This window comes from Lontra canadensis, unplaced genomic scaffold (genome assembly GCF_010015895.1).
Source record: "Lontra canadensis isolate GAN:19392208 unplaced genomic scaffold, GSC_riverotter_1.0 scaffold21, whole genome shotgun sequence".
In the NCBI taxonomy this organism is placed as follows: Eukaryota; Metazoa; Chordata; class Mammalia; order Carnivora; family Mustelidae; genus Lontra; species Lontra canadensis.
The window spans coordinates 13,371,293-13,442,757 of NW_022631015.1; the positions used below are offsets into that span (position 1 = coordinate 13,371,293).

At 45.4% G+C, this 71,465-nt stretch overlaps 1 protein-coding gene across 2 annotated transcripts; it reads left to right on the top strand.

The window, feature by feature from the left end:
- The first annotated feature begins 19,648 nt into the window (after positions 1 to 19,648).
- Positions 19,649 to 38,318, top strand: CD83 (CD83 molecule). 2 transcript variants are annotated; one of them, XM_032861596.1, is made up of 5 exons: positions 19,649 to 19,778; positions 19,892 to 20,007; positions 33,276 to 33,486; positions 35,786 to 35,892; positions 37,148 to 38,318. In XM_032861596.1, exons 1-5 carry the CDS (start codon positions 19,742 to 19,744, stop codon positions 37,274 to 37,276), a joined length of 600 nt encoding a protein of 199 aa, XP_032717487.1. In that variant the 5' UTR covers positions 19,649 to 19,741; the 3' UTR covers positions 37,277 to 38,318. The 2 variants fall into 2 exon arrangements, with proteins under 2 accessions (XP_032717487.1, XP_032717488.1); XM_032861597.1 differs by having other exon boundaries at positions 37,151 to 38,318.
- The last annotated feature ends 33,147 nt before the right edge of the window (positions 38,319 to 71,465 follow it).

The following is a 71,465-nucleotide window of genomic DNA, read 5'->3' on the forward strand; positions in this document are numbered from 1 at the left end:
AGAGGGGGCTGTGTCCACATGTCCTGTGCATGGACACGATGACCCCTTCAGGTCTTTTTTCCAGTTCTGTGTTTCTGTGATGTCACTGCTACTTCCTCTCTCAAAACCCCCCAGCAGTGGCCAAGTGTGAGAAGCCACAACTGACAAAACCCGTGACGGTCTTTGTTGAGTTCTTCTTTTGGTTTCTCTGATAGGAGTCTGATGGCGGAGGAGTGGAAGGCTAGAGGTCTGTTTTGGGGCTGTGGTCTCAGGATGCTGGGCTCATCGATCCCAAGATGCCACCTCTGGGTGGCTGGTCACCAACCTCCTACGACATTTCCATCCTCAAGAGTGTTGTGTGTGGGGAGCCATGGGTGCCTGCTTTGTGTGGGCTGGACTTCAGCAAAGGCCGGATTCCACTTCCAGAGTTTTCATACAGATCATAGGGCCCTCGGAAGTCATCCAGGGGGGAACGAGAAAGTTACTGAGACTCACTCTGCCTCAGTATCCTCAATGAGCTGTGAGGAGTGGACCAGTTGCCTCACAGCGCTATGCAGATTAAACACAAAAATAGATGTCAAGTTCCCAGCATAGCGTCTGGCACATAGTAAATATCTGTTAATGGTAGCTTTTTTCTTTTTTCTTTTTTACAAGACAATACCAAGAGAATCTCGTTATTTGGAAACAACCAGATAATGTTTTTCTTTTTTAAAATTCAGTTTAGTATTATATAGACACTGCTAGCCTTAGGCAGTACTGATGGCTATGGGTTGAGGTCCTAGTAAAAAAAATCCCTCAGGGGGCGCCTGGGTGGCTCAGTGGGTTAAGCCTCTGCCTTCATCTCAGGTCATGATCCCAGAGTCCTGGGATCGAGCCCCGAATGGGGCTCTTTGCCCAGCAGGAAGCCTGCTTCCCTTCCTCTGTCTCTGCCTGCCTCTCTGTCTACTTGTGATCTCTGTCTGTCAAATAAATAAATAAAATCTTAAAAAAAAAATCCCTCAGATGCTCCCACGCAGAGAAGTCTGATTAAAAGAAAAAAAAAAAAATCCCTTCCCAAGAACTGTTTATCAATAGGCAAAGTTATCTGACCTTGGGTCCCACTGCAGAAGTGTGATGGGTAATTTGGGCAGGTGTCCCCTACCCTCATTGGTTTTCCGATCCCAGACACACACCTGACCCGACTGGTCTGTCACTCGCTCCAAGGAGAAGGTGACTTCTTGCCCATTGTCACCAGCTTCATAGTGTTAAGCCTAATGGGGGTGGGAGGGTGTAAACTCCAAGTACACAGTTAGTGAATGTTTGCTGAGTGAATGAGTCCATCCAGAATCAATCTACATCCTCAGTGCATATCCACCACCCACATCACCCACATCAGTTCAGGTGTTCCAGCCATGTTCAAATTATGAGCTACGAATTAACATGAAGCATATGATTATACCTTGTGGTACAGAAGATCTTCTATCTCATGAGACTGTCCCTTTGGCTGAATTTGGGAAGGAGGACTTCACGTTGGATGAGCCGCCCCTTACCAGCGAGGGGCCTCTGGTTGAAATTTCATGAAGCTTTGATAGACCTCTCATCAAATTTATGGAGAACTCTTATTTCCTCTGTCAAAGCATAAAACTCCATTCAGGGGAACTTCCTCATCAGTGTGTGAAGACCAGACCCAGCCTCTTGTGGGTTCCACATGGGAACCCATCAGAATGTCACCCAGCGATTGTAAGTTTCTGCCTGGTTTCCTGTCCCCCCGCCAGCTGTACCTGGTCTCACTACCATGAGACCAGGCCTGACGTGGACAGCCATTGGCGTCACTAGTTCCCCTGTCAGGTACCCGCAGGCTGGATTTTTTTCTTGTTTCTGAACTTGAGTTTCTCTGGCCTTGACCCTGTTTCTGCACTGGCCTACCAAATTCTCCAGTCCACCTGCCAATCACTTGCTTTCCCTCTATCTGGGTAGACAGCCTAGATTTTGTATCTCAACCAACAGAACTTGAACTTGGGTCCTATTTCTCTTTTCCTTTCTTTAACCCATGAACTTTATATAGCAATTTTTATTTATAGTTGTGCTTGTAAACGTGGATGCCTCCCAGAAGATCATGTCATGAGTGAAGCTGGTGGGCCTTGTGGAAGTGGGAGGTGGGAACGACAAAGACCTTCAGGGATGAATATTTTGCTCTCCATTTGGAGGACACACAGGTGCAGAGCACTAGTTCTCTGCCATGACACAGAGTGGTGTGAGATGCTATGTGCCTGCGGGAACCCCCCCTCAGGTTCAGATGTGCGTGGGTGATGGGGAACTGGTGGGCACATCAGGCTCTCGTGTGTGGATAAAGAGTTCTTTACCCACAAATCTAGCCAGTGCTCTCGGTCTTGTTTGTTTATATTCAAGAAAAGGCAGAAACCTGGATTTGCATACCACTGGTTGGCTTATTTTTTAAAAGAACCCTCTGTGCTGGCCAATTAAATAGGCCAGTGGGCTGTGTTTAGGCCTGCTGGCTACTGGTGGAAGGACTCTGGCTTACAGATACCTTTCGTACACGACAATTTTCTGACTACTTGGGGCATGATTGTTATTCTCCTTTCATATCTGCATGAGAGAATGGAAGAGCGAGGATCTGAACCCACATCTTCTGGCTCCAAGTCCATGGGTCTTGTTGCCACAGGGACTGACTGTTTTCTCAGTTGCCGAGTTCTCAGCCCACACCCTGATGTGCTTGTGCCGGATAGCAGAACCTTCGTTTTACTCTTGTGGACACTGCATTACTAGACCCCTGGGCTGGACCGAGAAGTCAGTGTTCTCCAGGGAAGCTTCTCTCAGCACAGCTGGAGCCTGGGGGACCATGCATGATGGCCTCAGAGCATCTTGTGTCTCTGCCCGAGAGAGAGCAGTGGTCCCTGATCAAATCCACTGCCTGTGAGCTGTTGGGGGCAGGTTGATGGCACACTGAAGGTGGCCTGGGACACATACTTCCAGTGTCGTTTTGGGCCTCTCTCTTCACCTCATTGGACCTCAGATTCCACATCCATAAAAGGAGAGGCTTGAATTCATGTCTCAGCTGGGACTGAATGCATGTACCAGAAAACCCAACTCAAGCAGGTGAAGGCAAACAGTTGAAATGGTTGGTTCACGTAATTAAATAAAAATAGCAGGTGTTGGACAGTATTTCCAGAAATTGGTCTCTTACCTCTCTCAGCTCTGCTCTCCTCCATTTTGGCTTTGTTTCAAGGTGGCAAGAGGGCTCCCAATTATTCCAGATCTACCACTTCCTGAATTCAAGCCCAGAGAAGAAGAGAAAGGTGGTTTTTCTCCCAGCAGTGGCAGCTGGAGGCTTGTGGTGTGTGACTGACTCCGTCTCTGTTGAGTGTCCAGCGTTGGGCCAGTCCCTATGGCCAGAGCAGTGCAATACACAGATTTGTGTCCCGTGCCCATCCCACCCGAAACACCTGTGGGCTGAACAGGTGGGAGGAGTGCTTCCCTAAGGAAAGTCAGGCCATGTCCACCCGATGAAGGGCAAACGGGTACTGGGTGTTAAACTTCATTAGTGATTTAATATGATTTGGTAATAATAGAACATTGACATTCTACCCAAAGTCAGAATGATACAGAAAGGAACACTCAGAGAAGCATCACCCCACGCCATAATGTTTTACCCCTCTCTTCCAACCACGTTATTTTAAAATTTGTTCATCCTGTGCTTCTCTGGAGAAGTATGTATGCAAATCTTCTCGTTCTCCTTCTTTCTCACACAGAAGAGAGCAGGCTACATATGCTCTTTCCCACTTTGCCTTTTTACTCAACATTATCTCCTGGAAATCACTCCGTATCAAATTGTACAAAAAAATAGCCATAGAATTCTTCCTTGTATCTTTTTTTTTTTTTAATATATCTCAGCCTCTCATTATGTATACATACTATATTTTTTTCAACCAATCTCCTGTGCTTAGGCACTTAGGTAGTTTCCAATGTTTTGCAACTTTAAATAACGCTACAATGAATAACCTTGGTTACCTGTGTTTTTATGTTGTTGGAGGTATGTATTTGGGGCAAATTCTTAGAAGTGGAATTTCTGGGTGGAAGGATAAATGCATATGGTGCTTTGTTAGAGATCACTGGGCTTCCCTCCCTGGGGATGGCACCATATCGTATTTCTACAAGCAGTGGACCCAGGTGCCTGCTTCTCTAGCCTCATCAATAACAAAATAACAACTTATTAATAATAAGAGGGAGTACTGTGAAGTTCTTGAAATTTTTTTTTTTTTTGCTCATCTGATGGGTAAAAAATGATTTTTAATGTGGATTTAATTTGTATTTTTATTTGGAGTAAAGTTGATCATATTTTTACATGTTTAGGGAGCAATTTTTTTTTAAAGATTTTATTTATCTATTTGACAGAGAAAGACCACAAGTAGGCAGAGAGGCAGGCAGAGAGGGAGAAGAAAGCAGGCTTCCCGCCGAGCAGAGAGCCCGATGCGGGGCTCGATCCCAGGACCCTGAGACCATGACCTGAGCCGAAGACAGAGGCTCAACCCTCTGAGCCACCCAGGTGCCCCTTAGGGAGCAATTTTATATCTCTTTAATCAGTAGTCTCTTCATGTCTTTTGCACCCTTTTCTACTGGATTTTTTTAATCTCTTCCTCAATTTGTAGAATTTTAAAAACTTAAAAAAAACTTTAGATACTGATTCTTTGTGATCAATGCTGCAAACATTTTTCTGCCAGTTTTCATCTGTGTTTTGACTATTTTAAAACTTGGAAATTTTTTTTTTAACATTTTCTGTAGTCAAATTTACCAGTCTCTCATCTAGATTTTTAGTCATATTAAAAATTTTTTTCCTGCTCGGATTACATAAAAGCTCATCCTTGTTCTCTTCTGGTACCTGTGCAATTTCATTTTGCATCTAGATTTCCAATGCCTTTGGCAATTATTCATGTGATAGTGTAAGAAATGGATCTAGGGCACTTGAAATGGATCTAGGGTAAGAAATGAGTTGGTTAAGCATCTGCCTTCAGCTCAGGTCATGATCCTGGGGTCCTGGGATTGAGTCCCACTTTGGGCTTCCTGCTCAGTGGGGAGTCCTTTTCTCCCTCTGCGCCACCCCCCCCCCCACCAGCTCATACTTATTCTCTCTCTCTCTCTGGCAAAAATAAACAAAATCTTAAGAAAAAAAAAAGAAATAGGTCTGATTTTGTTTGTTTGTTTATTTTTTTATTTATTTATAGATTTTATTTATTGTTTATTTGAAAGAAAAACAGATAGAGAGAGCATGAGCAGGGGAAGGGACAGAGGGAGAAGGAAAAACAAACTTCTCACTGAGCTCAGAGCCTGATCAGGGCTTGATCCCAGGACCTGGAGATCGTGACCTGAGCTGAAATCAAATTCTTAACCAGCTGAGCCACCCAGGTGCCCTGATCTAATTTTATTTTTTACAAAATGACTGTTCAGTCAGCCTAATACAAGTTAGTCCCACTGATTTTGGATTATCTCCTTTATTACCTTTAACACATTTATACAACCCAGATTTCTACAAGTATTTGAGCAGATCTCTTGACTTCTTATGTTATTCCATTCATCTATCTCCTTTTTTTGAAGATTTATTTATTTATTTGAGAGTGAGTGCTGTGTGTACGTCAAGGGAGGGGCAGAGGGAGACAAGTGGACTTGCCCACTGAGCATGGAGCTGGAATTGGTGCTCGATCTCATGATCCTGAGATCATGACATGAGCTGAAATCAAGAGTCAGATGCTTAGCAGACTGAGCCACTGAGGTGCCCCTAATCTGTTTGTCTTCGTAGGTGTTGGTATTGGGCTGTTGTGATGATAAAGGCTTCATGGTGTGTATTAATATCTTATAGGACCACTCTTTCATAGAAGACTTTTTTGGGGGGGCAGAGTTTACAGAATATTTGCAGGCTGATGGCAATGACCATGTAGAGATGAGTTAGGAGTGAGGGGAAAGGTTCTAATGTCCTTGAATAGGCATGAGTGGAGAAGTCTGGAAAGAGCCAAAGAGTACAGATTTGGGAAGTTGGTAGCTTTGTTGGTGAGAAGAATTCCCTTCTGATTTTGTTTTCCAGTGAAATAAGGACCAAAGTCATCAGCTCAGAGTGGGTGGGAGGGATGAAGAAGAGAAGGAGTCATCTTGCAGAAGGCAGTTGCAGAGTGACTAGGGAATTACTCAGGCAATGCAGAGGGACCATCTGAAGTTGGTGGCCACGAACACCAGGCAGAACCCATCAGCACAGTTGTGTGTTTTTCTCTAGCTTCACACAATGGCTTGAGTTTGGGAGCTGAGTGGGTGAGGAGTTGAATTTAGACAAAGTTGGGATTTAGCCAAACCGATATGACAAATGGAGAAAGGAGTTAAGTAGTAGTGGGGCCCTGGATGCAAGTGAGCAAAAGGATGGGCCAGGGATCCAAGCTGGGCAAGAGGGAGATGAGGACAGTGGGGGGGGGGCAGGGCATGGAATGGATTCAAGAAGATGGAAGTGATCTAAGAAATGTTGGGGTCTTTGGAAGGGGAGGTAATGATCCTGGGTAATGATCTATGGTCTGGTCTTGGGAATGGATGGATAGGACGTCAACCAGGACATAAAATCACTGGAAGGCCAGAGTGCGAGGTAGGTTGTCTTGGCTGTTGTGATAGTGGCTGTGAGACAGTGAGCCAGATCCTGAAATCTTCATGAGTAAGGGACAGTGGTTGGGAGGCTGGAGATGATTGCAGTGAGAGGGGTGTCAGGAGGTGTCTCCGTGAGTCATTCCTCAGGGACCTGCAGGATTGCAGTATGGGGAAGCTCTGGGGCCCACGACCCCTAGAAAATCCCCTCAGGATTCTCTTTTAGTCTTCTTCCCTGGCAACCCTCCAGGGCTGGATTTAGCAGTGAAGTCTGACTCTAAGAGGCTTGCTTGAGAGATTTGTTTTTAAGTTTGTAGAGCCTCCTGTTTCTTAAAACTCAGAGGCCATCAGGAAGCATTGAGGGAGATGATGGAGAGCCAAGTGGGGCACTTTCTGAAGGGCTGGCATGAGTTCCACCATAGGTTCTGGGGTTTATCTGCAGTGTAGACTGGGTGAATGGAGACACTAATTGTTGTCGTACAGGAACTCAAGCTTAAATGCTCAAAGAGCCGCAGAGGCCAAGCCCTGGGGAAACCAAAGGGAGCCCTGCCTACAGGAGGAGACACTTTATACCCTAAGGTCAGCCAACCTGGGCTCCAAAACCAAAGCCTTAGCTCTTTCTTCAAGAGTCCCTAAGTACCCCAAACCAGCCTCCTGCTTCAAGCTCCCTTTCCCATCCAGACTTCCTTAGAGTCCCCAAGCATCTGAAGTCACTCCTGAAAGATGACATGTCCCAGCCAAGGGACCGGGACCGTGGCCTCCTTCAGAAGGACCAAAGCTATAACGAGCTCTGGCCGAAGTGGTGACTACAGTGTGGCTTCAGACATGGAGCTGAGGCTCACCCTCCCTGAGGCCTGTTGACAAGAAGGGCCCCAGGTCTCCATGAGGGAAAAATACACAATGTCCGAACAATTAACCTTTGAGGGAACCGGCATATCAGTGGGCTTGGGATGGGATCCCTCTCTGACCAAGGGGACACGTGATCCAGTTCTTACTGGATCTTTGTTAAGAATTAAAGATGATGGGGTGGATGATGCTGGGTGGCTCAGTCCTTTAAATGTCATGATCCCAGGGTCCTGGGATCAAGTCCCACATCCGGCTCTGCTCAGCGGGGGGCCTGCTTCTCCCTCTCCCTCTGCCTGCTGCTCTACCTACTTGTGCTCTCTCTCTCTGGCAAATAAAAAAATAAAATCTTAAAAAAAAAAGAATTAAAGATGATGGTTTGTGTCCAGTTAAGAGGTTAGAAATAAAATTCAAATCGATGCTATTCTCAGTCATGTACAGAAAGTTGGAAGTTGGTGTGGAGGTAGGAGAAAAGTGCACCCTGGACTTGGGGGCCCCCAGAGTCATGCTCACATGGACCTGAGAAATCAGGTAAGAACTCATGTCTACTCTCATGCAGTGTTCCAGGACGTCCATGTGTGGAGGAGGGGCAAGGTCCTGCCAGCTCTTACTCTCAGGTTGTGCTTTGCCAATGGCATTGGGTTCCAAGGTTGACAGATGGAGCCTGTATTGGGGTAGACCAGTGGGAGGGATGAGGGTGGTTCTTTTGCTCAGAGAAAAATGGCATCTCAGGATTCCTGGCCTTGACTCCCTATCTAATAGGAATGCCTCAGATCTAATAGGAACACACACATACTTACTCCTACATGGGTATATCCTCAACCCCACAAACTCAGAGCTGTGATTTTTCCCCCTCAGACAGAAGCAGTGCATACACTCTATTTGCTCAGTAACCAGAGGTGCTGGGTAAGAGAGAAGAGCCTCATTCTATAGAAAATATGTTTTGAACCCCAAGCACCAAACTTTGTTAAAATTTACAGATCGGTGGAGATGCCCTTTGAGGAATGAAGACCTCCATCTTCCGTGGCTTTTTGGGGGATTATGTACCTGTATACAACACCCAGTTCTGCGTTTGGGAACAGGTCTGGGGACCCCGGCTCGGAAGCTCTCGGTCCTGCCCGACTCTGGCCTAGGGGACCAGAGCCCTCAAAGTTAAGGGTCTGGCCTTATTCCCAGCCTGACTTTCCTATCCCAAACCCTGCTTTTGGCTGCTGCCACACACACACTGTCATGTCCCCTGAGGCCAGTCTGTCTCCCTGACCTCCCACCCCACAATATACCCACAAATACACACTGTCTGCCGATTCCAGCTTGGGTCCATTTACCGGATTTCAGACCCCACTGAAATCTTGGCTTTGGCTCCCCAAACAACCCACCTCTCTCCTTCCTGGTTGGCAGACCTCTTTTTAGAGATATACTTTCTGGGTTCATGACCCCATGCAAGCCCTTCTCTGGGATAGTGGACAATTGAGTGTCTGATCACGTTTTGATCTTTAGGTGAGGTCTGCTCTGTTTGCTGTGAGACGTGAGAAAGCCTGTGATTTAGTGACGTCATACTACTTTGCGCTCAGGTGGGCTGCTGTGTGTGTGTCCTGGAGGGGCCCCCTTTAGCTTGTCTGCATCTCTCACTCACGTGAGTGACCACAGTCAAATGTGAATGATCACTTTTCTTTTGGCTCCATGCTCATTTGAGTTCCCTGAAGGGCAGTTATAGAGTAAGTTCTGTGGGGCCCTAAGGAAGCATGGGCCATGGGGCTCCTTACCAGTGGGACAAAGGAGCGAATGCAGATTCTGAAGTCCCAGCCAGGGACCACATTTAAGTGTGGAAGAGAGTATTCAAAATTTGCAATGCTCAAGACATATGCTTACCATATCTAACTGTAGTCTTTTTAGTCCGGTCTAGCTGGGCACCAATTCCCTCAGGCACAGAAGTAGACATTTTAATATCACCTATGGGAATCGTTGGAAGGATTAAGCGGTGTGTTGTGTGTGTGGTGAGGACCACTCAGGACAGGTTACTTCTTTTCTCTTCCTAGTCCTACTGGAATGTGTTTTCGAGGGGCACTGCTGACATATATTCTTGAAAGTAAAACCCTTGGGGCACCTGGTTGGCTCAGTCGGTTAAGCATCCAACTCATGATTTTGGCTCGAGTCATGATTTCAGGGTGGTGAGATCGAGCCCAGTGTCAGGCTCTGTGCTCAGGGGGTTTGCTTGAGGTTCTCTCTCTCTGCCCCACCCCACTCTCTCTCAGAATAAATAAATAAATCCTAAAAAGAGAGAGAGAGAGAGAGAAACCTTTAAGATGCTTTTAAGCATTAAGAAACCTTAGATGCTTTTGTGTGTGAACACCTTTGCTGCCATTGCGATCGGAGACGGACACTCTGACGTATCAGCTTTTCCTCTGACAGCTTCCCAGGTCTGTTTGGGTGGGGGACACATTTCCTGGCCTTCCACAGAACTGTCACTTGTGCAGGGCTACACACAGCAAGGAAATGAGGGAAAGCAAGCAACATCTGGCACTAAACAAATACCATCATCTGACAAATGAGTTGTCTGTGGGGTAATGATTCTTGCATATGTAGAGCCCAGGGAAGTCAACACCAGGATCCGATCCTAGAGAATCAACACCTGGAAGGCAGTCCTCGGGCTTCCCGATAGCTCTGCTGTGTCTACAGCTGAATTCCAGGAGAAAGCCGAATTTGGAAGAAAGAGTAGGTGCCAATGTTCATAGATTTCAGTCCCACCAGATCACGGAAAACCCACCTCTGGCTCTGTGGTTTGAAGAGCAGAATTCAGCAGGCAGCATGAGAGTGGGTCAGTGTTCGCGGGGGTGGAGGGTGAGCTCGTGCAAGCCCCGGGAACATCTCCCGTCTTGCTCCCTCACCCTGGCCGAGACCATTTCCGGTGTGTGTGTTTGCCAGGGTAGCTGGGAGCTCCTGAGACGTTCTCTAGCATCCTACACAAGTATGCATGTAAATGACTAAGACAGATGCTTTATGCCTTATCTGGTTCTTATGGGGGGTTATACCTCCAAAGAAGAAAAACCTTCTTGAATCATTCAGTTACACTTAAGTAACTCCAATCAGGCTGTGATGAGAATGGCCCTGGGGACAGCTGGTGATGGAAAACTTTGTCTCTGGCATCCACGTGTTTTGCCCTCTCTCTTCTTAGCATGACTTTTCCTTTCTCACCTGAAATCCCACGCCATCAAGGATCCTCTCTGTTAGGTCCCAGACAAGCCTGCTGCCACCAGATGTTGCATGTCATGACATAAAGGAGAAATTGCATGGGGATGGTCATAGAGGTGTTCAGTTAGTCTTGCATGGTGTTTGGACAAAAATCTATCATTTGCAGCATTTAAGAGATTTCATAAATATCTAAATTCTTGGCTTCTCTCTCTCTCTCGTGTGTGTGTGTGTGCGCACACACCCATGTGCATGTGCACATACACGCACACACAAACCCTGAAGGATTTGGCAAGCCTTGATTAATTTCATATTAGCAGCCATTGGCTGGAGCTGAGTAGTGGCTGCTCCTTTTAGATGGGCTGCTGTTGTTCAGTTTACCATAGTCCCCACTATTCCCTATTGCCTCATTCTCACTTAGTTCAAATTTATTCAGGCAACTGGCTCTTTTTATTCACTCACACTTTCCTTCCTGGTCCTGTAGGTGTTTATTTGAAGTCTCTGTTTTGGATCTTCTGAGCGTTCTACCTCCTCACCTGTTTCCATACAAACCTCATCAACTTGTGCCCATTTTCCTAAGCTCCCCTGTTTCAGTGACAACTAAAGATGCTCTAATTGGATCAGCAAACTCACAGAACAATATTAACTGTCCTTAATAGTTGGATAACTTTACCAGTTAACATGGCCTTGATAATATTGCTTAAAAACAAATCACAGAATCTTAGTGGGGATTCAGCAGAAGGCATTCACTTTGTTCAAGTGGTCTGCTCCATGGATGAAGGTCAGCTGCTCCAGGTTGGGTTAGGCTGGAGGGGAAGGTGGGGGATGGCTCTGTTAATGTTTCTTATCTTCTTTCTGGGACTTGTGGGCCAGCTTAAACATGTTCTTCTTATGGTGATAGCAGAGGTAGGAGAGAGAGACCTAGATTTCTGCTTCATTCTACCACCCAGCAAGTCATAAGATGTAACCCACGGTCAAGAGGTGTAGGAGCATTCCCGCCCACAGCTCAAGGTGATGGCCAAGTTATAAGGCATATGTATAGAGACACGTTAACCTTATCCCAAAAGAGATCTGGATTTCACCCTTGGCTATTGGTGGATGGTCGCTAGGACCCTGGAATGCCCTGCTTGGTAGGATTGTCCTGTCAGCCTGGGGGCTTTGGCCACTGGACAAAAAAATTTAACAATGTGATTTATGGTGGAGGCTTGTGGTGGAGGTAGTGTATCAAGGCCGGCTGTGGAGGGACTGAGGACTAAAAGTGAGCCATACAGGTAGTACGTGATAGAACCCAGTAAAAGCTCTGGACACGGAGGCTTGGGTGCGCTTTCCTTGATGGTAACAGTCCATGCATACTGTTGCACATCATGGCTGGGATGGGGGGATGCCGTCCAGGCTATACAGGGAAAAGATGCTTGGAAGCCCCATGCTTGGATGCCTCCCAGACTTTGCCCAGAACCTCTTCCTGATTTTAATCTGCATCTTTTCCTTGTAAAAGACCATAGCTATGGGTGTAAAATTTACCAGTGAGTTCCGTGATTTTTCAGAACTGAGGGTGGTTTGGGGAAACCCCTTGAAGTTGAATTGGTGTCAGAGGTGAGGGCAGCCATCTTCTGTGAGTGGTTCCCTAACTTTGCAGTTGGCCCAAACTCACAGCACAGAAATAAGAAGGGATGAAAATCAAAGCTAATAATGCAAATTACCACAATACCCCTCTCAAGTACATCTTTATCCATTTATTCCATTCAGCAAACATTTATTGAGCACCTACTATATAATATGCCTAATGCTACTTCAGGATCTGAAACTAAAACAAGTTCTTTTACTTTAGCGGAGGAGACAAAATATAAAAAAGCAAACAAATATATGAGATCATGTCAGATTGTGAGACATACAATGGAGAAAAATAAAGCATGGTTCAAGAGGTGGTGGAGAGAGGCTGTATTTATATAAGGGTAGTTAAGAAGGACTCTTAAAGAGGTGCCTGGGTGGCTCAGCCGATTGAATGTCCGACTCTTGGTTTTGGCTCAGGTCATGATCTCAGGGTCCTGAGATCCAGCTCCATGTCAGGCTCTGTGCTCAGCAGGGAGTCCGCTTGTCCCTCTCCCTGTGCTCCTCCCCCAATGCTCTCTCTCTCTCCCTCTTTCACTCTCCCTCTCATTCTGTCTCTCATAAATAAATAAAATCTTAAAAAAAAAACCAAAAAGGACTCCTAAAGTCCTGGAAAGGTGACATTTGAATAGACTTGGATGAAATGAAGGAAAAAATTGGGGTATGATTCAGGGCAAGAAAGTTCTAGAAGGATGGATGAGCAAGCCCAAAGACATAGGACGGAGGAGCATGTGAAGTGGTCACTCTGGCAGAGATGTTACAGTAACACAAGGAATTCATCCTATGGAAGGTTTTCCTCCTGTGTCCTTGGAGGACAGTGTTGTACCTGAAAGGCTTTTCTCCCAAGTGTCTCCAGTCAAGCCTGAGGCCAATTTCTCTGTGTTTTGTTTTTGTGCACCTTGCTTAGGACTGTGGTCGGCCTGGGGATCATCTCACCCGCCTCTTTCCTCCCTCGCAGAGGATGAACAAGTGTCTCCAGAGGCTTCTAGCTTCTCAGAGAGGCAGAAAAAAGAAAGCAAGAGAAGTACAGGAATACGAGTTATTTCTGTTTATTTTGTTCATTAAGTGAACAAATGAGCCCATAGCTGGAAAGTACAGGGTGACTAAGAAGCAGCCCAAAGGGAAAAACCTAATGGGGGAATTTCATTAAAAGACATAATTTACATATCAACCCTTTGGGCTTCCCTCTCAGCCTCTCTGTGGTTCTCAAAACCCCGGGGGAAGTGGGCGGTGTGGGATGGCAGGGCAGGAGCTGATGCCAGAAAAAAAATGAGTTGTGCAGGGTGTGCACGAAGATCCTTTGGGCTTGAGGGACCCAGGACCTTGAGGCCAGCTGATAGGAGTTCCCCACATGGAGCTGTGTTGGGGGCTGAGATGTAGAAGGTGCTTGCCACAAACCTTGACTCCTACAGGGCTCAAGAGTTGGTAGCCACTGTGGTTGATTTGTTGGTGGAATTAGTTCAAGTGTATTCCTTTCTCTCAAAAACCCTTCTCTGGAAAGGTTCAGAAGGCACCCTTGGGGCAAAGGGGAACCCCGTCTTCCCTTTTTTGTAGGACTTCCTTATCTGCCAGGTCTGTCAACGCAAGGGCGAGAGACTGCAGAGACTTGCCCCCCCACCAACCAGCAGCAGTCACCAGACAAGCTACTCCTATTCGATCTCAAGTGTCTTTTGCAAAATTGTGATCTGCTTAGCATTTGAGAAGCACCCCGAGGCGACACCACAAATGTGCTCCCAGGCCCCTCCTGCAGGATTTTCCTTAAAGGGTATGCCTTCCTCTCAGTTCCTTTCCCCCCTTATCCAATCTGTGCTTTCCCTGAATGCTGTCCTCACTAGTTCCTTCCCTCCTTGTAGAGCTGCCCTCAATCCCTGTACGCCACCCCCCTCGCCCCCAGCTTCAGGCTTTTAGAGAGAGATGGTGTAGAATCAAGAGACCAAGCTAGGTCCATCTTAAGAAGTCATGTCCTCCCACCTCAACTTCTTGAGAATAATCTTCTGTATGCACAACTTTCATGCTGCTTAGTAAATGTTTAACAGTGAGCTACAATTTTCTCCTGGCCCTGCCCATTTCCCCATGTCCCTGCCCTGGAAGGGGTAGGTGAGAAGAACTTAATGGAACATTCTAGAACTTTCTCCTCCAGGTCTCTAATCTCTGACCAGGCTCTCAGATGTTCCAAATGTTATGCCATAATTTTACTGGCATGCTCTCTGAGAGAAATAAAAAAACAGAGCCACAGTCCTGACTTAAGGAGTAAGGAGAAAGGAGGCTTTGAGGGTCGGCAGAAATGGTGAAGGGCACAGGCTATCTTTGTTTTCTGCCCACAGTTAATGAACGCCTGCCAGCGGCGGTGAGGATGTGTAACCACGATGCCTTCTAATGATTTAGGGTTTTTCTCTTTTTAAAGTAACAGAACAGAAAGATGTGAAGGTGACAGCTAGTGGTTTCAGGAAGACCATAAGCACTTTGTATTCACTTTCTTTTCTCTCTCCAGTCAAAGTGGAGATCAACCATCTTGTAAACTTCTCTCACTTGTTCCAAGAAGACCCCGAGCTTGTGCGTGGAGCTGTTGCTTTCCCACGTTCCCCGATACTCCAGATCCACACTGTGGGGCACTAGTTTTTCAGTGGAACGTGGTGGGTAGTTAACCTGAGAAAGGTTCCTAGGGGATGGCCTTCTCGGAATTACGTTCATGCATCAGTATGAGGGACTATGTAGAAGATGGGGAAGAATATGTGTGAAAATATACTTGGGTGCTCCAGTGGGTTAAGAGGGAGTTGCTGTGAAGTCACGTTGTTAGGCTATTAAATAGCGGGTTGGGTACTTCTATTCTTAGCAATGTGGTTTTCTGTGTAATTAAAAAAAAAAAAAACCCTTTTGCAAATTTCTGGAACTAAGAAATAAAGTCGAAGCGATGTCTAGATGTACCTGTGAGAGAGAAAAGGCAATCTGGAGGGGCAGAACAAAGAAAGTGTATGAACCCACATGAGCTGCCCTGGGGGTAGGGGTGGGGATGTGAGGGACGAGGGGGTGAAGGTGAGGGAGGAGCCGTAGTCCAGGCTTGGGAATTGGCTGTGGAATTAAGGAGCTTAGGTTTTAAGGACCAGCAGGCACACAAGAGGAACTGGGTCCCAGGAGAGGAGAAAGGCAAAACTGAGCCCCCGGTAGAAGGATGAATTGAAAGCAGATGCCCGCTCACACGCTTTCTCCCTTTAAATTCATAATCATAGAGATGCCCTCACATGAATGTGATATTTAAATTTATATTACTAGACTGGTCTCGCACACAACCCTCCAAGAAATTAATAGAAAATGTTGTCACAGGCGGGTGACGCCTTTAGGGCACCTGATTAAAACAAACATAAACTCTCTCTGGGAGTCCACACCCTCCACCCAGAGCGTCCAGGATTCTGCTATGAGAAGTCACAACTAGAGATTAATTTACAACTAAAAATTACAAAACACAGGAAAAAAACAAACCATAAAAAACAGGGTTAGCAAACCAAAACAAAAATCAGTATCAGAGAACTTCAGATAATGTAATTGTCAGGTAGATTATTAAATAAACATGCCTCAAATTATGAAAGTCACCAAACAAGTAACAAAGAACACCGTAAAAGAGTAAGACACCATCAAAGAAGACCAGACTTGAGTTAAATAAGAAGTCAACTGTAACTTCAGAAATTTAAAAAAATATATAATTTAAAATGTAATATGTTAGACTGAAGATTACATATCACCAAATAAATAACTAGTAGATGGGAAGATTGATTTGAGGAATGTTCAGGGGTCTGCACAGAGGAATGACGAGGGGTGACGCGTGGGGGAAGGGCTTACTGATATGGGGTGTACAACGGGAGGTTTAGTACACATCTATCGGGTTTCCAAAAGGAAACAGCAGAACAAATGGAGATCAGGCAATAGTCCAGGAGAATAAAAGAGAATTTTGCAGGACTAACGAAAGCTGCAGTCCTTAGCAGGTTAAAGAATACCACATTCTCTACCAGATACAACAATGCCAAATAGAAAGGGAATATTTTAGAAGCATTTGTAGATAAAAAAGAAAAAAACCATTACCTAAAAAGGAATGAGTATCATATTGTCCAGAAGTTTACAGCACCAACAACAGAAGCCAGAGGACAATGGCATAATATATTCAAAGCCCTAGGAGAAAATAATAATCCCTTTTAGATTACAAGTAAATGACCATTTAAGAATAAGGGAAAAAGAAGAGTAGAGAAACAGGGCAGAATGAAGGTACTGGTCCCACTAGTAGTCAAAATGGTCAGGGAATGGGCAGAGGTTCTTGAGACATTTTGGGGAGAAGTAGGGTAACATTGGTTAAATTTAGACTTTATTAAATCAACTCTGCTTATTAAAATTATGTAAAGGTAATCATGTCAGATGAAAAATTGTACGTACAACTTTTTTTTTTTTTTTAAATTTAAGAGCAAGAATGGGCTTGTGTGAGCAGAGGGGAGGGGCAGACGGAGAGGGACAATCTTAGCCTGGGGCTTGATCTCTTGGACTCTGACATCACAACCTGAGCCAAAGCAAAAGCCACACACTTAACCATCGGAGACACCCAGGCACGCCTATATCTTTCAAACCTGTTGAGAGAACACCGTTGAATACAAAGTAATTGGTCAATATTAAACATATGCAAGAAAGAAAGAAAGAAAGAAAAAAAGAAACAGATGGAAACCAGGTTAAGTATACAACATGAAATCAGATGACTGAACTAGATTCAATACAGCAGAATTCAGACAAATGTAAAGTTAAACTCTGAATTAGAAAGAGTTGTCAGTTGTTTGGATTAGAAAAATTCAACCACATGCTTTAAAAAAGAAATTTAGAACTTAGAGGCAAAGAATTAGTGAACTCAGGAGTATAAATAAAATAAAAGTATAAAAAAAAATCAGTCCAGAGAAAGTGGTGTTGTTGTAATAGGACTTCAAAAGTGTAATACAGTTCAAATTCTTTGAAGTGTAAAAGGAATGTTAGTGGGGAAAAGGTCATAAAATAAGGACTTTTAGCAAGCAGCACTGGAAAACTGGTTATCCATATGGAAAAAATAAGTTAAATCTCTACATCAAACCATATTTAAGTGGATTAAAGACACGCTTACGAAAAAGCATGACTGAAAATGTTCTGAAAGAAAATGAAGGAGGATGTTGTTATGTTCTCAGGATAGGAAAAGATTTCTTAAACACAGCACCAGAAGCACAAAACATAAATGAAAAGACCCATACATTTGACTATATTAGATTATTAAAAAAACAACAACCTTCTTCTACATTAAAGACATCATAAACAAAGTAAAAAACACAAATCTTTGATTTGGAAAAGATACTTGGCATGCACTTGTAACCAAGAAAGGATTTGGCCCAGAATTTATAAACAGCTCCAACGGAAAAGGCCAAATGATATGAGAGGCAGTCCTCAAATGACAGCACCCAGTGGTTTCAAAACATAAGAAAAGATGTTCCTCTCTCCTGTAATCAGTGTCATATAAATTAAACAAAAAAGATCTGATATTTCATACTCGTTAGATTGGAGAAAACGGAAAAAAATCTGATGATGTCAAGTCCGGTTGAAGAGTATAAATGGGCATGTATATTTTGGAGAACATGGTGTCAATGTTCATTTTTTTTTTTTATTTTTAAAGATTTTATTTATTTATTTGACAGACAGAGATCACAAGAAGGCAGAGAGAGAATGAGGCGGAAGCAGGTTCCCCACTGAGCCGAGAGCCCAATGAGCTCTTGATCCCAGGACCTGAGCCAAAGGCAGAGGCTTTAACCCACTGAGCCACCCAGGCGCCCCGGTGTCAATGTTTAATAAGGTGGTGGGATTGCTTGGCCAGAGGATTTGACCATGTCCAGCTTCAGGCAACATTGTTTATCACAGTGGCAAGTTGGAAAAAGGCTTAAATGCTCAGTTATGGGGTCTAGCAAGGCACAGATGTTTTATTAAGAATATATTGCTTGCAGATGTGCCTGATACTTTCATTTTCTATACTTGTACGCCTGAAAATTTCCCAATTAAAAACTTAGGTTGGCACGTGTTTGGGTGAAAGGCACTTACCCTGTCAATTGCTGTAACTACTCCCAAGGGCAACAATTTCTGTTGGCGAGAGTGTTGGGAAACAGGCGCCCTCATACACTGCAGAGAATACAGATTGAGAACACCTCCGCAAAGGTAATTTTGGCAGTGTTTGACAAAATTGTAAATTCCTTTTGATTTAGCACAATTTCCTCTAGGCATTCATTCAAAGAAGACGAGCAATGTGGGAGCAAAGGTTTCTCTCCAAGGAAGTTCATCATAGCAGTCACAGCACCGTTTATAATGTTAATAGTGAAGAAGCGATCTCCCACCACCAAAGATCGTGGACTCACTATAACGTTAGACCCATCATGTCTCCCTCGATCTAACTGGTTCTAATTTGGGGTGGAACTGCCTGATGGAATATTCTGCGGCGAGCAACATGATGCTGTTGCAACTTTCGAGTGAGGTGGAAACTCTTGCAAAATATTAAGCTAAAAGAGAGTAGGTTACAAAATAGCGGGTAGAGTGTCCCATTAAAAATACCAATGTATGGGGGCACCTGGGTGGCTCAGTGGTTTAAAGCTTCTGCCTTCAGCTCAGGTCATGATCCCAGAGTCCTGGGATCGAGCCCCACATCGGGCTCTCTGCTCCACGGGGAGCCTGCTTCCTCCTCTCTCTGCCTGCCTCTCCGCCTACTTGTAATCTCTGTCTCTCAAATAAATAAATAAAATCTTAAAAAAAAATACCAATGTATGCACGGAAGCCAAGACAACGGAAGTCAACAGAAGTTACTTGTGGGTGAATGGAAGGTGATTTCTATTTTCTTCTGCTGTGATGTTTTGTTTTGGTCTGTGTGTGTGTCCCCTTTTAACAGGAGAGGCTCTCCTTGGGCTGAAATCATCTGGACAGGCGGGCCTGGTAGCCCACGCCAGCAGGCAGGGAGCCACGTACTAGGCTTGCGGAGTTCCGCGGGAAGCCTGAGGCCTCTCCCGTTACAATCGAATCTGGAGAAGAGAGTCCCGAGTTCACCTCTGGAGTCACCACCCCCACGCGGGGCGACTGGGGAAGCTGCGCCATCTCTCCGAATCTGGGGTCGTGGAAGGAGTAGACCGCCCCCTCCCCTGGGCGGGCCTCGTTCCCGCTCGTGGGGAGGGTCAGCGGGGACCCGACACGCGCGCCCGCGCCGTTTGCAAAGCCCAAGCGCGCCGCGTCACGCGCGGGTGGCGATCGCCGCGGCCCCGCAGCCACCGCAGCGGCGCGGACTCGGGCCGCGCGGGGGCGGGGCCGCGCGCGGGGGCGGGGCCGGGGCGGGGGCGCCCCGCCGGTGGCAGGCGCCGGGGAGGGCCGGCTGCCCCACGCTGCCGCCGCCCGCCGGGGATTCCCCCAGGCCGGCGCCGGGGGAAGTCCCTGTACGCGCGTATAAGACAGCGGCGCCGCGGAGCGCGCCCCAGGCCGGCAGTCCCCAGCCATGTCGCGCGGCCTCCGGCTCCTGCTCCTGAGCTGCGGTAGGGCCCCAGACGCCTGTCGCGCCCCCTCCCATCCCCTCTCGGCGATCCCCCCCCCCACCCCCGCCCTGTCTTCTCGCTGGCTCACGCCGCTCTCTCTGTCGCTCTCGCAGTCTGCAGCCTGGCGTCCGCGACGCGGGAGGTGAAGGTGGCTTGTTCCGAGGAGGCGGACTTACCGTGCACGGTCCACACGGACCCTCAGGGCGCCTACAGAGTCTTCTGGGCCAAGGTAAGCGCGGCGATGCCCGCGGGCGAGGGCTCGGCCGACTTCGTCGGAAGCAGAGGGGGACCGCCTCCCTGGGGCTGGCGACCCTGTGTGTGGCCCCCAGCCGGCCTGCCTCCAACTCCCAGGTCTTCCCGCATTCCTCCCCTAACCAGTACCCCCCCAACCCCGCATCTTGGTACCAGGCGATTAGATTAGATTAGATTTTTGTTCCCCAAGGACCTAATCCTCTTCCTGCCCCTAAAGGTGGCCTGAAATGAAGGATCCAGACAAGCCCCTTGGGGAGCACGGAGACCCTCTTATTTGGATGAATTCTGGAGGCCACCTGTGGTTGTGGCCAGGAGGCCACGAAGAAGGCAGATATGGATATCAGACAGGAGGCCTGTCCCCAGATTTCTGATTTCTCATGTCTGGGGACTGTGATGCCCAGGATTTGGGGCAGGGAGGGAAGGAATAAAGGACTAAGAGATCATCCAGTGTGATTTCGGCTTGTTTCCCTGCCGGGGTCGTCTGTCAGCCATCCCCATGGTGGGTTCTCCTGGCCCCTCGCTGGTCCTGCTGCCTGGCATTCTGGCAGGCAGTCCCTAGAGGTGAGAGGCGCAGCAAGGGGTTCATCTGGGAAGGGGCTGGCCTCGCCATAAGAGAAGTGAGCTGCTCTGGGGCATTTTTTAAGGACGCCTCTTCAACCGGGACATTTTCAGATGCTAAGAGCGCAGTTCTGGCAGTCTTTGACAAGCCAAGCAGTCCCTGGTCTTTTGCTCACCTGCGTACATGAGATTAGGGCCACAAGAGCACCTCTAGTTTGAGCCAAGTGCATGTGATCTCCCAGCCTTAATCGGGGGCTCTGATTGAACTGTCTGACCTTAGAGGAAATCCCTGCATCTGCTGACTTCCACAGAGTGCAGGGCTTTTCTTCTGCCCTCCAAAAAAGATGCTTTAAGAATCCCCAGCTGCATCAGGCCGGTTAGCAAGGCGGCCCGGGAAAGCTGTGTGTGTGTGTGTGTGTGTGTGGTCTCCTGACCAGCTGGTCAGTTTCCCCAGACGGTCCTGCGACATTGCGTTTCTGTGTTCTGCACAACACCCAGTGGGTGGCCTGCTAATTGCGAAGGTGCACAGTGAATCCAGGCTGGCTCTCCGTGAGTTCTGGGCACCTGCTATGTTGCTGCTGCCTTGGAGCACCGTATCCTGTAGGAAAGTAGGTTTGTTACTATTCCCACTTCGTTTCCACTGTACTCACAGTGGGATCAGAGAACGTAGCAATTCCGAAATTGTTCTTTTAGTAAAAACAAAAGCACTTAAACAGAAATATTGTAAAAACATGATTATTTGACTCCTCCCTCTGTACCAGCCTCTGAGGTGAATCTTTACCTATGTTATCTGTTTCAGTCCTTCCAGTGGACTTAAGAGATCAGTCCTGCCCATTCTACAGATGAGGAAAGCGAGTCTCAGGGCATGAAGGAATTCCTGCTCACTGTTACCCAGCTGATTAAGGGAGGAGGGTGGGATTTGAACCAAGCAGTCTGATTCCACAGCCTGACTTTTCAGAGGTGTTATCTTGATGTCTCTGTTTTCTACCTCAGTTACTTAAGGTAAAGAAAGTAAAGGTGTTCTTCATCTAGCCAGGCAGAGACTTAGTTATCTTAAAGAAGGTGGGGAGTGGGAGGGGGACATGAAACCACCATCCCTTCCCAAGATGAATTTAAAAGAGAAAATAGTATTAATATCCGCAAGGGAGTAATTAAAAAGTACTCATGAAACAAGTAGGTGGCGTTTCAGACTGTAAAGTTCCAACAGTTGTCAAGTTAAATCTTCTTGCACAAGGCCATTTGGAATGTTGCAGTAAACCATAGCAATTAACCTTTGGCTTCGCCTTGGATGTCAGCTGATGATGTAATTCTATAATGTACGTGCTTGTTTATTGAACATAGTTCTTGCGTGATTTACCCTGAAGGTCTCTCAAACTCTGTTGAAAAAAAAAAGATGATGGTCTCTTGGCATTTTCTTTTTTTCTGTTGGTTCATGGAATAGGGTCATTGCAAAATCATGCCATGGTTTTTTTTTTTTTTTTTTTTTTTTTTTAAGAGATAAACTGTGAACAGGTCATGGTGGATAGGGGAGCTTCGAGATGCCAGTAAACTCTTCAGATCCCTTTGAAAACGAAATGCATTGTTCCTTCAAGTGCTTTTTGACAGGTCTCAGCGTGTTCTGTAGTAGTTATTCTTTTCCAGCCCAATAATTATACTTTTGTGCTTATTGTGTTTGTACAACAAAAGTGGGTAGAGTATTCTGGAAATCAGGTCAGTGGTGAAATACTGAAATACTTGGTTTTACAGAAGATTGAGCATCTTGTCATTTTCCCCCATACCGCTTTCTTGCATAACGTTTCAGTGGACTTGAAGAGGTGGTTATAAGAGGAGGACTGTAAACCGGAGGACCACAGCCAGCCTCGTTCATGTCACCTTCCTCCTCATCACTAGTGTGGCTTGTCAGATCTCTCTGCACAGTTGTGGGCTGTGAGCTGGACAGGGGAAGCAGAGGGTCCCTTGGAGGGGGTTGTTGTTGTTTTGTTTTGTTGTTACCATCTGCCGAATTGATTCGCGTTCTCACAGGACTTCTGCATATCACAATTATGGTTATAATGACTCACAATTTTTTAAAAAATTTTTTGGAAGATTTTATTTATTTATTTATTTGACAGAGACAGAGAGAGAGATCACAAGTAGGCAGAGCAGCAGGCAGTGGGGGGGGGGGGAAGCTGGTTCCCTGCTGAGCAGAGAGCCCAATGCGGGGCTCAATCCCAGGACCCTGAGATCATGACCTGAGCCTAAGGCAGAGGCTTAACCCACTGAGCCACCCAGGCGCCCCATGACTCACAATTTAAAATTCTGTGTACCACTCAGTTCTCCCCCACCATAGGGCATCCTGCCACTATCCAATTGGCAGTGATTACTTGTCATTACCAAAGGACCCATGTAAACCATGTGTTTCTTATCTTGCCTTGTTCGGAAAGACCCAAAACAAAGGGCATCCAATTAGCGTTTGTAACATTAGGGCGAATGGGGAAGAAACGGTGTCCATTTTATCCTCTGTTTCAAAGGCACAGTGAGAGGGGCTAGGGGAGGCTTAATTCAGACATGCACAGGGGTCCTAGGGGGAGTGAGGAGTGGGCAGAGATAGCCCAATTCCTGTTAACACAACTCTTATTCCCATGGACCAGTGTCCTTCTAACTGGGATCCATCCATGGGTCCTCCTCTCATCCTTTCCTGCGTGTACCTGTTAAGGCAGGGGGATGATTGAGAAGAAATAGAAATGTGAATTCAGGGGCACCTGGGTGGCTCAGTGGGTTAAGCTGCTGCCTTCGGCTCAGGTCATGATCTCAGGGTCCTGAGATCGAGCCCCACATGGGGCTCTCTGCTTAGCAGGGACCTGCTTTCTCTCTCTGCCTGCCTCTCTGCCTGCTTGTGATCGCTGTCTGTCAAATAAATAAATAAAATCTTTAAAAAAAAAAAAGAAATGTGAATTCATATATCCAGGAGAACAGCATCTAGACTTAAGCCTTTCAAGTTGTGAATTGACTGTGGTTGTTTAGGGAGATCTTTTGAGAAATTACGTAAGCTGACTTTGGTCCAGCATCTCTCCCATTGGCTGCAGGCCTCTTGCATCAGAGGGCACAGCGCCATCCCACGTTGGCCAGGAGTAAGCCATCCATTAAGGAGGTACTCCTGGGCTTCATGCTGAGCAAAAGTGGGGTCATAGTCTCTTTACAGAAGCTGCACTAGGTTTGGAGGGAGAGGATGATACTGGATGGGGTGTTTGAGCATGGTGATTTCGCCGCCAGTGATAACAAGTGGTTATTTATCAGAGAGGTGCACTGCCATCTTGTAGCGTGCTGGGAGCTCTGATAGCCTATGCTGATGCATAACGAAAGAGGATATATAGTGTCACCCTGGGAGATGACATTGCGGGGGTGAGGACAGAGACGCGTCACAAGACAAATGCCCTTTTCAGATTATTTCCAGCGGAAGGTAGAAAGGGGAAGTAAGACTGATTTCAGAGGTCAGTCTTGATTTTGTAATAGTGAGAAGATCCCCCATCGGGGGCAGATCCTTGTCTATCTCCGGGCTTAACAGAGCTGGCGGAGAGCTGGTTAATGGCTTTCATGAAGCGGCTTCGAAAGTTCAAGGATAGTCCCTACGCAGATCTTGCTTGTTCTCCATCTGTTATGAAGCTGTCTTCCGTGTGTGTTGCAAATCTCCTTTTCAGTGTAGTTGTATTTTCTGTCTTGACTGTCTTGTATGATGGTGCCCTAAAAGCAAGAAGCCCTCGAAAGCAGAATCTCTTAGCAGAGGCTGGAGTTGATGACCCGTCTGGGCAGATGTAATCTACACGGCCACAAATGCCGATGGGCCCATGAAGGAGCTAGTGTGTGCCACTTACTAGATCACTAGACTTCCTTGAGTCTAGAATTTTATCTGCTGTGAGACAGTATGAATAGCATGTTTTTAGGAGAGGAAGGAGACATTCTCATCTTAAACAGAGAAGCCCTGAAACACTGAAATGTGAAAATGATGCGTGTGTTAGCATCAAAGGAAAGTTCTGCCATCCTCATTAGCACCTACTTGACTGGTTGAATTGCTTTTATGGGCTTTAGCTTGGGTCAAACCATGAAGAACTGTAAAGTTGGTTTTCAGAAGTCTCTTGTATTGACATTTGGATTAGCCAATATTTCTAAAGTCCCAATGTGTTCCAAGTCCTGGCCCTCGTGCTGGCCATCTTAAAATCAACGGGGAGCTTTTGCCAGAGGATCATCTTGAGCAAAGGAGTGGAAAAGGAACCCACAAGCATTTTGGGGAACCAGTGGGATGACCCATGATCTGTTAGGGAGAATTGTACAGGAGAGGGCTGGGAGATGTTACAGAGAAGGCTGGGACCAGATGGTGAGGAACTTCAGATGCCCATAATGGCTTGAACTCCTTTTGGCAGTTTTGAAAGTTTTTAAGCAAAGAGAATGACCTACTGACACATATTTGCAAAGAAGAGCATATTTCTTGTGGTGAAAGACACACGCGGATTCATCCTGGAAGATGCTGAATCCCAGAGGGAGACCTTGTTCTCTCCCTGCAGCAAAATCCAATCAGGTCAACTCAGCCAAGACCTTGGCACATTTCTGAGATTTGCCTTCCTTCTTTCTTGGCCACCCGTTGTGTCCCCACGATTCTATAAATGAGTTGGCAACACAGCACGTGGCTGCCTCGGAGGGGCTCTGCAAGTCTCAGCCAGCTGCGAACAGGTCATCACTGAGATTTTGGGGACAGTGACAAATCAGAGCGAAGTTGCTCCGGTCTTACTGTAGGAGGAATAAGGCAGCTGGGGGTTAAACAAAGAAATCAAAACCTTGTTTTCCATGAGTAAAAGGGGGAACCTAAGTCATGTGAGAAACAGTATTGTCTTACTTCTGTATTTGGTTATGTCACTACACAAAGAAGAGGAAGTTAGGAGAAGGTCTCAGTGATGTAAGGGAAGGTTTAGCATAGAGCAGGGCTAAAAAGAGATTCATTACCTTAAAAAGGGTTTCTTCATCTGAAATTGTTTGCATAATCTTCAGACTTGGGAACCCAAGGCTTATTTCTATCACTTGGTGTTTTGTGGAACCCCAACCAGTCTACTGCATGTTCTTGTCCCAAATCTCTAGGAGACAAGAGATTCCAAAAGAGGGGGTAGTTCATTAGGATTATAGGTCCGGGTGGGGAAAGCCCACGAGAAAAGCAGGGTGCCAGTTGCCATAAGCAATTCATAATCAGATACTCTGGGCCAGTTCTGGAGCACAAGCATTCTGAATCAGATTAGGTCTAGAGGAGAGGCACGTATGTGAGTTCAGGGGACAAGGGACTGGTCTATAAGCTGAAGCCATGTGGGGACACCGCCCTCCATGTCACATTAATTTATGGGGCAGTTTGAGGTGTCCCTATCAGTGTGGACCCTTTTCAGTTGCGAAGCGTTGTGATCCAACCAACACTCGCTTCAAGTAAAGGGAATATATTGGTTTATATAGTTGAAATGGAAAAAAAAAAACTTTAAAACTGTAATTCACACTTGAAATTGAATCGTGTCCCACAGGAAGATTATCCCCGGTATCTGCAAATGTGACCTTATACGGAAATTGGGTCTTTGCAGAAGTCATCAGTTAAAAAGTCATCAATTTAAAGCGAGGTCATACTGAGTTAGGGTGGGTCCTAATCCAATGCCTGGTGTCCTTATAAGAAGAGAAAACAGAGCTACTGACATAGACACACAGGGAGAACACCGTATGAAGGCGGAGGCAGAGACTGGCGGGATGCGTCCACAAGCCAAGGAATGACAAGGATGTCTGGCAAACACCAGAAGCTTCAGGAATGGGGCATGAATCAGATTTTCCCCTGGAAACTTCAGAGAGAGCATGGCCCTGCCAGCCCCTTGCTTCTGGGTTTTTGGCCTCCAGAACTGTGAGAAAACACATTTATTTTTTAAAATTTTATTTAAAAAAACTTAATTCCAGCATAGCTATCCCACGGAGTTCTGTTAGTTTCTCATGTACGGTATAACAATTCGACAGGTCTGTACGTGACTCAGCGTTCTTCATCCCTTTCACCTAATTCGCCCATCCCCCACCCGCCTTTCCTCCGGTCACCATCAGTTTGTTCTCTAGTTAAGTCTGGTTTTTGTTTGTCTTTTTTTCCCCTTTGTTCATTCATTTTGTTCCTTAAATTCCACTTCTTAGTGAAATTGTACGGTATTCGTTTTTCTCTGAGTGACTTATTTCACTTAGCATAATACCCTCTAGTTCCATCTACATTGTTGCAAATGGCAAGATCTCATTCTTTTTTATGGTTGATAATATTCCATTGTGTGTGTGTGTGTGTGTGTATGTATGTGTATATGTATATGTAACACACACACCCACCCCATAACTGCTTTATTCATTCATCCATCAGTGGACGCTGGGGCTGCCTCTGTAGTTTGGCTATTGTAAATAATGCTATAGTAAACATAGGGAGGCATACGTCTCTTCAAATTAGTCTTTTCATCTTCTTTGGGTAACTACCAGGTAGTGGAATCACTGGATCATAGGGTAGCTCTATGTTTAATTTCTCGAGGCATCTCTATACTGTTTTCCACGGTGGCTGCACAAGTTTGCATTCCCACCAACTGTGCACGAGGATGCTGAGAAAATACATTTCTGTTATTTTAAGGGACTCAGTGTTGCACTTTGTTATGGCAGGGTCGGCAACAAATACAGCTGGATTTAGAGGTTCGTGACTATCCCCAGGGCTTGGTGTCTTTCTGTCTCTCAACTCTTCCTTTCCTCATATTGGTTTTGTCATCAGCCCCCATCCACGTGGCGGGGAGACAGTGGCTGGTAACCGCAGTCTTGCAGACCCTCTCAGGATCACGTGCAAAGGAAAATATTGTGCCTCTCTTCTCATATTTCAGCAAATGTCTGATTATATTTAAGTGGCTTTGATTGGGTCACATGGCCATCGGAGCCAGTCTCTCTGGTCCCAGATGTCAGGGCTGAGTTATGTGTGCCTCCTCTAGAACCAGGTGTCGAGATCTCGGGAGGCTGTGATCAGTGCTCATAAGACTGCCCCTTCCAGGTCCTGCAGGACCCAGAAGATGCAGATGGAAGAAGGGACGCTTGGCATGAACAACAAAAGGGCAAATCCCAGTTTCAAAAGATTTTGCCGCATTTATTACCGTGATGCTTTAGTAAATTCAGAACGTTGTGGATATCTTGGATGCATCGTGGGTTGAAAAACAATTTCTCTTTCAAGCAGAGGTTGGGACTTCTAGAACAACTTTGCCAGGGAGGAAACAGGAAGTAATCAGCAGTAAAGAATGATGGAGAGCATGGATAGAGTGGAAAGCTATCAGATAGAACAACTTCTACGACCAATGTTACCCATTGTAAAGCACTTTCACGTGTTTTCTCTTTGGATACGTAAAATAGCTTCCCGTAGCAAGTAAGAGAGTCACAGGTGGGGAAATGAGACTCAGAGGTGAGGTGCTTTACTGAAGGTGACCCAGCTCATGGACCACGAATCTGCACTCTGGGCCTTCGATTCCAAAGCCAGTGCCCTTGTAACTCCCTCATTTTCTCTAAACGTTGCCCGTTCACTTGGCAAATGCCTTTTGAATAATTCCAGTGTGCAGGGAGCTATTGAGAATGCTGAATGAAATGTGGGCTGGGAAAAGGAGAGAGAGTGGTAACACATTTAGGGCTCTCTGTGTGATGGACAGATGGCTGCAGGGCTGATGGACAGCCCTACGACACACGCCCATCATCACGGGTGTCTTCACACCACCCTGGTGAGATACAATGACCCCCGTGTCCCCAGAGCAGACAGGAGCTGCTGGGTCAGTTGGCCAAGAGCAGAGTGAGCTTCGGTGGGGAGGGGCTTTTCTTCCAGGTCTGTTCGACTCCAAAGCCTTTGCTCTTAATTTCGTTGTCTCTGCCATACGCATAACTCTCTTAGCAGCCATAAATTCAGCTCTGTCTGTTAGACCCAGTAAATTTCAAAGTGGAAAATCATTTTTCCAATAAAACTACACTTAGAAAAAAACGATGTTAATGCGCATACATTCTGCCCTCATTATGACATCAACCTCCGAGCCAAACTATTTTGCACGTTATAAAGAGCTGTTTTTATGATGAATGAGGATTATATTGGCACTTTAATTGAGTTAGAAACCAAGGTACATGAAAGTTAGTGCATGAGAAATGCAATAAAGAAAAAGCTGTTCAATGTGATTGGAATATATCAGATTACTTTCATACCACCTTTAAATACATAAAGTCCATACCTTTAAATATGTTTAATCAAATTGTTGGATTAAATATTTAAATGCATATAGAAGCACACACATTTTGCTTCTCAAAAAGCTCTCTTCCTTTTCTTTTAGTTTTCTATCACATTCTTAACAGATCTCATGTATGATAAATTTGAATTCCAGATTTGTGATCAAAATTCTCTCTTTGCAGCAGGCATGGAACTATTTGCTCTCTTATATTCAAATATGGTTATTGGATAAAATTATTTAAACTGAAAAAATAACTTTTCACAATAATAAGATTTTTGACTGAAATATCAGTTCAACTTCCAACATATTAATTCGTTATTTGATTTCTTTTATTCTAGTTTAAATTTGTCCATCATTAAAATAAACACTTAATTCACATGCCCTTAAAATTAATACTTGTATTTGTTTCCTTTAGTATTCGTCAAATTAAAGAGTTTATTTAATTTGGGCCTTGTGGTTTCCTTAAGGTAAAATCTCCATTTTAGAGAAAGAATATGTTACTTAAATTATTTAATCACACAGAGGGCCTTGAGACAAATCAAATGTCCCTTGGCTTTCTGGAAATGAATTATCTTGTATTTTACCCTTCTCTAATCCAATCAAAAATATAGAATTGTCAGCATAAGAGTTAGTAGAAGGAGCATGGATTTTTAAAACATAATTGGGATGACTGTTTTGAGGAATTAATTTGCCCAAATCGTGTTGTGGTTTAGCACACTACAATATTAGCTTTGTAAAGTACGCATTAAATAGTCCCCATCAATTATGCTTGGCTGTGAATGAATCCGAGGGTTCCTTTTGTTATAAATTACTATTTCCTAAAATGCTTTTGCAGAGAAGCAATGAAACGCGTTTGGATTTGGAATGTTTAAAGAGCCATTCTTTGCCAGTGGTTGATTTTGAGTCAGCTCAGATGTTTATAAGAACTCATAAAACCAAGCCAAGTTGAGGACGGCCCCTTCGCTGGTTGCTTTGTTTCCCTCTTTCTGAAATTCTTTGGTTCTTGAACGGTGCTGCTTTTGCCACAGTGGACTCACCTGATAGCTGCTTGGTCACAGAACTGAAGTTAATGATTTGAACTTTTGGATAAAAAGTCTCTTGGTATTGCTGGTACCTGCTTGCATTTTGAGCATGCGATGTGAACATAAAATCAACAACTATTTTTGCAGCTGTAGGCAAATCCCAGAATCCCCAGATGGAGTCACGTGAGATCGGTCTTGAAATGGCATAAAGAAGGGGGACGAGGCGTTGTGTGTACCTACAGCTTGAAGCGAGAGGAAGTGTTCTGAAACATTTCCAGGTGCACAGAAGGCTCCTTTTGCTATATTGGTCATCAGGCAAAGACCGCTGCTTGTGACTTTGGCAGGAGTTCCCAAGTTCAGCCAGTTGTCTGCTCAGTTTTCCGGGTCATTCAGGAAGACCCAGGAAGAGGCCATTGGAAGATGGCCCCATGAGAGTTGAGGTATTTTGCCATGACCCCTCGGATGGCTGTGATGGGTCAGTAAATCAAAATTCTGCAGGTTGCTTTGGGGTTCTTTGTTTTGCCTTTTCCCTACTTCTTTCCTCTGTCTTTCTCATGCTCTCACTCGGCCTTTGTTCTGCCCTTTGAAAATAACTAGAGGCCCACTGGAGGTTTTGCCGCAGGCCCATGGAAATCTGACCATCGAATAAACGCCTTCGCTGTTGTTACTGCTGATTTTTAAAGTGAATTCTTTTCTGCAGGTAGGGGAAGGCCGCCGCCAGTCCATTCTGGTCACTTGCACACACTTGCTCCAGCGGGGTTTAGCAGCAGCAGGATAATAGGGCCACCTTTCTGTAAATAACCTCAGTAGTTTGTTTCCTCCCCCTCCAGAGGGCTCCGTGGTTTTGATCTTAACTTTCAGATGGTGCTTTCTGATTTGAGGGAGGGGTCACTGGATGGGACCGGAGGCTCCCAAGGAGAAAACCGGAGATAGATAATCTCAAAATGATTGTTGAGACCAAGTTTCTGTTGTTTCAGATGCAGGATTTCTAGCAAGACAGGGTCTGGTGAAATCTATCAGAAATAAATTGAGCTGATGCATTTGGAGGTTAATTCAGAAAATAAGGGCGGGGGAGACATGGAAGCAGCAGAGAGGGGGCTGTGTTCCTTCTAAGTGGCGGTGTGGAGGTGTGAGGGCAGGTCTCGGGACACATGGTCCCTGGAGGGTCCTGGGCACCTGCCCCTCAAAAGCCTGGTAGGAGGAAACCCCTCTGCCAGGCGCGGGGGAGGGGGCAGGCGTTGAGTACTCGATGAGGCTGCAGTTTGTGGTTTAATTAGGCTTGAAAAGAGAAAAACTGGGCTCAAGTTGATGTATTCCAGAATCAGTTATGTGGCTTGAGTTCCCCTAAGTTTCCTTGGGCACCCCTTGTATTTTGCCTTATTTTTGATCATCTGAAGGCCCTGGTCTGCAGACCCTTGATGATTTAGGGAGGAATCTTTCAACACAGGACGAACCGTCAAGAAGTGGGATTTACTTCCAGAGACTCTGCCTGAGCAGAGCCTTTCCTCTCGGCCTGTGAGGGGGCAGTGAGTGGAGCGGGTTTCTTGCGGGAGCGGTAAATCTGCCACCAGATGTCCCTGCAGCCCGCTCTGCAGCATGCTAACGAGCCGGGCTTTCTGTCTGCCTCCCGGTGCGTCCCCTCACTTAGTGAATGCAGCAGAAGCCAGCGAGCGTGTGGGGAGTGTGTGGTGTGTGTGTAGTCTGTGTGTGTAGCACATGTGTGCTGTATGCATGTATATTATGTGCATAGTTTGTATAGTGTGTGTATTGTGTGTGCAGTGTGTGTGGGTGTAATGTGTGTGGTGTGTGAAGTGCATGTGTAGTGTGTGTGTTGTGTATGTGCTGTGTGTGTAGTATGTGTGTCATATCTGTGTGTGTATTGTGGGGCTGAATGCGTGTGTGTAGTGTGTTTGCAGCATGTTTGTAGTGTAGTGTGTGGCGTGTGTATAGAGTGTGTATAGTGTGTAGTATGTGATGTGTATGAGGCATGTGTGTAGTGTGTAGTATGTGTACAGCATGTGTGTAGTGTGTGGCGTGTGTGTAGTGTGTAGTGTGTGGCATGTGTACCACTGTGTAGTGTATGTAGTGTGTAGTGTGTGGCGCATGTGTGGTGTGTAGTGTGTGGTGCGTGTGCCGCGTGTGTAGTGGGTGTGTACAGCGTGTGTGCAGGGGTGCGTGTGTGCCCTTTCCCCCGCAGTCCCTGCCTCCCCCGGCGCCGCCCCGATTCCTTGGCCCCTGCGGTGCCCGCACCGGCTCCCCCGCGGCCAGCGGGAGAGGAGCTGCCGGCTCCCGGCACAGGTGACACACAGGGAAAGGCAGGTGATGCAGGGCGGGGAACACTGCTGACCCCCAGCTCTTTCCCGGAGGTGGCTCAGGGCGCTGTCCCAGCACTGGGGCAGGGAAGGAGTGCCAGTGAGGCGCAGGCTCCATGCCGGCCCCGGCCGTCGGACCCAGGGCAGGGTGCCCCCCTGAGCGCGGACAATAGTGACTGGCCTTCCCGTTTGTGTCCATCAGTTTTGGAAGCTTGAAAACATTTCCGTGGGGGAGCGGCGGGCAAGCTCATCCGGGAAACGCAAACTCTCCGTGGGGGAATGGGGTGGTCGCCTAACCTTGGAAGTAAATAGAAGATGCAAAGACACCACCAACTGGACCGTGGAGACAGTTCAGGGAGGGAGGGCCGCCCCATCAGCGGGGCTGGACTCGTCGGCCTCTCTGGGTGGGGACGATGATCGCGGTGGTCAGGGTCCTTCCATGTGCATCCTGGCATGGGCCGCGCACCATCTGACACAGCCCGTCTGCACACGGGGTGGTGGCCGCGCCCTCGTGCCCCGCTGGAGGCTCAGCGCGGTGTCCCCCGTGATGTCCCGCGGGGGCCCTGCGCACACCACAGTTGGAAGGACGCAGTGTCCATTTCTAGGAGGCCTCGCTCAGGCGCCCCCCTGCTGTCCGCTGAGCCGCCCCAGCTTAGGAACATTTAGATGAAGGGCCGAGATGCTAGGAGTCATTCAGTGGGGGAGCTGGTATTGGAAGGAAACAAGAGAACGTTTCGTACAGAGCCGTCCGCCTCGAAATGGGGCTCAAAGGGATTCATGCGCTTCTGCTCGTCACCCTTGTCCGGCGGTCGTTCTTGTCTGCGGCTCCGCTCTGTCCTTCGCGGAGGCTGGAAGCTGGGTTACACGGAATCACGAAAGGCAGGCCTCACCCTGTCCCAGCAAAGACAGAGTCTGAAGGAATTTTCATAGATTTTTCTCCTCCTCCCCTGAAGGCCACACATGCATAATATTTTGTTTTAAAAAAACTAGCTGAGGATGAATGTTATGAAAACAGGAGGCAGAACCTTGATGGTGGTGGGGGCGACGGGCGTGTGTGCAGGCTGTGTCACGGTGTGATGAAGTGTGACTCTTTTTCGACAGCTGACGGAGGGTGGCGAGGAGAGGATGGAGGGGCCCCAGGAGGGTCTGTGGTCCCACCGGCAGAAAGAAGCCTCCTTAGAAGCCTCCGGGGAAGGGCTCTACTTGAAGATCCGGAACACTAGCCACTGCCACGCGGGGACGTACAGGTGCACGGTGGAGGAGCTGGATGGGCAGAGAAACCAAAGTGGCACCGTGACCTTGAAAGTGACAGGTGAGTGACCTGCTGCCCCCGTTTCCTCCTTGCAAAATGCATGGGCACTTGCAGTAGGTCCTAAAACCTGTCCTCCCGACTGGAGTCTGACTGGGAGCTTTGGGTCACATCCATGGCTGAAAGCTAAATTCTCCTACAAGAATGACATAACCTTCTCTGCTCCTTCCTTCCCTCCCTCCCTTCCTTCTTCTCTTCCTTCCTTCTAAAGACAGGTCTACCCTAGTCGGATAGATAGATACCAAATGTAGCCAAACCATGAATCCGGGTGTTGTGTATCCCTACGAGAGCCCTTTGAAACAAATCGGAAGTATCCAAGACTAATTTTTGGAGGACAGAAAAACCATGTAGTCCTGAACGCATCAGGCAGCTATGTTCTGCCTTTCGGGCCTTTCTAACCTGGCCTAAGGGGTCTGCGTCTTGTTGCCACCTTTTTACCATGAGAACAGCATTTCCCTTCCCTTTACCATGATGACTTTGCCCCACACCTCACCTAGGGCCGAAGAAAAAGGACACGTGAGAAAATATCGTCCCAGGGACAGAACACACATTTCTGCTCTATGCGGTATTACCAAGACTGGAGCTCCAGTACAAGGATTGTCTCTGGATTTTTTTCCCATACTTTTTCTTTATGGAGCTTAAAATATGCCTTGTATCTGACTTTTGCCCAGTGCTTATTAGGGGTGGAGGCTTGAAATGAGAAACATGCTGTTGTCATAGAGTTTCCTGATTTTTGCACCATAATAACTTTTCCCTTTTATTAGGAATGTGAAAGGAATCTGACTCAAGAGGATATTCCTTTTTTCACAAGAACAGGATCGCTGTGTAGGGCTCAGTGTTTGGATTTGGTTTACTGTCTCTCTCTCTCTCTCTCTCACACACACACACACACACTCTCTCTCTCTCTCTCTCCTTATGCCCTTCTCAGTCTCGAGCCCATTATGCTGCTCTGTTGACCTTCGTGCACCTGCTACCTCTAACACGACCCGCTCTGTGCTGGTCTCTGCGGTGGCCGTCACACAGTGGGCTGTGCGTGAATATTCACGGTCACACGAGTGTCCGAGGGAGAGCAGAGAGAGGAGGCATGTCGTGTGGTGCGCGGAGCCCAGAGAAACAGGAAAACAGCTGCTTTCCTCTCCTCTCCCGATGGCTGCGTTGCCTGCAACTTAGCTGGTGTGTCCCTTGGATCTGGTTCCGTTAGGAGCAGGGCTGCTCGTTAGTGTGTGACCTTGGGCCAAACGCAGTCCTCTCATCCCTGAAACAGGGGCCCTCGCCTCTCCAACATGCGCTTATGGTGATGGATGAAGGCGATATTGTACTCAAATGTTTTGTCCCTGAGTGCCAGATAAAGGTTAGGCACCATTAAGACGATGGCTCTCTACCTTTCTTTTCTTTAGTCCCAGACCCTGGCGAGATCCCACCTCTATTGCCACTTGTGAGATGTTGAATCCAGCCTTAGGGGTTACCAGCAAACCCTGGCCCTGGGGGAGGACCTCCCCAATCATCTGCACTCCACCTGGGCCTTCCAGCCCATTCAGCACACATTGGCTGTCACGTCTGAGCGAGGAGAGGCTGTCCCATCCATGTCTCCTCCTGGGCAGGTCCGGCTGCTCCTGCTGACCCCTTGGCGTCCCCAAGTGCTGCAGCCACAGCCTTTGGCAGCCCTCGGGGGAGCCCCTTGGCTCACCTTGGCTGCTGGCCTCTGCTGAGGAGTCTCATGATTCTACAGAAACGTGCTGACTTTGTCACCACCAGCCTGGCAGCTCGCCTGCCTTGTTCCTTCATCTAACTGTCCTCCCGACGGCAGAACACCTAGCATCCCCCACAGCACCGAAGAAGCTAGAAAGATCACACACAGCTCCACAAATGGTGCGGCATCTGGTGCGAAGACATCAGAGAAGCCAGGAGAGGCCCGGCCTCTGAAATGGAGGCAGATGGGCAACGGGGCCAGTCTGGCCCGGACTCCTGGCCCTGCCACCCGCCTTACTCCCTCAGCCTCTCTGAAGCCCGACCCTTCCATCTGTAAGATAGAGATGCTCCCACCTGCCTCCAAAGCTCGAGTGAGATCCGTAGGCCAGGCCCGTTGCACTCGGCCAGGCGCAGGTGCAAGTGAGCGCCAGCCGCCACGGTCACTGCTGTCACCGCTGTCGCTCGCACTCTTTTTCCTGATGGCGCAGGCGTGAGGTTAGGAGTGGGAGACAAGCAGGACTCGCAGAAAGCCAGTGCGAAGCATTCTCAGCTTTTCTTCATGGTCAGAAAGTCCTGTTCAATGGCCTCACATTTTACTCACGTTTTGTTTAAGGGTGCCCTAAGGAACGCAAAGAGGAAACTTCTCAGAAATACCGAGCTGAGATCGCGCTGCTGTTGGCTCTGGCCGTCTTCTACTTAACACTCATTATTTTCACTTGTGTAAGTATCTTTTTAAAAACTCCGATGATGATGGAAAGACAGGCCGGGCCACCAATCCGAATATATTCTGTAGACTGTGGATCATTTAATGGTGGTGAGAGATGTTCTCTGAACCCTGCACCTGCCAAGGCGCCTGCACTGTGAGGTCACTGTGGGAAGCGCCAGGCTTGTTTTCAATCCGCTTGCCCTGCGCAGAGCACCATGAGGAGAAAACAAAGCAAGGCATGCGAGGCAGGTTTGAGAAGGCCCAGGTGGGAACAGGGGTGGACAGTGCAGCAGCAGCCTTCCACCATCCCGGGGCAAAGGCACCACTCTTGCCATAGGTTAGTGATTCTGGGTAGTCACGGTGGTAGACTAGTTTCCTTCTCCTGACCTTGAACTGCTTCTTCTGAGCGGGTTCTCTTCTCTTATATTTTCAGACCTTCCACCCACTCTTTGAGAATTAACCCTGAGAACCCAGGGTAGTGGGACATATAGGGAGTGTCCTGGTGTGAAAGATGGCTGGCCAGGGCTTAAGTGTCCTTGACATGCCCTTGAGCCGTTGGTAGCAGGCTCTCCAGCTTCAAGACCCTGACCCTCTTTCCACATGGCTGCGCACCTGGATTGACCAGAGTTGTAGGGGAGCAAGGCCAGCTCTGGGCCGGGCCCACTAGGAAGCGCTCTGTCCCATAGGTCACAATAGCATCAGGAAGGACTGGCTACTTGGGGACCAGGACAGAGCTCACCCAAGAGCTATCCCAGGGCCAGTTCTTGTCACTCACTGGCCCCCTCCATTCACTTCCTTGCCTCTCTGGCCATAAACTCATCTCTTGGGTGCTGTTTTGGACATCAGCCAATCCAGTAAGCACCTACTGTATACAGGCATTAAGCTAGGCACTGATAGGGGAAATAAAAAGGTTATAGGACATAGCTTTTGCTCTCAAGGAGCTTATGATTTGATTGTTAGAGTTATTTGTGCACAAGATAGTTAGAATTACTGGAGTGCAAATTTTAAAATTGAGTGACTTTAGTTTTTTGCAGGCAAATTCCTGTCTCGGTGGGCACTGATTTTCGCTGAAGATAACTAACCGTAGGTGCTGAAAATGACCTCATTCTGTAGTCAGGGCATCTCGTGGTCAGTTTGGAGTTGCCAGTGAAACAGTAGGAGCCCACTTATAGACTGAACGAGGCTGCCAGAGTGAGTTGGCAAGCCCGCTTTTAGGGAACGATGCATTTTCCTGATTATTCATCTCTCAACTTACCTTTTATTTTTCAGAAGTTTGCACAACAACAGAGTATTTTCCCAGATTTTTCTAAGCCTGTCATGGAACGAGCGTTTCTTCCAGTCACCTCCCCACAGAAACATTTGGAGCCAGTGACTCTTCCCAAGATGGAAACAGTATGAGCAGGATTTCTGCCCGTTGTATTTCCTAAAGTCGAAGAAGCCTCAGTGGTATGCCGGGACGTCCCACAGGACAAGAGAAGAATGAGCCCCACACCGAAGAAAGCATCCTGCCTGGGAAGGATGTCCTTCTGAAACCCATGACAGCGGATCCCAGCCTACTTTTTTGTGAGCAGGACTTCAGAAACTATTATGTGAACACGTAGTGTGGTGCCACCTGCAGGAAGTCCCTGGTTCTGCAGCTCCACCCCTACCTTCCCTAGCATGTTCCTCAGCTATCTGGTCAACCTCTTGGAACTCTTTTCAGTCATGTACAAGCTATGGTGAGACGCAGTTGGAAAAGGATCTTGGGAAATACAGATGCCTGGAGCCGGCCCTGTGACAGACTTTTCAGGACTGCTGTCCTCTGCACATCTGGGAAACATCTCTTTGAATTTGCTGTGTTTTCTTGCACCAGCCCAGATGGTTTATATCTGGGAGAAATCGACAGGCCAAACTGTGAGACAGTGAGGAATATTTAGCAAACAATTTCCCAGTGTGAAGGCTCTGCTATTACGAAGGAGTATTGTGTGTACATAGAAATAACAAGTTGATGAACTGTTCTCAAATGGGGCCTTTTCATCTGGGAAAGACACCCATAAAGGAGCAATAAAGAATAGTGCTATGTTTATTTTTATATCCATAGATACCCGTCTAAGAAGGATTTGTCTTTTGTTCTCCTTTTGGAATCTACATGTATAGTTAGGTGTCAGGGCTGATGGACAAGTGACCTCAGTATGGAGAGTGAGTGAGAGGTCATAGAAGTCAGAGGGCATGACCACGGGACAGCTGGATAGGTGATGACAGGCTGGAGATGCTGGCCCAGTCATGCAATCTGGCTTCTAGCTCCAGTTGTCTCACTACCTGGCTGTATGATCTTGAACAGGGTCCTCATGATTTCTCCTTTCTCAGTTGTAAACCAAAAGGTTGTTGTCTAGTTGATTGCAATAATGTATGTGAAAATGCTTTGGAAAAGCATAAAGCACTATAAAAATTTGAAGCTCCATTGGATCATTATCCTTGTTATTACAGTGGTCTTCTGGACATGAGAAAATAGCTTTCACTTTTCATGTTTTCCAGCATTCCGAACAAAGAAGGCCACAAATAAGACCACAAAATAACTGTGAGTTATTTTGGGGAAGTGAGGAGGCCACGTCAGTGACACAGCAGCCAATAGTACTCCAAGATATGGATGCCCAGGAACCCCTGGGCCATGGGGAGAAGGGAGTCCACAAAATGTTACATTGACATTTTGACAGTTGCTGCATTTCTTTTATCAAACTTGGCCCTTTCCCAGTTTGCTTTCCAAAGAGATCTTATCCCATTAGTAGCGTGTGCACAGCCCACACTGATATTAGGGGGTCAGAGGGAAGCCGAGATAATTCTGTGTTCTTGTTTCTTTGTCATACCCTTCATGTCATGAAGTGACTGCATGTGAATAGGGAGCGGTTTTCTTTTTTGGATTTCAAATTACTCCTAAAACGTTGGGATCAGTGCTCGGATGTCTATAAACTAGTTTGAAGAACTAGAACTCAAGATGAAATTCTGGAGATGTAACACTGACTGAGTCCTGCCTCTGAGGGGGAGGTCGTTCATGGCTGGCAGACCCCTACGAAACAGCACCCTCTTGTGCCCAAAGATGCCCGGAATATCCATCTTCTAGCTGCCTTGCCACCAGGATGTCTACCATCAGCTGGACCACATGCGTGACTGTTGGTGAGGGCTGGGGGCATGGAAAGAAGGAGGGTCTTGACTTCAGAAGGATGTGGACAGTCAGGGGCTCCACACCTAGGATTCCTGAGGTTTCACTCAAGATTTGCAAATAGGTCCATTACCCTCAAAATGATAAGAACAGTCTAGCATGAGTAGCTATAATAGTTGTAAAAGTATCACAGATGAATCCTTTTTGGAAAATGGCTCTTTATAAAGATGAATGCTCATAAAATGTCTGTAGAGGCTGTAGATTCCCTTTCAGAGGAATCAAGTCCATTCTTAAATGCTTTCCCAGAAGTGCTGGGGAGACCACTGGCCTGGTAATCACGAACTCTGTGCTCAGCCGGGTCTGAAGCCCAGCTTCAACATGTCGTACTGGTGAAACTCTGGGCCACGGACTCCCCTATCTGAGCCTCAGATCAGATCTTTAAGAATAGGAACAGTATCTGCCTGAGAAGTTTGCTGTGAGGATTAAATGAGGTAATATGTCTAAAAGCTGAGCCCAGGGTCTGGCAAATAGTCTACCTTAGAGTAATGTCAGAACAAGAAAGAACAAAAAGGCAGCTGAGAAGGTAGCAGTGAGTATGAACCTTGGACAGACAAAGTGATTTTGTACAAAGCAAGGAATTGGCTTGGGAGTCGTGTTGCTTTCACTGGATGAATACACAGTGAATGCTTTGTGGCCGCTGGGATTATAGTTCAGGAAAGACCAGGGAGGGGGGCCGCCCTTCATTAGCTTGAACTGACTCCAGCGGAAAGCGTGATGGAGATTTGAAATCAGACTCGGTGTTTGGCACCTAGTGTTGGGAATGAGAAAAGACTGTGTGTGTGTGTGTGTGTGTGTGTGTGTGTGTGTGTAAGAGAGAGCAGGGTAAGGGGAGTAGGGCAGAATTTATCAAGGAGGGTGAACTGCCTTGATGGAGAAGGAAGATGATCATGGACCTTACTTGTTCTTTGTCTCCACTGCCAGGGAAAGCTTTATTCTCAGGGCTCTCCTTAGTCTATGCAGTTAAATCTACGGTTCAAATAATTTCACCTTGGGATGTCCCAAGACACAAACACAGACATGAGTATCAGCTCCATGTCTTTCCAAAGGAAGGCCTGTGGTTTTTGTTTTCATAAAAATTCTTAGCAGGTTTCATCACAGAAAACACTGAGCTGCACTCACAGAACCCAACAGAGCTCGATTATTTGCTGGGGTTGCAGGAGAAGGGATCTAGCCGCAGCCTGTGGACATAGAGTATGTGAGGCTCATGTGTTCGACCCTGGAGCTCAGGGACAGTGGGAGTCTCAGAATAATACTGTCTGGTTCTCCCGCCCTTCCCTCATTGCCAACTTGATTTGGCTGGATTAAGTGGATCATTGTTTGATACTCCAACTTTCCCATGTAAAAACAGCCAAAGACCTAAAAATCCTCGGGTAGGAGCTGTTTGCTTAATTCAACAGCAGTTATAACCCTCATAGTTCTGCAGCTGATTGTTTGCAGAGCCAGATTTGATCAAACTGGTTGGTAAGATACAATCAATCAGTTCTTCGGTAGGAGTCTATCACGGTTATCTGTTATCCTCTTAAGACTGTGTGTTTATTTTCTAATTTTCAATTTTTAATTGCATGAGATCAAATTCTACCCCCTGTAGAATTCTACCACCTGGAGTGTCTTGTGCGTTGGATGGATGAAGTTAAACCTTAAATGTATTTGCTGAACGTTTTACTATGGACAAAGTGCTATTGTGGGAACTGTCTGTAATACTCAGAAAAAGCAAGACACACCCTTCCTTTCAAGGGCTTACAATCTAGTGGAGGGAGAAATGAGCTCAGAACTGGGAGCACAGAGACCTGTTAACATTAGGCAAGGGTACAAAGAAGAATGGGAACAAACAAAGGACCGTGGGAGGGTCCAGCTTCACGTGGGAGCACCTTGGAAGGCTTTAAAGAACGGCTTTCATTTGAACTGGGACTTGAAAGATAAGCGGGATTTTGAATGGTAGTAACAGGAGAGAAGGGTGGGGGGAATGGCAAAGACAGGATCGCGAAGGCAAGAGATGGAGCACACACTTGGAACAGCAACTTGTGTGGGAGTTTTGTAAGCAGAGGGCACCCAGAGCCCAGGCCACGTAGGGAGGGGGCAATAATGGAGCATAGACAAGTTTTGTAGAGAATTTGTGTGGTAGAGCAGTCTTGAAGGATTCTGAGCCAGGCAGCCGTAAGATGAGATCCATTTCCAGGACAGTAACCTGAAAGATGAAACAAAGGAGCTAGAGGATGTAGGAGGCAGGAAGACCATGGGGACTGCGGATGGAAGCCTGATGAAACACAGCACCAATAGGAGAGAAAGGGAGGAATGGAGATGAGCTAATTCTTAGGCGTTGTCTTTTCTGTCTTCAGGGTTGGGTTTGGTTTTGATCCTAGCTACTGTAAACTTTGGGTCTTTCTTCCTTTCTTCCTCCCTCCCTCCCTCCCCCCCCCCCTTCCCCCCTCCCTCCCTCTCTTTCTTTCTTTCTTTCTTTCTTTCTTTCTTTCTTTCTTTCTTTCTTTCTTTCTTTCTTTTTCTTTCTTTCTTCATAGAATGGGAAGAAAGAAGCTATCCCTTTTATCCTAACCTCTCCATCACAGGCTGAACTTGAATCATCTTATCACAGAAAATGGCCTCATGTGTCACAGCCGTTGTGATAGCTCACAAGACTCTGGTGGTGTTGTAGTAACAGATGTTGCATGCATAAAGCTGGTTTTATCCATCTTTGTGCCCACTCCTGCCTCTGTTTCCCTGTCCCAGCAGAATAGTCCGGGGTTTTCCGCTTACAGAATCTGCTACTTACATTTGGTTGACTCAGGAAACAAGGAGTTCTTGGTCCTAGCTCTGTAGGTGGGATTTTCCTGTGCTTACAGCCACACAGTGGAGTGTCTTTCATTCTTTTCATTCATTCATTTCATTTCATTCATTGTTTCCAAGCCTAGACTTTTATCCAGCTGATGACATGCTACATAATTGCTCCTTAGCAAATTTTTACAAATGAAATCTTCTGGCAGTTGGCTGAGGAACAGATCCTGCCAACAAAGTGGGATGATAAACCAAAAAGATACCTTCCAGGTTGCCCAGTAGGTCGGGCGTGGTGAGCGTGGGGTGGGTATGAATATATCTACGTGGAAAATGGTGCCACATAATATGGTTGCTTTCCCAGAGCTTGACAAATGCCATAGGAGCCCCATTCTGTCATTCATATATGAGGCATTTCACTTGCAGACATAGACTTTTCTTTTCACATCTTTATGTCATCTCCCCATGGGATCCCAGGCAGGCGCACAGTTTGGTAACAAAGGGCTATCAGGAAAACATCATCTAGGCGGGGTGTATTTGTTTCCATGGTTCCTGAGAAGTTAGGGTGAAGGGAGGAGGCAGAACTTGGACCCTGCCAGCAAATATTCTCTTCTTTTCTCCTTTCAATGCACAAACACGTACAGGATCCCTCTGGGCAACGGAGACGGACCTCACTTAGTGGTTCATTTAGATTCTGCATGAGAAGAAGATATTGTCATGGTAAGAGGGGCTATTTCTTCAAATTGACCATTTCCCCCCCTCACTCTTTTCCAAAGTAGCCTGTTTACAATCTCTTCTTGTAGATTATAGTACTTAGTAGAGACAAATAGAGAGAAATTCAGACACTGAAAAGCTTCAAGACATCCCGCAGAGTTGGAATGCTTTTTACAAAGGGGGGAAAAAAAAATCTGCAAATGTGTGTGTACTTGCCTCTCTACCTGCAAGAGCCAGCTGGATGGCTCATAACCAGTTCCTATTCAGGAACAACAAAAGCCTGTGTCAGAAGTCAAGGGACAGGAGGCTGAGAACTAATAATAATTTTGCACTTACACAGCAGTTTTCATCCGAAGACCTCAGAGTGCTTTATAAACATTAATTAAATTGCCCCGCAGCCCCGTGAGATGGCTGTGTATCACTATTTCCAATTTGCAGGGGGTGGAGGGAGGAGAGAGGTATGCATGGAGCGAAGTTGGAACCGGGCCAGGCAGCAGTGCACGTGGATTGTGGACTCAGAAATAGCAACAGGACCTCATTCCCCCATGAAGCCAAGGCTAGGGTCATGCACCATGGTAACTGTTGGGGTGGGGAGGAGATGGTCTTGCAACTGAGCAGCTTAGAACCCCTTCCTGGTAAGACCCACCTTGTGCAAGAAGTGAACAGGCTGCCACCTGCCTTGGGCTTGAAGGGTGTGGACACATGCTTATCATCGCACGCCAGGCTGCTGTTACTGCAGACTCATGGCTTGAGTGGCCCTCAGGATGGCAGGTGGGGATCTCCAGAGATGCTGCCTCTGGTTACCTTGCTGTGCAGCGGGGACAGCGCTGCGGGGGGCTGTGATGTCCACTCCGCTCAGCAGAAGAATCCCATGATCAATTACTGATTTCTGCCCTGCCTGTGGGAAAAGGTAGCTGTGGGTTGAATGTTATGCACCCCCCCACCCCACAAAAGATACATGAATTTCTAACCCCAGGACCTGTGCACGTGACCTTATCTAGAAATAGGGTCTTTGCAGATGTCGTCAAATTAGGATGACGTCGTATTGAATTAGAGTGGGTCCTCGGTCCAATCACTGGACTCACAAGAAAGAGGATGTTTGGTTACAGACACAGCGAAGCCAGTGTGAAGGTGGAGGCAGAGACTTGGGGAATGAGTCTAGAGCCTTCAAAGAAAGAGCATGACTCTGCCAAAGTCTTGATTTTAGACTTTGAGCCGCCAGAACGGGGAGAGAATCCATTTCTATTGTTTTAAGCCACCCAGTTTGTGGTATTTTGTTACAGCGGCCCTAGGAAGTTCACATGAGAGTCTAAACATTGGAAGTTCCAAATGTAGAATCATCAAATAGTCATTGACTTAAAAACTTATCCCACCATTGTAAATAAGTGAAGGAAAGTTTCCAGGAGAGATGGGGCAGTAACAGGGGAGGTGAGGACAGAGAGGGTACATGGTAATGCCGGTGACAGTGACATCACTGTGTCCTCTGACATGGCACACGCTGATGGTTCTCAGCCACTTAGATGTTTTGGCAGGTCAGTCCTAGTATAATGTGTTGAATTGCAGTCATGCAAATGTATTTAATGTACCCCATTCCTTAATCCCTATAAGGAAATAGAAAGAAAAAATAAGGGGTGCATCCAGAAGCCAGATCAAGGGTCACAAGAAGGAAAAATAGTTTATAGGAATTAAGATCCAAAGTCTGGGAAAACTAGTCTGGAGTGGGTGAGGTTGCTGACTTTTGGGGCAAGAGACCATCTATTGCCTTTAGGTTCAGTATTGCCCTTTTTAGGCTTCTTATTTAAAAAATGCAGACAGTCCTGGGAGGGGTAATGGATAAAGCAAAGCAATCATTTGAGGCTACATACAGTTCTGGCAAGAAAATGGTCTTCGGAGTCAGACAGATGTAAGTTGGAATTCATGCTTGGTCATTTACTAGCTCTGTGGCACGAGGCAAGTCACTCGACCTCTTTGTGCCTTGATTTACTCCTCTGTTGAGGGGGTGTCATGATACTCTCATAAGCTTGTTGTGAGAATTCAATGCGTTGGTATTTGTTTCAATAATACATGTAGTACTATCAGTAACACTTGCATCTGTCTGGATAGTGGCTCTCCTTCCCGTGGAGAGTGAACGAAGAGGGAGAGGCAGGCTGGGGAGGGGCAGAGGAGGAGGTTGGGGGAGATTGCCCGGTCAACCGATCCTGCATAGTTGACTCCGCTGTTGGACTGTGGTTTGAGAAGTGGCTCCCTTCTTTGCTTGGCCTCAGGTTAACCCTGTTCCTAGGATTCTTCTTTCCCCCTTGTCTAAGGTCCCCCAGAGCTGCTGGGAGTGAGAGCAGCAGCCTGCCTGTCATCGTAGGCCAGCTGCAGGCAATGGGGCTGCTTTCTCGTCTGCCCTTGCTCTCTATGGGGCCTGGGGATAGGGATTCCCTGGAGGCAGCTCCAATGTCAGTGGAATCCTTTTCACAGGCCCAGAACTAAGCAGAGCAAAGAAAAAACGTAGAAGTTGCTCCTATCAGACTGGGCCAAAGGAGAAACCAGCAATATTACCTCCTTGGGTAGTGATCTCTGAAACACAGTTAAATGCATCAGCTCTGATTTACCCAAACCAAAACAATCTTTGCCAAGTGGTTCATTAGCTTCTCTCTCTCTCTCTCTTTTTTTTTTTTTCACAATGCTAACAAGTTTTGAGTATAATTTCTTATCCCCTGCTCCCAGGCTCTATACAACCAAAGGCATGAGTGTCAGCCTTGATAATGATAAAAATATCTTTAAATATATATATATGTATATATATATTTATTTATTTTAGAGAGAGTAGGGGTGTGGGGGAAGGGCAGAGGGAGTGGGAGAGAGAATCTCAAGCAGACTCCCCGCTGAGAATGGAGCCCAACGACGAAAGGCTTGATCCCACGACCCTGAGATGGTGCACTGAGCCGAAATCAAGAGTTGGAGGCTCAACCGACTGAGCCAGCCAGGTGCCCTGATGATAACAATATCTTTGATGTCAGGTTTCCCCCACCAAATATGGCTGGTATCCCAAACACCGACCCAGCTCCTTGTGGGTCCTGAGTGGCTCCCCATTGCCCTGGGCCACCACTAGGTTTTCCTCTTGGATGGCCGTGCTCCTCTAGCTCTGCCACCTGCTGGACTTGTTCAGCAATTGCATCCCCCATACCCGGGACTTACCTGTCAGAAGCTGGCAGGTGCTATTTGTGGCTGTTCCTGCTGCTGTTGCAGAGGCCAGGAAACTTGAAAAAGCCTCTCTTGCCAATCAAAGTCCCTAACTAAGTTAACTTTTTGAAATATCTTTCCTCTCTTCCTAGAACCAGGACACTTCCCATCATCCAGGTGCTGTGTTCAGGAACACCTTGTCCCTGTGCAATTATCCAAAGGCTACAGTAGGTCCCAGGCACTTGCTAAAGACTCTCTCCTTTGACCAAACCTTGGCCAGGCTCCTTCTGCTGAACTAGGTCCAGCCTTGGCGTCTCTCTCTACTCTTGTAGAATCCAGCTGGAGCAAAGTGATCAAAACCCTATGAGGTCAGTTTAGTGAAAATTCCCCACCTGCGGTATGACCCCTCTTGAGGGTAGGCTGGTGTCAGTCTGGGCTGTCTCCAACAGGGATTCTCTGGGGTTGGTCTAGCAATAAACCCCTACTGCTGATATCTCCTCCTAGAATTTTCCAACCACTGACCCCCACTCCTCTCCTTCACTGCAAATCCCCACTTGTCCCTGTTGAAGGCAGAATGAGTCCAGTCTCTCTTCTCCATTACAAAACCCCACTCTAGTAGGCCCAGGTGAATGAGAGTTGCCTGACCACCTTTAGCATACATGTCGTACATAATTCTTTTTCTTGAACACACCCCAGCTGTCACGGCAGGAGGCCTGCCCTGCCCACATGGGGCATCACAGCCTGGGGCAGACTTTCTCATCTTTGAGACTCTTAATCCCAGGAAGGCCCTGGCCCATCAGATTTAAGTTCTCTTAGAATCTCCCCCAGGAGGTCTACCGAAGCTGGCTGCCATAAATCCTAGATTTGGATGGGCATTTGTAAGTCCCAATCATCCTCACTGCCAGCACATGAGGCCGAGTTTTTGTTTAAGAAAAGGTCCCCATACAGTCTCACACCAGTCAGAATGGCTAAAATTAACAAGTTAGGAATCAACAAATTTGGTGAGGATGTGGAAAAAAGGGAGCTCTCTTATGCTGTTGGTGAGAATGCAAGCTGGTGGAGGCACTCTGGAAAACAGTATGGAGGTTCCTCAACAAGTTGAAAATAGAGATACCCTACAACTCAGCAATTGCTCTGCTAGGTATTTACCCTAAAGATACAAATGCAATGATCCGAAGGGACACCTGCACCCCTAAGTTTATAGCAGCAAAGTCCACGATGGCCAAACCATGGAAAGAGCCCAGATGGCCATTGACAGATGAATGGATAAAAAAAGATGTGTTATCTACTTACAATGGAATATTACTCAGCCATCAGAAAGGATGAAATCTTACCATTTATATTGACATGGATATAACTAGAGGGTATTATACTGAGTGAAATAAGTCAATCAGAGAAAGACAATTATCATATGGTTTCACTCATATGTGAAATATAAGAAACAGCACAGAGGATTATAAGGGAAGAGAGGGAAACATGGAATGGGAAGACAGAGAGGGAGACACACCATGCAAGACTGTTAACTATGGGAAAGAAACTACTCAGTTTTGCTGGAGGGGGAGATGGGTAGGGGGACAGAGTAACTGGGTGATGGCCATTAAGGAGGGCATGTGATGTGATGAGCACTGGGTTTTATATGCAACTGATGATTTACTAACTCTACATCTGAAATTAATTATGTTCTATATGTTGGCTAATTGAATTTAAATGGAAAAAAAAAAGATCTCCATATCTTCTGCTCAGGCATACTAGGGCTCCTGATCATGCTAGGGGTACTGTTGTCATTCCTTGGGGCTCCTATACCATCCCTTCTCTGGGAGAAGGTGAGACCAAGAGTCCAGCCACCTCCTTGAGCCTCAGAGCCTGCATGTCCTTCATGACCTTCTTGATGACTCAGCTCAGAACTGCAACTGACTGGCTGGGATGTGGCTGGGAGGCCAGATTTCTTGGTTTCCTGTGTCCTGGGGACTAGATAGGGGCACGGTGGGCAAGGAAGAGGAAGAGATGTGCTTTTGCTCTCATTTCTCCTCCCTGACTCCCTGCCTAACCTCATGCTGTTTGGGGAATGTGATGCATGAATCTGGGTATTTTTTCCTCATGAAAATCCAATCCTGTGGTCCCCGATTCCCAAATGCATGGTAAAGAGAGGGCCAGGCCAAACCTCGAATGTGATGGCAGGAAGCAAAATGGCCCTGAGATTCTGGGCATTCAGAGGAGGAGGAGAAGACAGAAGCTCCATAGAAAGCCTTTGTAAGAACAGGGGCTGGAATATAGTAGATGTGAGGAGCATGGGCTTTGTGCCAGGCACTTCACATCCATTAGCTTTCCTCCACTTTATAGATTAGGTAACTGAACCTCAGAGAGGTTAAATCATGTCCCTGGGTCGCATAGCTCATGAGTGGAGCCAGGATTCAGACTTGGGTCTGCAGATCTATTTGACTTCCATGCTCTGGCTCTTTCCATGAAACCTGACTCCTCCCATGGCGGGGGGAAATGTGTGTGCTCCTGGGAATAGGTACGTAGCTCTGACATATCTTCTACAGAAGAAGCCTTGTAGTCTCCTTCTGCTGCCCCTCCAAACCACAGATTTTGTTACCATTCATGAGCTTTCCAATAAAATATTTGTAATAATGTCTGAGGTGACAGAAGTGGCACCAGTCCATAGACATCTGGAAGGGCTCAGGACTGCCATGACTGCTGGTAGAGGCTCCAAGTTCTGCCTGCATCTGCTGTAGAACGCAGATGGTCTGAATCTGATACCTGAGCACAGAAGGGCGTGAGAACAATGGCAACCAGGCCTGGGAGGTTTCCCTGAGACACAGCCATGAGTTATGTCCCTTTGGTAAGGCTGATCTGTGCAGCAAGCTCCTGGGGTGTAGATAGCCCAGCCTGAGAAGTGACCTTGACAGAATTACAGTAGAAATATTTTCAGTTAGTTGAGCCAGTCTTGGTCAATTTCTCCAGAGCGTTAGGTGCAAACATAAGTCTGTGACTCCTCATTGCAAGTGCACGTGTCTGCCTCTTCCCCTTCGCTGTTTAAAGTATTTATCCTGTGGCTTGTACAAGCGACATCTTTCTCTTCCCTGGTGAGAATGAGAGTCTCCAGTCTTCCCTCCTCCCTCCACTGGGTGTGCAGCGAAGCAGTGCGGACAAGGATCTTGTTCCAGGCCCATTGAGCAGTGCTAGCATTTACTGACCTTCTGCACCAGTATTTCTGTCCTTCGGGGATTGAAATTGATTTTCCTCCTTTCTGTGTGTGAGCATGACCCGAGGGTACAGCTCTGTTACGAACGCTGATCTCAGGTGTGTATTTAAAGGTGAACAGCAACACTCTTGGAACAATAAATGAGAAGAGTTGTTTCAAGAATGCCCGCTATAACCTGTACAAATGAATAGAATGTGTGCTTACGTTTCCAAAGAGTAGTTTTTAATTTCTCCATGCCACTCTGTGTGTGTGTGTGTGTGTGTGTGTGTGTGTGTATAGCGATGTGTGGGGGTGGATGATGCTGGGAGAGAAGATGCCAGGCTGAGAGCCAGTCAAGCAAGGTGCTTGCCTTTGATGTAAGATGTAAGGATGCGTCCAAAAACCCATACTCAAGCTACAATGTTTAATGTATTTTTAAGATAAAAATTAATGCAAAAAATCCACAATGGGCAAATGTCAATATTTCAAATAAAGAAACAATTGATGTTACTGATCTTCTTTTTTTGCTGTAGTCTCCAATATAACTCAGCACAGCCCTTCTTCATCAACTTTTACTCTTTCATTGTTAACTTTTTTCACATTAATTTTGATTTTTAAAATATTGCACGAATATATTATTTATCTTGATTACTGAGTTTTCTGGCATCTCTTTACGCTTTGGATGCTGGATGAATGGACATCTACCTGGTCCCAGCCCCCTTCAGGCATGACCTGAACCAGAGGGCAGGGCTGTTTTTGAGATTGGCCAAAGATACTAGCTGGCTTTTATTTTCAGCCTCCAAACTAAAAATGAGTGGCTGAACTCTTCTAGCTGATAACTGTTGAAGCCCAGAAAGGCATTCATATTTTGTCATTTGTGTGGTCATGGCTAAAGTCCTCTTGAGTGCCATGCAGGAGTTAACTGGAGTTGGTTCGCTTGGGGGTATTGTCAATTCTGTCTATGCCATGGATGGTCTGGAACTATTCAGGCCATGGGAGCATCCAGCAAGGGGCTTGATAGGTGCTCAGCTTTCATTTTGATGTCCAGTCCTCCCCAGCTACGTAGCTCACGGCATGTGCTCAGCTGTGTGCCCAGACCTCTTCACCCACACACGTCATTGTCACTGGTGCATGCTCACTGGAAAGAGGCTGTATGGGCAGCATTTTGATGGCTACTCTTTAAGAATATGGCCTGATGACTTCTGGTGCTTCTAGAAAAGCTAGCTATTTCATAACTGTACCAAATGACCTCCATTCCACAGCTCCGCTCCACAAAAGCATATTTCCTGGCAAATCCGTCTAACCCAAACTTAAATGACATTTCCTGGCAAGGGATGGGCAAGCAGTTGAAAATGTCACAGGAGCTACTGCCCTCAACCCCTAATACTCCTCCACAATCAATAGGTCAGCTTGTATGGATCTATTAACTGGTAATGTTCAGAGGCAACATCGTAAGTTTGGAGTTCTTTCATTTGGAATAAGAGGTGAGTGAGAGGCTGTCTGACTCTGGTTTTTGGTTTGAACTTTCCCATTGTATTCTTTTCCATCTCAAACCTGCTCTTCCCCCTCTTGTATGCCTTTTTTGAGTTGATGTCATCACTTATACCCAACCACTCATTCCCAATATTACCTCTTTCACCATCTAGATCCCACTCTGCTGCCAGAATGCTTGTTAAAATGCTGATGCGACCATGCTGCTTTACTTTTTAGAACCTTCTGTGACTTCTTCTAGGCTAGAAGATGAGGTTTAAGTTTCCTGTTTTGGCTCTGCCCACATCACTGTGCATGTGGCTCACTGTTCTTTCCATCTGTCCACTTGCATCTTTCTCAACCATTGGGCCTTTGCACACACCCTCCCCTCCTGTCACACTCCAGTTTCTGGTCTAAGGGTAACTGCGTGGCTGCCAGCCTTCTCAGATTTGAGCAACCAAGGAGGTGGCGGGTGGGTCTCAGGGTTGAGCATGTAGACTTTTACCCAATGCTTTCACGTCAATAGAGTGCCACTCTCCTGCCCTCTGACATAGCTGGTGGTTTCTGCTTTGGAGCCTCTCATATCATCCCCCAGATAAGACCCATGCACTACCTGGTGGGTGGGATTTGGGACCAAATGCTCCTCTGGACAAGCTGATGGAGCCTCCTGCAAGATCTTGCTTTCTAGACTTCCAATCAGTCCTTCTGTTTCCAGTCTCCTGCCTCCTTCCTGCCTTTAACTTCTGAATCTTTCTAGGACTCTAGAGAGCAGATTACTGTTCATCCTTGATATCCCTTTTCAGAGGCACTGAAGATTGAGCCTTCTTGGGCTTTGCTAACACCCTTGGTTGGACTTCATTTTACTTATCCATAAAATGATAAAAATTATATATCATGTTCAGTTCCACTGAAGGAACTGAGTGAGCTAAGCCCACGGGTGACTTCTCAGCCAGGATTATCTTACAATTAGTCAGGGAACTAATTGTGGGAATGTTGTGACATGTCTCTTTCTTTCTTAGCTGACGGTGGTCAGAGGGAAATCAGAAATTGTCAGCTCAAGGTAAAACTGGTCAATTCATGTACATTTGGTTTTAGATTAAAGTAAAATGTTTATTGATTGTACATATCAATCTTTTTAAAATTAACATATAATGTATTATTTGCTTCAGGGGTACAGGTCTGTGAATTATCAGTCTTACACAATTCACAGCACTCGCCATAACACATACCCTCTCCAATGTCTATAACCCAACCACTCTATCCCTCCCCCCACCTCCCAGCAACCCTCAGTTTGTTTCCTGAGATTAACAGTCTCTTATGGTTTATCTCCCTCCCCAGTCCCATCTTGTTTCATATTTTCCCTCCCTACTGCCCACTACCTCCTACCCTGACTCTCAAATTCCTCATATCACAGAGATCATATGATAATTGTCTTTCTATGATTGACTTATTTCACTTAGCATAATACCCTCTAGTTCCATCCGCATTGTTGCAAATGGCAAGATTTCATTTTTTCTGATGGTGGCATAGTATTCCAGTGTGTGTGTGTGTGTGTGTGTGTGTGTGTGTGTGTGTGACTGATTTATCCAATCTGTTTTATCTAATCATCTGTTGATGGACATCTACGTTCTTTCCATAGTTTGGCTATTGTGGACATTGCTGCTATAACATTTGGGAGCACGTGCCCCTTCGGATCACTACATTTCTATCTTTAGGGTAAATACCCAGTAGTGTGATTACTGGGTCATAGTGTAGCTCTATTTTCAACTTTTTGAGGAACCTCCATACTGTTTTCCAAAGTGGCTGCACTGGCTTGCATTCCCACCAACAGTGTAGGAGGGTTCCCCTTTCTCCGCATCCTTGCCAACATCTGTTGTTTCCTGACTTGTTAATTTTAGCCATTCTGACTGGTGTGAAGTGATATCTCACTGTGGTTTTGATTTGTATTTCCCTTCTGCTGGGTGATGCTGAGCACTTTTCCATGTGTCTGTTGGCCATTTGGATGTCTTCTTTACAGTTAGGTTTATTCCTAGGTATCTTATGATTTTGGGTAGAATTGCAAATGGGATTGACTCCTTAATTTCTCTTTCTTCTGTCTTGCTGTTGGTGTATAGAAATGTAACTGATTTCTGTGCATTGATTTTATATCCTGACACTTTACTGAATTCCTGTATGAGTTCTAGCAGTTTTGGAGTGGAGTCTTTTGAGTTTTCCACACAAATTATCATATCATCTGCAAAGAGAGTTTGACTTTTTTTTTTTTGCAGATTCTGATGCCTTTTATTTTTGTTGTTGGATTGCCAAGGTTAGGACTTCTAGTACTATGTTGAATAGCAGTGGTGATAGTGGACAGTCCTGCCATGTTCCTGACCATAGGGAAAAGCTCTCGGTTTTTCCCCATTGAGAATGATATTCACTGTGGGTTTTTCATAGATGGCTTTGATGTTGAGTTATGTACCCTTAATTCCTCACTTTGAAGAGTTATGATCAAGAAAGGATGCTGTACTTTGTCAAATGTTTTTTCAGCATCTATTGAGAGTATCATATGGTTCTTGTTCTTTCTTTTATTAATGTATTGTATCACACTGATTGATTTGCAGAGGTTGAACCAAACTTGCAGTCCAGGAATAAATCCCACTTGGTCGTGGTGAATAATCCTTTTAATGTACTGTTTGATCCTATTGGCTAGTATTTTGGTGAGAATTTTTGCCTTTCTGTTCATTAAGTATATTGGTCTGTAATTCTCCTTTTTGATGGGATCTTTGTCTGGTTTTAGGATCAAGGTAATGCTGGCCTCATAAAATGAGTTTGGAAATTTTCCTTCCATTTCTATTTTTTGGAACAGTTTCAGAAGAGTAGGTATTAATTCTTCTTTAAATGTTTGGTAGAATTCCCCTGTGAAGCCGTCTGGCCCTGGGCTCTTGTTTGTTGGGAGATTTTTGAAGACTGCTTCAATCTCCTTACTGGTTATGGGTCTGTTCAGGTTTTCTATTCTTCCTGGTTCAGTTTGGTAATCCATATGTCTCTAGGAATGCATCCATTTCTTCCACATTGTCAAATTTGCTGGTGTATAGTTGCTCATAATATGTTCTTATAATTGTTTGTATTTCTTTGGTGTTCGTTGTGATCTCTCCTCTTTCATTCATGATTTTATTTATTTGGGTCATTTCTCTTGTTTTTGATAAGTCTGGCCAGGGGTTTATCACTCTTATTAATTCTTTCAAAGAACCTGCTCCTAGTTTCGTCGATTTGTTCTACTGTTCTTTTGGTTTCGCTTTCATTGACTTCTGCTCTCATCTTTATGATTTCTCTTCTGTTGGGTTTAGGCTTTATTTGCTGTTCTTTCTCCAGCTCCTTTAGGTGTAGGGTTAGGTTGTGTACTTGAGAACTTTCTTGTTTCTTGAGAAAGGCTTTTATTGCTATACACTTTCCTCTCAGGACCTCCTTTGCTGTGTCCCAAAGATTTTCAATAGTTGTGTTTTCATTTTCATTTATTTCCATGAATTTTAAAATTCTTCTTTAATTTCCTGGTTAACTTATTCATTCTTTAGTAGAATGCTTTCTAGCCTCCATGTATTTGAGTTCTTTCCAACTTTCCTCTTGCAGTTTAGTTCTAGTTTCAAAGCATTGCGGTCTGAAAACATGTAGGGAATGATCCCAATCTTTTGGTGCCAGTCGAGACCTGATTTGTGACCCAGGAAGTGATCTATTCTGGAGAATGTTCCATGTGCACTAGAGAAGAATGTGTGTTCTGTTGCTTTGGGCTGGGATGTTCTGAATATATCTGTGATGTCCATCTGGCCTAGTGTGTCATTTAAAGCTTTTACTTCCTTGCTGATCTTTTGCTTAGATGATCTGTCCATTTCAGTGAGGGGGTGTTAAAATCCCCTACTGTTATTATATTTTGTCAATGTGTTTCTTTGATTTTGTTATTAATTGGTTTATATAATTGGCTGAGCCCATTTTAGGGGCATAGATATTTAAAATTTTTAGATCTTCTTTTTGGACAGGCCGTATAAGTATGACATAGTGTCCTTCCTCATCTCTTATTATAATCTTTGGCTTAAAATCCAATTTATCTGATATAAGGATTGCCACCCCAGCTTTCTTTTGATGTCCATTAGCATGGTAAATTGTTTTCCAACCCCTCCCTTTAAATTTGTGTCTTTGGGTTTAAAATGAGTTTCTTGTAGACAACATATCAATGGGTCTTATTCTTTTTTAATCCATTCTGATACCCTGTGTCTTTTGATTGGGGCATTTAGCCCATTTACATTCAGGGTAACTATTGAAAGATATGAATTTAGTGCCACTGTATTGCCTGTAAGGTGACTGTATATTGTCTCTATTCCTTTCTGGTCTGTTACTTTTAGGCTTTCTCTTTGCTTAGAGGACCCCTTTCAATATTTCTTGTAGGGCTGGTTTGGTGTTCGCAAATTCTCTTAGTTTTTGTTTGTCCTGGAATCTTTTGATCTCTCCTTCTATTTTCAATGACAGCTTGGATGTAGTATTCTTGGCTGCATATTTTTTCATTTTTTCATTTAGTGCTCTGAATATATCATGCCAATCATTTCTGGCCTGCCAGGTTTCTGTGGATAGGTCTTCTGTCAATCTAATATTTCTACTGCAGTATGTTACAGACCTCTTGTCCCGAGCTGCTTTCAGGATTTTCTCTTTGTCACTGAGACTTGTAAGTTTTACTATTATATGATGGGGTGTGGACCTATTTTTATTGATTTTGAGGGGTGTTCTCTGTGCCTCCCAGATTTTGATGCTTGTTCCCTTTGTCAAATTAGAGATATTCTCTGCTATAATTTGCTTCAATATACCTTCTGCCCTCTCTCTCTTTCTTCTTCTTCTGGGATCCCAATTATTCTAATAGTGTTTCATCTTATGGTATCACTTATCTCTCGAATTCTCCCCTCGTGGTCCAGTAGTTGTTTATCTCTTTTTCTCAGCTTCTTTATTCTCCATCATTTGGTCTTCTATATCACTAATTCTCTCTTCTGCCTCATTTGTCCTAGCAGTAAGAGCCTCCATTTTTTTATTGCACCTCATTAATAGCTTTTTTGATTTCAACTTGGTTAGATTTTAGCTCTTTTATTTCTTCAGAAAGGGATTTTATTTCTCCAGAAAGGGGTTCTCTAGTACCTTCCATGCTTTTTTTGAGCTCAGTTAGCACCTTGATAATTGTCATTCTGAACTCTAGTTCTGACATTTTACTAACTAATGTCCATATCGATTAGGTCCATAGCCATTGGTACTGCCTCTGGTTCTTTTTTTGGGGGTAGGTTTTTCCACTTTGTCATTTTATCCAGATAAGAATAGATGAATGAGAGAACAAAATACGAAAAGGGTAGCAACAACCCCAGAAAAATATACACTAACGAAATCGGAAAAGACCCGAAACTGGGGGGAGAAGAAAGGAGAAAAAAAATATATATGTATGTATGTATACATACATACATATATATTTTACACTGGGGAATAGAACAGGAACACACACCTGATTTTGGGTGTATTTTGGTCTGTTAGAAGAAACTGCCTCCCAAAATTTTAAAGGAAGAGAGAAAGAAAAAAAAAATATATACATATACACACACAAATAAGGTTGAACATGATGAAGGGATAGAAAATGACTGTAAAGATGAATATTGAAAAACCTTCTAAAAAAGGAATTAATAAGATAAAATAATTAAAAACCGTTAAAATAGGAAAGAGGAAAATTAAAAAAATAGAATAAGAAAAATAAAAATTAAAAAATTTAACTTTGAAAGACTAAAGAATCATGGGAAAAAAGCCATGAAATCTATGTGCTGTATTCTCGTAGCTCTGAAATTTTACAATTCTCATTGATCAGTGAACTTGGTCTTGGCTGGATGTTCTTGCTGATCTTCTAGGTGAGGGGCCTGTTGCCGTGATTCTCAAATGTCTTTCCCTGAGGTGGAATTGCACCACCCTTGCCAGGGGCTGGGCTAAGTAATCTGCTCGGGTTCACGCTCTGGAGCTTTTGTTCCCTGAGCGCTTTCCGTAGAGCTCTGGAGGACAGGAATGAAGATGGCGGCCTCCCAGTCTCCAGCCTGGAGGAGTTGAGCGCTTGGTGCTCCACTCCTCAGCGCGCCCTCGGAGAAAAGCAGTCAGTTCCTCACGTCTCCCTGATGTCTGGCCGCGCTCCGAGCTCACCCGGCCCGTGACTGAGCATTTCTATCTCTGGTGCACAGCCCTGTTTGTAGTCTCCAGACCCAGCAGATTCCTGCCACACACTACTCCTAGAGGAGGGTGAGTCTCCTGGATCTGCTGCTTGTGAGGTCCCTGCTGGAAGAGCAGTGGCCCGACTGTTCCTCACATCACAGTTTAAGGTGACCCTGAGCTGAGAGCCCCCTTCTCAGCTCCACCTCTGTAGCTGGCTTCCCCTCTCTGATACTTGGGAGCTCTGCCACACTCAGACACCCCTAGTGTTTCTGTGACCCCATGGGTCCTAAGAGCACACTGTCCCCGTGAGGGCTCCATCCCCCTGCTTAGCCTCTGGAGTGATGTCTCTCAGTGGAGCAGACTTCTAAAAGTCCTGATTTTGTGCTCCGTTGCTCTGCTGCTTTCCAGGAGTCGACCCCTCCCCCCACGGTCTATATTCTTGTCACTTCGGATTCACTTCTCTGCACATCTTACCTTCTAGAAAGTGGTTGCTTTTCTGTTCCTAGAATTGCTGCTCTTCTCTTCAATCTCCTGTTGAGTTTGTAGGTGTTCAGAATGGTTTGATAACTATCTAGCTGAACTCCTGGGACCCAATGATATTTTGGTCTCCTACTCCCCCCCCGCCATTTTGCTACTACCCCTCAATCTTTTTTTTTTTTTTTTAACAATTGCTCATTTTACTAGGCTTTTTGATGAATTTCTTGGCAGTGATAGTGTGGAGAATGTGTTTTTTTACAGAGACTGCATGAAGGGAAATGAGAAGGGACTCATGCTGGGGAAGATCTCGAAGGGCCTCCTTAGAGAGCTGTGAATGACGTTACCCTCTGGCTGGGGGAGTAACACATTACCTGTGTCCCCTCTGTGACTTGGTGGGTAGTGGCATAAGGTTCAGAGAGAGATGTTATTGTTCAATTAAATAATTCACAGCCCTTAAAAAAGACCAACTTTTCATTATGCCTCAAGAGTGGCTGTAACTTTTACTTAAGCACACACCAGCCACAGAAGTCTGAAATGCATTATGACTCCGTGTATGTACTATTGTTTGGTGTATGGGACATCACCCTAAATGGCTACTTGGGGAGCTGTGTGTGGTCACCCACGGCCACAGCCAGTTACTGGGCAGTACTTTATTGGCAAGTGTGGACAAAATCCTAGCGCTGTGATTACTTTGGAAGAGAAAACGAGCAGATGTGCCCCTCGCCTGCCTTCCTGCCTGCCGTGGGACTCATTTACACATACTATGGGAGCTCCAATACCCTAAGGCACATAGTTGTTTTGGTTAATTGTTATTACCGTGTGTAAGAAGAACTCTGGGTGAAACTGCCAAGTCTTTTGCTAGGGCCAGAAATGGAAAAATCTTTCAAACAAAAAATGAAGTTTAGTTTGGCATTCTAATAGATCATTAGCCAGAAAATGTACATTTGGCCTTGGCGGTAGGTTTGAGGAAGGGAAGAGTGATTTTGCAGAGTTTATGGGCTCTGCCATTCGAGGCTGGCCTTCTGTCCCATGGGACCCATAGAGTTCTAGGTCTGGCTGAAGCTCTGCTTCATATGGGTATTCCTGCCATGTCTCTTTGCTGTCAGGGGAAGGGTTGGTCTGCCCCCAGAGTCTCATTTACAGCATGAGCATTTGGCTCTGGCAGATATTACACTTGGTCTTTTCAATTCTTGCTGCTTCCTATGGCTGTGCCAGCTCCATCTGACTGGCCCTTACTCCCCTCATGACTTGGCTTCACTTCTGCCTCCTGCCCCCCCATGCAGTCTGTTCTGCCAAGTTCAAAATGATACTCCTGTGATTCCTTCTTTTCTCCTTCTTCTTCTCCTTCTCTTTCTCCTCCTCCTCCTTCTTCTCTAAAGAAAATGATACTCCTGTGATGATTTCTTCTTCTTCCTCTTCCTCTTCTTCTCTTCCTCCTCCTCCTTCTTCTTCTTTTTCTTCTTCTTCCCCTTTCCCCCCTCCTCCTTCTCCTCCTCCTCCTCTTCTTCTCCTTCTCCTCTTCCTCCCTTCATTGTCTTCCTCCTTCTCTAAATATTTATTTATTTATTTATTTATTTTAGAGAATGAAGGAGAGAGATAGAGAGCATGAGATGGGAAAGTGGAGAGGGAGAGAGAATCCTCAAGCAGACTCCACACTGAGTGTGAAGCCCGACTCAGGGCTGGATCCCAGGTTCCCAAGATCATGACCTGTGCCAGCCAGGCACTCCAAGTTGTGATTTCTTCTAAAGTCAGAGTCCTTTCTTGGCGATTCTGTGCCCATGGAGGATTTTGTCTGATTTTGTTTGGTCTGTTGCATGGTTTCCACAGAGGCTGTTTACTGAATTTCTGACATGGCTAAATTTCATCCCACGTGCAGAGAAATATACCAGTCTTTGGATGTTCACAACTGGGTTTGGAAGCCAGTTGATCTCAGTGATGATGCAGGAGTTACAAAGATTTCTTTGATGAGCTCATCTGATAGGTCATACCAGGAGGGCCTCAAACTCTTGTTCTGTCCAAGCTGTAATCATAGCTTATCTGTGTCTTGCAGTGTTCTTCACACGAAGGCCACAGACTCAAATGAGATGGAGGAAAAAACCCCAAAACATTCCATCATGAATTGACTCTGTATGTGAGGAAGGGTGGAGCAGGACCAGGGAGGGGCAGAGAGAGAGACACCCAGCTCTTGTGCTTGGAGGGAGCAGGGGCTGATGACTTCAGTGGGAAAAAAAGAGAATTCGAAGGAGACAGAAGAGGCTATTCCAAAATAGGTTTCTGAGACCTCATACTGACAAAGCTCACAGAGGAACCAAGTAAAGTGGACCAGGGCTTGACACACCTTTAGGGTCAAATATGTAGAATCTGAATCCTGACGGTGCCAATCACTTACTTTGAGACTTGACTCCGTGCTTCTGTTTCTTGTGTTGTGGGTTCCACAAAGACTAAACAGTCAGCCCTCATGATTGCTCTATGGAACTTGTAAGAGTCTGTTTCCAAGTGCAGAGTGAGTGAGGTGTGATTGCAAAGACCAAGGCTGTAGACAGGACTCTGTGAGCTCTTCCACATAACTGGAGGTCAGGTGCTAGAAATGGGCCAGAGGCAGGAGGAAAGGCATCATTTTCTCAGGGCCCAGAAGGAATAGAGCCTAGGTGAGCAATAGGAGAGAAAATACCATAGGAAGAAATCTCAATCTGAGCCAGGGAGGCTGTCCTCAGGAGTACAGTCTGTTGTGTTTACTCTATCCCTCAAGATGTGGCCCCAGAAACCTCTAGAATGTGCAACCCTATGAATGAACTGTAATGTAAGTTGTGGATCTTTGGTGGTACTGACATATCAGTGTGGATTCATTCGCCATTTTACCACTCTGGTGGCAGCTGTTGGGAATGGGGGAGGCTACATGTGTGGGGGAACAAGGGGTTATGGGAAATCTCTGTACCACCCCCAAATTTTGCTGCAAACCTAAAAGTGCTCTAAGAAAGAAAAGTCTTACTACATTTAAAAAAAAAATGGCCCCAGGAAGCAAGTTCTCCATGTAGATGGATATTGTCTAGTCAATGATCCACTACATTTGGATCTGGGCATTTAAACATTATTAATACAAGGCATTTTCTTTTTCCTTTCCTTTCCTTTCTTTTCTTTTCTTCTCAGCAATCATTTTATGCTAGTGGCTCCAATTGGTTAGAGATGATTTGAAGCTATAGGTGAACATATGGTGAGTTCTCCTGATGTTGCAGTTGTATGTGTGATTTCAATAATTCTAAATATACTATTTTATATTCAGTTCCACCAAATCTAATTGTCTCTGATTTAGATCATTACTCCAATTTGTTAAGCTCTCTTTGAGACTGAGGTCTGTCTTCCAATATGCTATCCATTATCCCCAGCTTTCTGATAAATGCAGATTTGATATTCAGGTTTGATATGCTTTTACTGACAGAAAATGTTGAAAAGATAGGGTGAGGAACCATTTTTGTAGAATTTCATGAGTGATTTCTTTCCAGCTTGATAGCAACCCTTTTCAGTCAGCCAGGGGTTGATCATTCTAGTCAACACGCCTAATACAGAATCTATTTCTCCTTTGTGCCTAGAGATCATGCTGCTGAGTCCACCTTTTCCCTGTCATCATGGCTTTCCTACCTTGATTTTAAGGGAAACTCCCTTACCTAACCTCCTACTTAGGGACCCTTGCTTTGTATCTGTCACCACGCCCCCTTGCTGGCTCATCCTGACTCAGGAGAAGCCATCTTATCACCTTTGGCCTGATGCAAAAAAGCTAGGCCAATCTGAACTGAGGAAAATGAGAAGAATTTTATAATCTGCAATAGATCAGATCATCAGGTTAATAGGGAGAGACAGAGAGATGAGGAGGAGGTCTGAAGGCTTCCTTGGTGTCTGGGATAACTCTGAGAAGGTCATTAAATTGTGGACTATCTTACCCACAGAAATACACAAATGAACATGTATACAACATTTGGCTTAGAGTTCCAAGACATTTATACACCTTCCAAATCTGGGGGTAGTTAGTCCTAGAAAAGAGCTAATAAAGCTGGTTGGTATGAGACAGTGAAGAGGATGCACAGAGAGAAATGGAGTTGGAGAGAAACAGAGACCCCTAGACATGCCTCATCTTCTATGGTCTATAGGTTGGGTTCATGTCCACTTGACCTTTCCAATAAACCCCACTTTTCTTGAGATAAATCGAGTGAGTCTCTGTTCTTGCAACTGAAGTTAGCTGACTTAAACAATGAGGTCATCAGGCAACCAGCCATGCAAACCACACACCCTAGAGTCACATCTATATCTCCAAACATCACTTTCCAAGGGTGCCATGCTTGACTCTCCATGCTTCTTACTGTGCTGATATTCCATGGGCAAACTTGTCTCTTCTCTATCACTTATTTGCCTATAACCTAATGATTTCTATGCTTCTTACCCAAACTGTAGACAAGGTATCCAACCACTTGCTGAACATCTCTACCTCTTTGCCTCATAAATATTGTGAATGTAACTTTAAAACCAAACTCAGTGTTTCACAAAAGAGAAACAGAAAGAAAGAACAAAAGCAAGGCATACACAATTGCTCTTCTCTAAATATGCTTTGTCTTTTTTTTTTTAAATTTGCCCACAGTATGCATTCTAAGAAACCTAGGAGGCCTCCCTGACGCCCTTCTCTCATCTGACCTCAACCGAGCCAATTATTACAGCTTGCTGATTCTATCCTCTGCAAAGTTCCCACACCCATATGTTTCTTTCACCCTCCCGCCATGACCCTACTCTGCCTTCCTCATCCATCACCTGGATGAGGTTTGTTGTAAAATAAAAAGTCTAATCCGTTTCCCTGTCTCCAATCTTGACCACTCTGAGCAGTCCTTTAGCTGCAGACACACGGTCAGGCTCAGTGACAAATCTAAGAAACTCCCACTTGACATTCTTTGGTGGTTCCATATTGGCTATGAGATCAAGTACACAGGTCCTGGAGGGCACAGAGACCCCCACAACGTCTCCTGCTTATTGTCCTTCTTGCACATCTCCTGGCCCTCCCTGCATGCCCTTTACGCCCCAGCCAGCTGACTTGCTTACACTTCCCATGACTGCTGGGTGTGCCCTTCCCTAGAAGGTTTCTCATGGCTCCTCTTCAGATAAATTCCTTTTAAGGGTCTGAAATATAGACATACAAACACACAAAGTTACTGATGCTTTCATAAAGAAATTGAGAATTGCACACCCCATAGCCAAACATCAGAAAATTCCATTTAAACATATATAACATGCTAGGCATATCTAATATCTCCTTCCTCCTTCCTTCCTTCCTTCCATAAAGAAAACTATGATTCTCATTTATATTTTCCAACTAGCCTCCTTCCACTTAGCACTCCATCAGCAAAAGCAACATTTTTCTAGGAATTGAACTTCAGTGGAAGGCAGGATGAATCTGAAATATATGAATTTTAACTAACATGTAAATTTTAAATATCATATAAATTTTTAAGTAACATTTTTCCTACTTATAGAGGTGATTTCTGTTCATTGAGGAAATACTAGTAATTACAAAGGGATATAAAGAGGAACCTAACAACTACCTCATTACTAAGTACTACAGACAGAACATTTCTCTCTCCATCTTTGGTTTGGCTAGGATCCCCACCAGAAACCAGGAAAAATCTCTCCTAGGACCACTTAGAAGCCTGAAATCAAGGCTAATTTGCAAAAATTCTGAAGAAAGTTGAAATATTCTTTTCTTTTAATGAAAACAAATCACTGCAAACAGGAAACCCATATGTATTCTCTCTCAAGAAATGACTGATTTTAAGTGTCCGACTCTTGATCTCGGTTTAGGTCTTCATCTTCTTGTTGTGACTTCAAGCCCAGCATTGGGCTCCATGCCCAGCATGGAGCCTACTTTAAAAAAAAATGATCGATTTAATATTTGAATAGGTAGTACATGACATAGTTCAGAATTCTAGCAGGATAAAAACTTAGTGTGGTTTTTAAATAGGTCTACAAATTCTTTGCCATTCCTTCCATCAAAAGATAGAGTCTGATTCCTCTCCCCTTGAATATAAACTGGCCTTAGCAGTCCAGTTTCTTGAAGGTCCATCCAGAGATTTTTATGCACTTGAATAAAATGTAAATACATATTTTTCCCCCTCCTCTTTACACATTGTTTCATACTTTGATTTTTTTCAACCATCAATACCTTTTGGAGATCTTTCATTTTCTTTTTACAGTTGAATAATATTGCCTTGTCTGGGTCCCTTTTTAATGGACATTTACATAGTGTCCAATCTTTTGCTTCTACAGTGTTGTGACAAATAATCCTGTATATACATCACTTTGCATATATGTGGATATAACTGTAGGATAAAAGTCTTGAAATGGAATTGCTGGGTCAAAGGGGAGGCACATTTGTAATTCTAATAGATATTGCCATATTGACCTTTGTAGCCTTCCCATTTATTCTCCCTCCAGTGATAAATGAGTTCCCTATACTTTAGGCCTCACCAACCCCAAACATTATTGGACTTCTGGATCTTTTTTCAGTCTGATTGACAAAAAAAAAAAAAAAGTATATCAGTGCAGTTTTAATTTGTACTTTTTAAACAAGTGATATTGAACATATTTTGTATATTTAAGATCCTTTTAATATTTACTTTTCTATGAACTGTTTATATCATTTGCCCACTTTGAATGGCTTGACAGTCTTTTAAAAAATTAATTTGAACTTAACCTATTAGGAAAATTGAGACTTTGTCTAAGATGGAAGAAGTAAAGTTTTCCCCTATTTGCTGTTTATCTTTTTGACTTTGCTCATAACATTTATTGCATGAAGAAGTTTTATTTTATTTTTCCATAGTGGAAAGTATTGTCTTCTTTTATGGTCCTGAATCTTATGTCACAGTTGGAAAAGTCTTTCTTATTCTAAAGTCACTAAATAATTACCTTAAGCTTTTTTTCTGCTACTCTGGGGTTTTAATTTTCTACATCTGGAATTTTTCCAGGTGTAAAGTGGGAGGTGTGGATCCAACTTTCCTTCTTCAAGATGGCTTCTGTGTTGTTTCAACCCCATTGACTGAGTCATCCACCTTCTCCTTCCTCATTGGAAATGTCACCTATAGATATATTCTGGTTTATTTCTATACTCTCTATTTTGTTCCACTGATGTGTCTGTCAGTTCTGAGGTAGAATCATACTTTTTTGTTGTTACTGTCTTAGAATATGTTTTTATATCTGGTATACATATTCTGCATTCACTACAGTTTTCCAGATAAAATTTGTTTACTTGTCACTGTGAAATTTTGAATCACGTTATCTGCCTTTTTAGAAGTGATATCTGAAGTGGATGTCCAGCTATGCCCTTAAAACTTTGATGATAGGACCTCTATTTTTCAAAGTTCTTATCTCTTTCATACTCAGTCTTAAATGGTTCTTACTATTTGGTCAGGGCCAGTTCTAAGGGACACAACTTCCTCTACCTTCTGAAAATGAAATTATCAGCCAGATAAGGCAAAGAAACCATGCAGCTAGTGGACTTGGTCTTTCACACCTACCTGGAGAGTTTAAATCCATCACTAGTTCTGGGCAGATTTTGGGAAAGCATTAGCAGTGTCCTCTGTCTGTCAGGGCAGTCTGCAGCATGGTGCAGAGTCTCTCCCCACACTCTCCACTGATCTTTCCCTTCATATGCATGGATTTCCAGACTTATTTATTCATCAGCTATTTGGGGGGAACCCACCATGTGCAAGACACTGTTCTGGAAAACGGCAATGCAGTAGTGTACCAAAAAATTTGTTCTCTTTGTGGATTGTGGAATTTACTTTCTAGAAATCTGGTGGGCACATATACATACCAACACGCAAGTAATAAATAAAATCTGCATTACTCTATTACCAAACCAAGTCAAGAACTCCTGACCGATATCCCAGACATCTGTTGTTCTTGGCGACTTGGCTTCCTGGCCTCTTACTTTGACAGCAGCACTCTGGCTTGCTTTCATTTGGGGAACCATCCTTCCCACCTCTGGCTCTCCAGGAGCCAACAAGAATGCTTCAAACCCTTGAGCTTTGTGATTGGTTCGGGCATATGTGACATATTAAACAGGATGAATGAGAGACCAGGACTTTTTCTGGAATCACTGAATAACAGGAATTCTTTACACGGGATTTAAAGTTCATAGAAGGCAAACTGTGCTTTCTGTGGCTATCTCAATCACCCTCGGAGGGTGGAAAGTTTTTGAAGAATGAGGACAACACAGAAGAAGGCAAGACCAAGACCCTTTACGTTTATTTTACTGACTGAGCTCCTTGGTCCACCTTGTTTGTTTGTTTTAGAGAGGGGGGAGGGGCAGATAGAGAGGGAGAAGAGAGAATCTTTTAATTTAAATTTAATTTTATTTGAATTCAATTAATTAACATATAGTATATTATTCATTTCAGAGGTAGAGGTCAGTGATTCATCAGTTGCCTGTAACACCCAGTGCTCATTACATCCTGTGCCCTCCTCAATGCCCATCACCCACTTACCCCATTCCCCAACCACCTCCCTTCCAGCAACCTCAGTTTGTTTCTTGTAGTTAAGAGTGGGAGGGAGATTCTTAATCAGGCTCCATACCCAGCACAGAGCCTGACTTGGGGCTTGATCTCACAACCCTGAGATCATGACTTGAGCCAAAACTAAGAGTCAGACTCTCAACCAACTGAGCCACCCAGGGGCCCAGATCCACCTTGTTTAAAACCAGATCTACCCTTAGACTTTTTAGTTCCATGGGCCACCTATTGTCAGTTGAACCCATGAGATCACATTGATTTCCTATTCTTAGAATTTTATTTTATGACTCCTACTCTGGGTCCTTGCATATGAACTGTGAAGCTATAAGCATTGTTTTAAGGGTTCTTCTCCACTGTTCTTTCCTGAGAGGACCTAGAGACCCACCTTACCCCTCTTTGTTCATTCTGTGTCATGTCTGTTTTTGCTGTGCCACCAAGATTAAATCAAGACTGAGAGAGGACGGCCTGGCAGGAACCTGCCCAAGGGTGGGTGTTTCCAGGACTACACTGGGCATAGCGGTCACTCCAAGATGATCTGGCTGGGTTGTCATGATGAGGGAACAGTACAAAAGCAGGAGCCAGAAAACCAAGCCATGGTGGGGAGATGCTGTTGGCGACTCAGTGGATGGAAGTTGAAGAACCAGCTAGAAAGTAAGATGAAAAGTAGGGCCAGGTTGAAAATGAGGCCCTCAAGGCCTGAAATAGGGCATAAGCAAGTGAAATGTCTAGGTCTTAGGACCTCAGTCTGTAAACTCTGTCCACCCAGTGGATGCTGTGGGATGGAGTGAACACTCGAAGGGAGAAAACTTGGCTGGGCAATGACATAGCGCTTGTCTGAGTTTTTCTCTTTTCCGTACTTGAGTATCATTCAAAGTCATCTTGAACACATTATCACATCTTGCTAAGTAGGTGGGTCTGGTATTTACAGGATATACCCTAGCCTATTCCAAGAGCCTATCATTTTAGTACAACAGACCATGATCCAGAAGACTAGCCCAAGTGCCTTGGGGGAATCCAGTACCACTCAACTGGATACTGCTCCCCATGGGGGCAGCTGGAATTGTGTTGTGGCCTTTGTTGGTTTTCACCATGACGTGGGGGCAGTTAACTGGTGTCCCATGGGCAGCAAGCAGAGGCACTGTTGGTCTACAAAAGGAAATATTATCCCACCCAGAGTGAAAACTGTGTTCATCCCCAAATGGAAAACTCTGAGTGTAATGTAGACAGTAATGTCCACTGTCTACTTCCTAAAGGCTCCTTTACTTCCAGTCATGGATTTCAGCGGAAGAAGAGCTAAAAACACTACCTCAGTCCCGAACTCAAGCTTGCCTCTCCTGTGGAGGTTATCTGTTTACACCTGAAACAGAGACACTGGGAGGCTCTCAGGACATCTGGGGAATGTCTGTCATGTTTCCTTTACTTCCCATTGGCTGTATCTACAGCAGCCCCATCCTCAGTGGGGAGTTCCCAGATACCATGACGAGTCTCTTCCTTCCAGGTTTATTTGGCCGTGCATTATGAAATGTTTATGCTGCTTCCTTTTGAAGCTCCAGATACACTTTCTGTGGAAAGAGGCTACTCCTGACACAACGAACAAATTAAGCCTTTTCCACGTACTCATTTACACTTTCATTTCTTCGGTCACATCATAGAGTAAGCATTTTGTGCAGGAGGCCATGCTAAGGGCTAGGTGTGTTTCTTCTTCATGTTTTCCCACTCACTAGCTTCTCGACATTCTTTTCACTTCTATTTTCTCAGAGTTCTTTTTCCTCTTGATGCTTTTGGCAATCCTTCTGGTCATCACATATAGGAACTACTTATCCTCTCTAGCCAACCAGAATTTAGAAGACCAACTCCCAAACCCTTTTCTCCCTAGCAAAAAGGTTTGTGTTTGTATCACAACCATTCCACAGGGAGACAAACGTGAGCATGTCCTGCAGCTCCACCAGATAGCCTGGTCCTGAGGACATCCTTCTGGACCCTTGCCTGTAAACTGCTATGGTATTGAGACTACACGCCATATTTGTTCACCAGGTCACTTCCGGTCTTGAGGAATTACTGGAAACTTCTACTTAGAGGCAGCAGTCTATCTGTCTCCAGGTGTAGATACTGTGTTCCAGCTAGTTGACTGTGTACTTCCTTGCTATGCAAATTGTAGAAATCATTGTAAATACTTAAAAAAATCCCCCTACTCTACAATATCATCAAGTATCCCTTTCAGTTCACTGAGCTTCTTTTATGAGGACTAAATCCGTCTCTTTCTCAAGGCTTCTGGTTCTAGGGTTACTGCATTTCTTTAACGGCCAAGATTGGTCTGACACTTAGAGCAGCCTGGCAATTCTCGTTGGGAGAAACCTCAGCTTCTCTAGTCACTTAGCCCTTGTTTATCTTGTTCTGAGTCCCGTTCTTCATGATCACACCTTCCATGCGGCACAGGGGCTGGGGTTTGAGGATGAGCTATCTGCTGGCTCACAGGGAGCCCAGAGGTAAGGTAATCCCACAGGGAATACCCCAGTAATTCTACCCCTACAAGTAGAAAGTGTCCAAGCATCAGGCCCATAGAGACCCAACTTTGACAACAAGGAAGCTCAGGCTTCAAAATTGTGACACTGAACAGCAAGGAGACCGGAGCGTGCCTCTATTTTTAAAGAGTCGGATCTACTGCAAACACAGAGTCCTTGAGCGGGAAGATGCAGTTTTTAGAGGCATCTGCTGAGACTTGATCTGCTTTAGCCTACCATTCAGAGTGCTCGAAGAATAGAATTCTTTGAGATGAAATAATTCTGCTTTGTGCAAAGAGAATGCCCAATGTTTCCTCTCCACTTTTACCAGCAGCCTTCTCATGGTCTAGATGACGGACTGTGCTCGGCTCTTCCCAGAAAGATCTACATGTGGAAAGAAGGCACTTCCTAAAGGAACGTTTAAGACATCAACTCAGGGTCTCTGGTAAAGGCCTGCTTTTCAGGGCCTCAGTGGGGAAGGGTAGAGGAAGCTATGAAGGAGAGGAAGGAGAGGAAGGGGAATTTCTTGCAGGAGGCAGTAACTCAAAGCAAGGATTGGTGGGAAGCAAGGGTGGGAAGCAGAGAGACATCAAGCTTATAAAAAGAAAAGTGGAAAGCCTCTGAAAGAAGAGGACAGAAAGATGCTGGAAGCCGTGATAAGTCAATAAAGTTGGGAGGCAAACAAAACCAAACCAAATCAAACACCGAACAGTAACAAGAATCAGAAATCCTTTTTCTGGGGTCCCCCGAAGTGTGAATCTTGGCTGCTAGTAATTGTGCCGTTGACAGGTATAAGCTGATTTCAAGGCGTGACAACCTTTACTTACTTATTGTTTACTTACATTTTCTGGAATGCCTGAATTTTCATAATTCTCTCCTTGGCATATGCAGGACTGGCTCACCTTGCCCTGAGCAAAGTGGAGGCATTCTAGTTTCTGATGCATTTTGGTGGCATTGAAAACCTCTAACTCAAGGCCTGGGCAATGCTAAGTGTCCGTTCATTCACTGTGCTCTGGATAACCAAATGAGGGGAAGTGATGTCAATGTCATTTCCAGAGATGGCAGACATGTAAACACCCTTGACACCCTGCAACAAATAATTCAGCCTGTTTAATGAGTACTCTCAGTGCTTCCTACAGATAGTAATTGATTTGGGCAGAATAGATCTGCAGATTCTTAAAATAGTTTGTGGGCCTGAGGGTAATTGTCTTTGAATCTATGTACATAAGTGAACATAATTTTTGTGGTTGCTGTTGAGACTGGGTCCCTGTTGAGCTCCTGAATGAACACTGGAGACTGTTTTCCTCTGGACAGCTTAACATGAAAGTTGAGGTTCTACTACTCACAGATAAAAAGACGTTTATTCATTTTATGGACTGAACTGTGTGCTGACCATCACCACCAACTGCAAGTTCATATGTTGAAGCCTTGGTATCCACTGTAGCTGTATATGGAGACAGGACTTTTAGGGAGATAATTAAGGTTAATTGAGGTCATAAGGGTAGTACCATGACCCAATAGGGTTGATGTCCTTGTAAGAAGAGAAGGGACGCTGCGGGAGCTTGTGCGCAGAGAAGAGACCATGTGAAGACAAAGAGAGAAGGCGACCATCTACGAGCCAAGGGGAGAGGTCCCAAGAGAAAGCAACCTTGCTGACACCTTGCCCTTGGACTTGTAGCCTCTAGACCTGTGAGAAAATAAATTTCTACTGTTTAAACCACTTACTCTGTGGTAATTTGTTATGGCAGCCCTTGCAGACTTAGACAACCATGAACCTCTCTTCTGTGGCTTTTCTGCTTCCACTGGAGCCATATGGGAGCTTGAGCTCCAGCTTTGGTGTGGTATTAGAACTTTGGCATATGAATAAATAAAAAAACACTGCACAGGAGAGAAACCAGAGCTTGAACCCTGGCTAAAGCTCTGACATTCAGTAGGTGCCCAATAAATGCTTATGGACTAAATGGAGAAGAAAATGGGAATGACTTTTCATAAAATGGGCCTCTGGAACTTCCAAAGGAGTAACCATTTATCTTGACCCAAAGAATAAGGAAGAGATTCTGAAGATCCAGCTGGGAAAAGGGCCATGGAGAGCAAGACCAAAGAGGTTCCAGCAAGGAAAGGTCTGGAGTGGGAAGAAGCCCCCTAAGGGAGGAACAGAAGTGTTTCAGAAGTAATGACCAAAAGTTGGCACAAAACTTCAGAGGTCTTTTTGTTATTATTGTTTTTTTTTTTTTTTTTTTTTTTTGTTTTGGTTTGGTTTTGGTTTTGGTTTTTACCATGAATGGATGAGTAGGTTAGGGCCCAAGGAAAGGGCTTAGGGTCAAATGATCCCACTGGCTGGCCTACACGGTGCTCCAGAGTAAAAAATCACTGTTCTTGTGACACTAGAACCTTGCAGTGGGGGGTGGGGGTGGGGGTGGAGCGTGGCCTGGGGAGGCAGGGGTCACAGCCTTCCCCGCCCCAGCCAGCATGGAAACCTCAGCTTTGTCTACACAAGACCCTACTAAAAATTGCTCTTCTGTGTTCCTCCATGGCCTCCTCCTTTCCATGCTCATCTTGGGCAGTGATGCTAATACACAGTAAGAGGGTCAGCTGAAAACAGTAAGTGAAACGCGGAGCTTGGACAATCTGGAGTGGACAAAACGCTGGTGAAAACACTGGATTCCATGATATGAGAGCCATTCTGCTCCGGGATCCCAGATAGGGAACGGCTCTCGTCCACCAGTGGCTTGCTTCTTCCCTTAGCCTTTGTCTGGCTCCTCCGAAGTCATTCAAGTCATTCCAAGCAAGATGCCAGCCCAGGATTTCCCACTTTGCCTTTTATATAAGACACAAGTCATCTTTATCCTTCAAGAGTTCTCTCCAGTGCTCAGTTCCTACTCTTCTCCCTTCCATCCTGTTCACAAGCCCTACCTTGACTTTTCAGAACCCCTCTGAGTGCTCCAACCATTATTTCCAACTGTCCCCACTGCCCCATGCGGCATTCTGGAACAGTCTGTGTTGCTCAGCTACTTAAAGAAGTTCCCATGTGGAAGGCCATCCAGTTGCCTCCTACACACCAGGAGATATTCCAGTTCTGAAGACATTTCCCTCCCACCATCCACTCTCTGGCTGCAGCAGCATACAGATGTCACGAGCCTCACCTCACGTCCTTCAAGCTTGGCCTTTGATGCTCTTTATATTTGATCCATTATCTGCAGAAACTTCACATGTCCTTGGCATTGTCACTCCAGAGCTGAAAGCAACGTCTTGGCATTGCAGAATATTTTGTGACTCGTCTGACTCAACCCAGATGAGAATGTCTAATTCCAGCATCATGAGGAAGGATGAAAGAACATAATTTCCTGAGGAAAAAAAAAAAAAGAAATTGTTA

Excerpts from the sequence above, each read along its gene's own strand:
- CD83 (XM_032861596.1), top strand. The coding sequence starts at position 19,742 with ATGTCGCGCGGCCTCCGGCTCCTGCTCCTGAGCTGCG. Across the intron at positions 19,779-19,891 it reads GCTCCTGCTCCTGAGCTGCG|TCTGCAGCCTGGCGTCCGCG; the intron begins GTAGGGCCCCAG and ends TCGCTCTCGCAG. Across the intron at positions 33,487-35,785 it reads CGTGACCTTGAAAGTGACAG|GGTGCCCTAAGGAACGCAAA; the intron begins GTGAGTGACCTG and ends GTTTTGTTTAAG.